Source organism: Phyllobates terribilis, unplaced genomic scaffold (assembly GCF_046119375.1).
Source record: "Phyllobates terribilis strain yellow unplaced genomic scaffold, ASM4611937v1 Scaffold_2__4_contigs__length_985480577, whole genome shotgun sequence".
NCBI lineage: Eukaryota > Metazoa > Chordata > Amphibia > Anura > Dendrobatidae > Phyllobates > Phyllobates terribilis.
In genome coordinates, this window is record NW_027362762.1 from 907,284,734 (window position 1) to 907,356,822 (window position 72,089).

Genomic DNA, 72,089 nt, shown 5'->3' on the forward strand with positions numbered 1-72,089 from the left:
CCTGTGGCGGTCGAACCCTCAGGGGTGCCACAGGGGATTATGCCACAGACTCTGCCTATGTGTGTATGGGGGGGGGGGTAGGAGAGATCATGCCACAGCCTCTGCTTATGTGTGTATGGGGGGGGGGATTATGCCACAGACTCTGCTTATGTGTGTATGGGGGGGGGATTATGCCACAGACTCTGCCTATGTGTGTATGGGGGGGGGGATTATGCCACAGACTCTGCCTATGTGTATTAGGGGGGGGGAGATTATGCCACAGACTCTGCCTATGTGTGTATGGGGGGGGATTATGCCACAGACTCTGCCTATGTGTGTATGAGGGGGGGGGGATTATGCCACAGACTCTGCCTATGTGTATATGGGGGGAGGGGGAGATTATGCCACAGACTCTGCCTATGTGTGTATGGGGGGGGGGATTATGCCACAGACTCGGCCTATGTGTGTATGGGGGGGGGTTATGCCACAGACTCGGCCTATGTGTGTATGAGGGGGGGGTGGATTATGCCACAGACTCTGCCTATGTGTATATGGGGGGGGGGAGATTATGCCACAGACTCTGCCTATGTGTGTATGGGGGGGGGATTATGCCACAGACTCGGCCTATGTGTGTATGGGGGGGGGTTATGCCACAGACTTTGCCTATGTGTGTATGGGGGGGAGATTATGCCACAGACTCAGCCTATGTGTGCATGGGGGGGGGGGATTATGCCACAGACTCAGCCTATGTGTGCATGGGGGGGGGATTATGCCACAGACTCGGCCTATGTGTGTATGGGGGGGGGTTATGCCACAGACTTTGCCTATGTGTGCATGGGGGGGGGGGATTATGCCACAGACTCGGCCTATGTGTGCATGGGGGGGGGGGATTATGCCACAGACTCTGCCTATGTGTGTATGGGGGGGATTATGCCACAGACTCTGCCTATGTGTGTATGGGGGGGGGGATTATGCCACAGACTCTGCCTATGTGTGTATGGGGGGAATTATGCCACAGACTCTACCTATGGGGGGGGGGTTATGCCACAGACTCTGACTATGGAGGGGATTATACTACTGATTTTGTCTATGGGGGGGGGGGATAATACCACAGACTCTGCCTATGGGGAGATTATACTATATAGAGTACTATCTGGTGCATTATACTATATGTAGGCTATTTATTCAGTGTGGGGATTACAGTTAGGGTCATACAGTGTGGGAGATTATGTGGGGTCTTTGCACAGTGTGGAGGCCATCATACAGTGTGGGAGATAATGTGGGGTCTTTGCACAGTGTGGAGGCCATCATACAGTGTGGGAGATAATGTGGGGTCTTTGCACAGTGTGGGGGTCATCATACAGTGTGGGAGATAATGTGGGGTCTTTGCACAGTGTGGGGGTCATCATACAGTGTGGGAGATAATGTGGGGTCTTTTTACAGTCAGGGGGTCATCATACAGTGTGGGAAATAACGTGGGGTCTTTGTAAAGTGTGGGGGCCATCATACAGTGTGGGAGATAATGTGGGGTCTTTGTACAGTGTGGGGGTCATCATACAGTGTGGGAAATAATGTGGGGTCTTTTTACAGTGTGGGGGTCATCATACAGTGTGGGAGATAATGTGGGGTCTTTGTACAGTGTAGGAGACATCATACAGTGTGGGAGATAATGTGGGGTCTTTGTACAGTGTGGGAGACATCCATTTGGAGGCTACTAAAGGGTCAGTATACTGTGTGTTGGGTACTATACGATGAGAGGGCATTATACTGTGTATAAGAGAGCACCATACTGTGTATAGGGGAGCTGTACATGGGGGGAGACTCAGGACATTATTAAATGTTAAGTGGACACTTATTGTTATAGAGGAACTCAGGTTATTATGACTGTCAAAGGGGCACACAGAGGGCACTATTACTTTCTATGGGGGCACAATGTGGGCACTGTTTTCAAGGGCACTTACACACGGCATTACTATATTCTAGAAGTTTGTTTCACCATCTAGAGAGCACACAGAAGGTGCAGTAATATGGACACGGCATCAGCGGCTCAGTATTGGATTATCAGCAGGATGAGGCATTTGTGAAGGTTGGGGATAGATGGGGACGGGGCCTGAAATGTTAGGAGTCAAATGTGTCTTTATTGTGATCTCTGCATACCTGAGACTCTGAGTCCTGGCTGGAGAAGTTGTCGTGTCGGTCTGGGCCAGATGGAAAAAACGGGAAAAGTGAACAATTTAATCAGAAAGAACGTCAGCTGTAAGTTACTATATATAACTGTGCTGTGATCTCTTATATGTTCTGCAGGACTGATGTCACCATATGGCAGTAATATCAGTGCTGGTCTTTGTATAGAGATTATTTTTAGTAACAGCACTGAGGTTCTCCTACATCCATTATTTGGGTGCGCCACCATAGTTGTAGTCAGGGTTACCTGGTTAGGGGCCCACTCAGAAGTTTCGCCCCCCCCCGAACCAAAACCCTAGCTACGTCTCTGAAAGGGGGTTAAAGGGTTACAAAACAACATATTATACTCGCCTGTCCTGGCGCTACACGTCTATGCCGGATCCTCAACAGTTTGGCCATAAACTGAATAGTCTGTCATTCAACAAAATTTCTCCAGAAGAAATAGTCTCAGTTGTCTCTTACCTTCCCATACTTCTTTGAGTAGAAACTCCATAACTCAGCAGGGGGCAGCAGTGAGCACGGTAGAGAAGAACTAAGTGAGTGTGAAAAATGGAAATGTTTAAAAAAAATAAAATTTGACAAAATCAATCTTCTCATTCAATTATAGATAGTCTATTGCACAAATACTGCGAATATCAACGGTGACTAGAATAATTAGTTTGCACATATTGACTACTTGTCACTCTTCGGTACTTATTCCTATAATGAGAAGGTTGTCATTAATTATCTCTACTGGAAACATTTCTTTTATTGGTAATATTAATTGAGTTTCTAATTGAATGAACCTAGTAATATTGGTAAATATGAATGTAATACAATAATAATAAGTGTCTGATTCCTGCCTCGGTTAGGCTGGGTTCACACTATCTTTTACCTGCATTTTTGTTGTATATTTATTTATTATCTGTTGACTATATAGCACCCACATATTCCAGAGCGTAGTATAGAAATTGTCACTGTGTACATCAGATCCTGTCTAATGTGGATACAATTTACTTATTTCTTGTTTAACAACTAATATAAGTTGCTTTCATTGTACAATGTATAGAATATTTCTCAAAAACTGGAATCTGGTTGAATACAGGATTGTTATACAGATGTAGCAGAGCTGAATCTGTCCTACCTTTTTTATTTTCTGCATATTCCTGAAATAAACAGTTTATAGGCTTTTCTTCAGATAGGTCATCAATATAAGATCGGTGGAGGTCCGACACTCAGCAGTTTTAACAGTGGCTGGATATAATCACAATACAAAGCTGAAACTGACCATGAAGTGAGCAGGAGCTGACTTGCATGCAGTACTTGAGAACGGCCACTACACAGTGATGGCGCTGTGCTGTTCACGGTTTTCATCTGGCCCGACCCCCACCAATATAATATTGATGACTTATCCAAAAAAATAGTTAAATGGAAAACCTCTTTAATCTCCTAATAATTGTGATGAAGGTTTGGTTTAGCCAGGGAGCAGGGCTAAGCTCCTGCTGCAGGCAGTTATATTATAGTCAGACACAGATTTGTAAAAAGGAGGGGAGTATAGCTGAGCTCCTGGCACACAAAGGAAAGCTTTATTTATTTTGTCAAAATGAGAGAATAAACAAGGAATTTCTAAGATTTTATTTTTAGTATTTTTTTTTTTTTATGATCATAATCTGCTTCTCCATTAAAGATGGCAAATATATATTTTCTACAAACATAGGCTCTAGCAATGGAAGGATACAAAATGAATAAAACAAATTGACAGGTTTTTGATATTTAATCTGAGAGCAGCATGATGTAGGGGTAGAGACACCTGATTCTGGTGTTTTGTCACTTACTAGGCTGTGTGTTGTAGTTTTAATACATTCATTGTTTTATCAGTAGGAGATTATCACTGCAGGACTAGGCGTCACATGCCAGCCAGTCCAGCTAATCTGTGTAACCCGCCCCCACTCAAGAAGCAGCCAATGAGTGGTGGGGGCGGGGTTATACACAGCTCCGCATTCTAAGCTCTGATACATCTACAGTAGAGAATACAATCCTCAGATCCGTCCTTTTTTTCCTTAGTAGCTGGTTCTAGGACCTTCAACATTTAGATATAAAGTCATGATGAGAAGATACTACACTTTGCAAATGTCTCTCTGCAAGAAGCTTTAAAGGGTTGGTACCCCTTAGATACCTGTCACTAAAAGTATTGATCGACTCACAGCTATTCCTTCCAAAAACCCTGCCATACAGCTCCAAGCTTGGATGTGCTCCCTCTAGAGCAGTGTTTCCCAAACCCCATCCTGACGGCCCCCCACAGGTCATGTTTTCAGGATCTCCTTAGTGTTGCACAGGTGAGAGAATTCCTGATGCCTTGATGATACTTCAGTCACCTGTGTAATGCTAAGGAGATCCTGAAAACATGACCTGTGGGGGGCCGTGAGGGTGGGGTTTGGGAAACACTGCTCTAGAGAGAGGGAAAGAAACATAATCAGACACCAAATTTACCAAAGGGTCCAGCCTGGTAAAAATCCAGCATGTCTGATCTTTATCTCTCTGCTGCCAGGAGAAAGTACAGACCCCCCTATTCATAAGATGGTCGGACAACTTTCATCTAATGTGTATGGCTGCCTACAGCAATCATTGGAGCAGATCTTGGGATATGATTGTGAGACTGATTGATAACTATTAGGCCACGTTCACACATTCAGTATTTTACATCAGTATTTGTAAGCCAAAACCAGGAGAGGAAAATTATAATTGAAACACGTCACCACTCCTAGTTTTGTCTTACAAATACTGATGTAAAATACTGATCAAATACTGAACGTGTGAACGTGGTCTTAGGTCTTATGCACAAATGATATTACGAATTACAGGACCACATACAGGAGAGAACAGGCCAATATAGTAGAGTACAGGTCCACAGGGGATAGAACAGGCCAATATAGTAGAGTACAGGTCCACAGGGGATAGAACAGGCCAATATAGGAGAGTACAGGTCCACAGGGGATAGAACAGGCCAATATAGTAGAGTACAGGTCCACAGGGGATAGAACAGGCCAATATAGTAGAGTACAGGTCCAAAGGGAATAGAACAGGCCAATATAGGAGAGTACAGGTCCACAGGGGAGAGAACAGGCCAATATAGTAGAGTACAGGTCCACAGGGGAGAGAACAGGCCAATATAGGAGAGTACAGGACCACAGGGGAGAGAACAGGCCAATATAGGAGAGTACAGGTCCACAGGGGAGAGAACAGGCCAATTTAGTAGAGTACAGGTCCACAGGGGAGAGAACAGGCCAATATAGTAGAGTACAGGTCCACAGGGGAGAGAACAGGCCAATATAGTAGAGTACAGGTCCACAGGGGAGAGAACAGGCCAGTATAGGAGAGTACAGGACCACAGGGGAGAGAACAGGCCAATATAGGAGAGTACAGGTCCACAGGGGAGAGAACAGGCCAATTTAGTAGAGTACAGGTCCACAGGGGAGAGAACAGGCCAATATAGTAGAGTACAGGTCCACAGGGGAGAGAACAGGCCAATATAGTAGAGTACAGGTCCACAGGGGAGAGAACAGGCCAATATAGTAGAGTACAGGTCCACAGGGGATAGAACAGGCCAATATAGTAGAGTACAGGTCCACAGGGGATAGAACAGGCCAATATAGTAGAGTACAGGTCCACAGGGGATAGAACAGGCCAATATAGTAGAGTACAGGTCCAAAGGGGATAGAACAGGCCAATATAGGAGAGTACAGGTCCACAGGGGATAGAACAGGCCAATATAGTAGAGTACAGGTCCACAGGGGAGAGAACAGGCCAATATAGTAGAGTACAGGTCCACAGGGGAGAGAACAGGCCAATATAGGAGAGTACAGGACCACAGGGGAGAGAACAGGCCAATATAGGAGAGTACAGATCCACAGGGGAGAGAACAGGCCAATATAGTAGAGTACAGGTCCACAGGGAAGAGAACAGGCCAATATAGTAGAGTACAGGTCCACAGGGGAGAGAACAGGCCAATATAGGAGAGTACAGGACCACAAGGGAGAGAACAGGCCAATATAGGAGAGTAGCGGTCCACAGGGGAGAGAACAGGCCCTTAAAAGTACCAAAGGGAAAATTACAAGTCCGCTAAACCTTTATGATTCTTTGAACTATTTTCTACTGCACTTTCCAAATATTTGCTGCTGCCAATGTGACTCATACTAAAAGGAGTCCCACACAAGTCTCTGCAGCAGTTTTTCCATTCATCTCATAGGTTTGCTCATTTGACAGATGATTGGTTAAAAAGCTGCACATGACTATTAAAGGCATATTCACATGATCCCTGGGCTGAGGGGACACCCTAATGTACAGTACAGACCAAAAGTTTCGACACACCTTCTCATTTAAAGATTTTTCTGTATTTTCATGACTATGAAAATTGTACATTCACACTGAAGGCATCAAAACTATGAATTAACACATGTGGAATTATATACTTAACAAAAAAGTGTGAAACAACTGAAAATATGTCTTATATTCTAGGTTCTTCAAAGTAGCCACCTTTTGCTTTGATGACTGTTTTGCACACTCTTGTCATTCTCTTGATGAGCTTCATCGGAAATGGTCTTCCAACAATCTTGAAGGAGTTCCCAGAGATGCTTAGCACTTGTTGGCCCTTTTGCCTTCACTCTGCGGTCCAGCTCACCCCAAACCATCTCGATTGGGTTCAGGTCTGGTGACTGTGGAGGCCAGGTCATCTGGCGTAGCACCCCATCACTCTCCCTCTTGGTCAAATAGCCCTTACACAGCCTGGAGGTATGTTTGGGGTCATTGTCCTGTTGAAAAATAAATGATGGTCCAACTAAACGCAAACCGGATGGAATAGCATGCCGCTGCAAGATGCTGTGGTAGCCATGCTGGTTCAGTATGCCTTCAATTTTGAATAAATCCCCAACAGTTTCACCAGCAAAGCACCCCCACACCATCACACCTCCTCCTCCATGCTTCACAGTGGGAACCAGGCATGTAGAGTCCATCCGTTCACCTTTTCTGCATCGCACAAAGACACGGTGGTTGGAACCAAATATCTCAAATTTGGACTCATCAGACGAAAGCACAATTTTCCACTGGTCTAATGTCCATTCCTTGTGTTCTTTAGCCCAAACAAGTCTCTTTTGCTTGTTGCCTGTCCTTAGCAGTGGTTTCCAAGCAGCTATTTTACCATGAAGGCCTGCTGCACAAAGTCTCCTCTTAACAGTTGATGAAGAGATGTGTCTGCTGCTAGAACTCTGTGTGGCATTGACCTGGTTTCTAATCTGAGCTGCTGTTAACCTGCGATTTCTGAGGCTGGTGACTCGGATAAACTTATCCTCAGAAGCAGAGGTGACTCTTGGTCTTCCTTTCATGGGGCGGTCCTCATGTGAGCCAGTTTCTTTGTAGCGCTTGATGGTTTTTGCAACTGCACTTGGGGACACTTTCAAAGTTTTCCCAATTTTTCGGACTGACTGACCTTCATTTCTTAAAGTAATGATGGCCACTCGTTTTTCTTTACTTAGATGCTTTTTTCTTGCCATAATACAAATTCTAACAGTCTATTCAGTAGGACTATCAGCTGTGTATCCACCAGACTTCTGCACAACACAACTGATGGTCCCAACCCAATTTATAAGGCAAGAAATCCCACTTATTAAACCTGACAGGGCACACCTGTGAAGTGAAAACCTTTTCCGGTGACTACCTCTTGAAGCTCATCAAGAGAATGCCAAGAGTGTGCAAAGCAGTCATCAAAGCAAAAATTGGCTACTTTGAAGAACCTAGAATATAAGACATATTTTTAGTTGTTTCACACTTTTTTGTTAAGTATATAATTCCACATGTGTTAATTCATAGTTTTGATGCCTTCAGTGTGAATGTACAATTTTCATAGTCATGAAAATACAGAAAAATCTTTAAATGAGAAGGTTTGTCCAAACTTTTGGTCTGTACTGTATATATATATATATTTGTCAGGAAGGTGCAGCAACCAAAAATTCTTTACTTTTTTTTTTTTCTACTGCATTTGCTAAAGGGGTTAAATAAATGTATAGTTTGATTATTCACAGCTTTGTGGATGTGGAGATATCAAATATGTGTACTTTAATTTTTTTACCTCAGTGAAAAAGCAGGCATGGAGTGTCCGGGAACATTCCCACACACTTTTCTTAGCCAAGACTGCTTCTTGGCAGGGTTGGACGGTCCCACCAGAGAATCCTCTGGTGTGCCTTGGCTTCTACCTCAGGAGAGTTCATGATAGCGCTAACTTTGCAGCTGCTATGGGGCTTTTGAGTGGGGGTGAAAGGTGAGCCCTCAGAATCAAATCCTCTGGTGGGCCCAATGTTTTTCAATCTGAAACAGCTTCTCAGTGGGAGTTGTATTTCACCACAGCCATATTCTTTAGCTCGGTGAAAGGACTGGCATAGAGGGAATCCGTATCTACTCCGGCTGTCATTTCTCCGTCACCAGGTTCTGCTCCTTTGTCACACACGACCATGCCTGGCTGTATGTTCAGCAGTGAGAGAGACAGATCAGGCTGCTGTGTTACAGCTTTCAACAACGCAGCGCTGGGCAGATTGTCACCTAAGCATTAAGCATGTTATCTTCAGCACAGCCTGTTGCCGCTTGGCCAAAGCAGTGCTGTCAGCTTGTGACTGATGTAGTCATTTCGGAGATGGAGGAGGAAGTGCAGGAGCTGAACAATGTGATTACATTGAGGTTACATTGGCGACACTGTTTTTTATACTAAAGAAAGAACCTATTGTTTGTTTTTTTTTACGTTATTTTTTAAGACAAAAATGCATTCACCGGGAAATGTCATTTAAACATTTTACAACCTTATCTGGCATTGTGGTGTGTGACACATCATCAGACACATCCTGTTTCATTTATTATGGAGGGACTCTGAAAGTCATAAAGCCTATTTTTATAGGGCCATTAGGCGGCCCTTACTATTCTTAAAAGGCCAGCAGTCGGCCCTCGCTATTGTTAGAGAGCCATCAGCCGGCTAGGCTTTGTTGTTCCCATTATTAACAAGTGAGTCTCCTATACTGTTATTGCATATGCAGTGACTGCAAGGGCTGCCAAAAATTGGGACGCAAACCAATACCCCTTTGAAGAGACATAGAGGAGGGTCTCAGTAAAAAAAATGTTCCCATTATAAAGGAGCGGGTCTCCTATCGTGGTAATGCCCATGCTGTGACTGCAAGGGCTGCCAAAATTTGGGAAAAACCCCACGAAGAATTTAAAGACACATAGAGCAGGGTCACAGTAACAAGTACGACATGTTCCCATTAGAAAGGAGAGAGTCTGCTATACAGTAATATGGTATGCAGTGAGTCCAACGGCTGACCAAATTTAGGAAAAACCCCACTAAGAATTTAAAGACACATAGAGCAGGGCCACAGTAACAAGTATGACATGTTCCCATTAGAAAAGAGAGAGTCTGCTATACACTTATAGGGTATGCAGTGAGTCCAACAGCTGACCAAATTTAAGAAAAACCCCACTAAGAATTTAAAGACACATAGAGCAGGGCTATAGTAACAAATACGACATGTTCCCATTAGAAAGGAGAGGGTCTGCTATACAGTTATAGGGTATGCAGTGCATCCAACGGTTAACCAAATTTAGAAAAAAAAAACACTAAGAATTAGAAGACACATAGAGCAGGGCCACAGTAATGACAAATTCCCATTAGAAAGGAGAGGGTCTCCCATAGTGTTGGCCTATGCAGTGAATGAAAGGGCTGCCAAAAATTGGGAGGCACTGCAATGCCCCTTGGAAGATACATAGAGGGCCTCATAAAAAAATGTTCCCATTAGAAAGGAGCGAGTCTCCTATACTTGTAATGCCCATGCACTAAGTGTATAGGCTGACAAACATTTACCCCTAGGGGTATACATGAACATATTGTAGAAATAATTTTTTTACGGGAATCATAAACACCCTTTAAAAAAATTATGTGGGTTTTGCATCACGGACCACGGTCACCCTGGTGATATGGTGGTGGAGAAGGAGGAGGACAAGAGCAAATAGCCAAAATCAGGAAGCGTATACCCATGTGTGGGTGTGAAGAGGTGCATGGGAATACACCTCCGAAAAAAAGACACTGGATTTGAGTTTATGTTACACTGCTATCATTCGATGGTGTTGAGAAGTCTGGCCAAATCCAGCCCTTGTTCATTTTTATAAGAGTCAGCCTGTCAGCATTTGCAGTTGACAGGCAGATGCGCTTATCAGTTATAATTCCACCAGCGGCACTAAAAACCCGCTCTGATAAAACGCTAGCGGCAGGGCAGCCCAGGGCTTCCAAGGCGTAGAGAGCCATTTCATTCCACGTATCCAGCTTGGTTACCCAATAATTATAAGGAACAGAGGAGTCACGGAGGACGTTGGTACGCTCATCAAGGTACTCTCTCAGCATCTTCCCAAACTTTGCACTCCTTGTGAGAGTACCCCGCACCTCAGGGCCTGTGCGATGGGAGGGTCTGAGAAAACTGTCCCAGAACTTTGACAGTGTTCCCCTACCTCGGCTAGATTGCATTTGTGTCTCTCTCGCCTGTACTCCTTGGTTGTCCAACGAACTGTGACCTCTGCTGCCAGCGTTTTCAGATGGGAATTTTTTTAATAGTTCCGCAACAAGGGCCTTCTGTTATTGTCCCATTTTTGTAGACCTGTCCTCCTCAGGAATAAGAGATATAAAGTTCTCTTTGTAGCGTGGGTCTAGAAGTGTCACCCAAAATTTTGAGAATGCGAGGGTCATGGGAAAGGCATCGTAACATAAACTCAGCCATGCGTGCCAGACTGCTAACAGGCAAGACTTCCATGTCCTCACCAAGAGGATGACTGACCATGCTCTCCTCCTCCTCCTCTCTGTCCTCAAGCCAACCACGCTGAACAGACGGTATGACAATTGTGAAGGTAGTACCGTCTATAGCACATGAACCTAACTCCTGTTCTTCCTCCTCCTCCTCCTCTTCCTCATTGTCACCCAATCCACGTTGGGATGAGATGAGGCTGGGCTGTGTGTAATCACACTGTATGATTCCTTGCTCCATCTCATCGTGCTCTGCCTACAATGCATCCTCTTTGATTGTGAGCAGAGAGTGTTTCAGAAGACAGAGAAGCAAGATGGTGACGCTAATTAGGGCGTCATCGCCGCTCACCATCTTGGTGGAGTCCTCAAAGTTTTGGAGTATGGTACATATGTCTGACATCCATATCCACTCCTGAGGTCTTATGTGTGGAGTCTGTACTGAATATAGACAGCCTTGTTAATGCTGGTACTCAACAACTGCCCTCTTCTGCTCACAAATCCTTCCCAACATCTGCAGTGTAGAGCTCCAACGCGTGGGGACATCACATACCAGTCTGTGAGCCGGAAGCTGCAAACGCTGTTGAAACACGGCAAGGATCGCGGAAGCTGTAGCTGACTTTCTAAAATGGGCACACAGGCGGCGTACTTTAACAAGCAGATCTGGCAGCTCTGAGTAGGATTTGAGAAACCGCTGAACCACGAGGTTAAGCACATGGGCCAGGCATGGTACGTGTGTGAGCTCGCCTCGCCTCAGAGCCGCCACCAGGTCCTGGCCATTGTCACACATGACCATGCCTGGCTGTAGGTTCAGCGGTGTGAGCCCCAGATCTACCTGCTCTTTCAGAGCTGTCCACAACTCTTCAGCATTGTGCGGTTTGTCACCTAAGCATATTAGCTTCAGCACAGCCTGTTGTCGCTTGGCCGAGGCAGTACTGCAGTGCTTCCAGCTTGTGACTGATATGGTCATTTTAGAGATGGAGGCTGAAGAGGAGAAGGGGGCTGAGGAGGATGAGGTGCAGGAGCTGTAGACTGTGGGGGCAACCCTGATTGACCTAGGAACCGCAATCCTTGGTGTCGGGAGGGCATGTTTCGCCCCAAGGTCTGACTGGGTCCCGGCTTCCACTATGTTAACCCAGTGTGCCGTCAGCGAGATGTACCGTCCTTGCCCACAAGCACTTGTCCACGTGTCCGTGGTTAGGTGGACTTTCCCGGTAACTGCGTTGTTGAGGGCACAGCTAATGTTTTGGGACACGTGCTTGTGTAATGCAGGGACGGCACATCGGAGGTGGCTGAGGACTGAGTACCGAGGAATGGCCGCCGCCATCAGGTTGCAGAATGCTTCCGTCTCCACAAGCCTAAAAGGCAACATTTTGAGCGCAAGCAGTCGTTAAATGTGGGAATTTAGTAGTGAGGCCTTTGGGGCGTTGGCTATGTATTTGAGCTTGCGTTCCAAGGACTGGGGTATGGACAACTGAACGCTGCACTGGGACAAGGACGTGGACGTGCTTCCTGATGCTGCTACTTCAGAGTGTGCAATGACAGGTGCAGGGCAGGAGGCATCTTTGCATGCACCATGGACAGGGGATTGGCTTGCATGCACAACAGCAGAAGAAGCAATGGTGCCACCCTCAGACACTGTTCCTGGACCCTGGGGTTTGGCTCACAAAGTCGGGTGCTTTGCTGCCATGTGCCTGATCATGCTGGTGGTGGTCAGGCTGGTCGTTTTGCCACCCCTGCTGATGCTGGCCTGGCGGGTGGTGCAAATGGCCTTTTTGGGGTTATCGGCAGAGTCTTTAAAAAACAACCAGACTTGGGAAGACCTAACAGTTGTACTGGCAACTTCCTTTGTGTTGGTGTTACAGGGAATGGTTGCCTGCCTTCTTTTTGCGGCCACCTCACTGCTTCTTCCTGCCTGTTGGGGTGCTCTGCCTCCCTCCCCCTGTGCTGCTGTCCTCGCTCTGCATGTCCTCCTGCCAGGTTCGGTCAATTACTATATCTTACTATATCATCCACCACCTCGTCTTCCACTTCTGTACTCTGGTCTTCCTTCTGACTTTCTGGCAATTGTGTCTCATCATCGTCCACCTCTTGTGACACTTTCCCACCATCGCCTTTGTGTACCTGTGGCTGCTTAAATACTTGGGCATAGCTACATGCGATCTCCTCTTGCCCCGCGTCAAGTGGACCAGGCGAGAGGCCCGAATCTATAAATGGAAAAGTGAACAGCTCTTCAGAGTGTTCAAGTGTGGGGTCAGTTGTCTCTGGGTACTCGGCATGGAGGGAGGAAGGAGGTTCAGGGTGAGGAATATGCGGTCAAGACTCACAGCTATTGAGACTTGACCGTGTGGAAGACAAGGTGGTGGTGGTGGTGGCTAAGTGACTGGAAGCATTATCTGCTATCCAACCAATAACCTTTTCACACTGCTCTGTGTTCAATAGTGGTGTTCTGCGGTCCTCTATTAATTTTTGACAGGAAGGTCGAGAGATAAGATGTGGGTGTTTGTTGTGGCACAATTTCAGCTTGCCCACGGCCTCGGCCTCTGCATGCACCATCATCACCTTCACGTCCAGTTCCCCGACCCTTGTCACTTGCCGTGCCTTCCACGCTCAGAACAAATGACTGAATTTGGGGCGAACTTATATATGATCCGTGTGACGGACAAACCACAGTTTTAAATACCTGGCCTGTAGGTAACTATTTTGAACAGCAAACTGGTGTCAATTGCTTAACTGACACACTGAAACAAATATTTAATGGAGGTCAGAAATGGCAGTATTTTCTGAAAACCTATATATGTGATCCGTGTGACGGAGAAAGCACAGTTTTAAATACCTGGCCTGTAGGTAACTATTTTGGACACCAAACTGGTGTCAAAAACTTTGCTGACACACTGAAAAAAAATTTAATGGAGGCCAGAAATGGCAGTATTTTCTGAAAACGTATATGTGATCCGTGTGACGGAGAAAACACAGTTTTAAGTACCTGGCCTGTAGGTAACTATTTTAAACAGCAATCTGGTGTCAATTGCTTCACTGACACACTGAAACAAATTTTTAATGGAGGTCAGAAATTGCGAGCATTTTTTGAAAACGTATATGTGATCCGTGTGATGGAGAAAACACAGTTTTAAATACCTGGGCTGTAGGTAAGTATTTTCAACAGCAATCTGGTGTCGATTGCTTCACTGACACACTGAAATTTTTTTTAACAGAGGCCAGAAATGGCAGTATTTTCAGCGCAATTATATGTGATCCGTGTGACGGACAAACCATAGTTTTAAATAGCTGGATTTTTAGCGCTGTAATATGGAAAGGATCTGGCTGTGTTCTGCAGTGCCAACAAGCAAATGGCACAGAAAAACTGTGTTCTCTGGATTGCTTTTTATAAAAATAATGAGGATTAAGATCCCCAAAAAATTATTCCTGGCCCCTGAGACCTCGGCCTATTTCTAGAAATACAGTAGCAGCAGACAGAACTGGAATGGAGCCTCTTATGCTATATGCACTGCAGTCTGCTATATACACTGCCTGCCTGATATTTCTGCAGATGGATTAGTCCTCAGAGGACTGTTTGTTGAGATGGATATGTGTCTCTAATATAGTTTGGTACAACTACACTAACTAGAAACAAGCAAATCTCTCCCTGACACAGCAGCAGTTCTCCCTACACTGTCTGATCCGGAGTGACTGTGATGAGCATGGTGGCGCCAGGTCTGATATAGACCTGATGATGCTGTGCGGCCAGCCAATCACTGTAATCCCACAACCAACATGGCTACGGCATTACAGTGAGTGACAGGCAATCCCTGCATGTTCATTGGCTCTCTAAAGGAGCAGGGGAGGAGACCCGAGCTCCTGCCGAGCAACCCCGGAAATACTCGGCGAGTGCTGAGCATCTCGAGCAGTGAGATGCTCGTGTGGCACCCTGCTACTACAGGTACCACAGAACCCAAAAGGGTGCATGGACGGACTTCTCCACAACAGGCCCTTACTACACACAGACACCTCCACCCTTCCACCTCATACCACCAGAAGGAGCCCTGCTAGGGATATATATACTGGAGGGTGGAGTTAGGTAGAGAGAGAGTGTGCTGACACTTTAGATCAGTGAAGGAGCAGCACGTCTGCTGCTGTGTTGAGGGCCCCGAGTGTGGCCGAGGCAAGGAGGCGAGGAGAGAGGAGTTAAGGGGGCAGAGGAGTATCTGAAGCTCACTCCAGGACACAAGTCGCCGGACACCGGGTCCGTGCCTACTGGGTCCTCTACACCCAGTATGGACAACCGGCATGCCAGGAGGATTCTAGACCCCTGGTTAACCTGAAGCTACCATCATTTACAGAACTAGGAACCACGAAGGCCCCAGCGTTCAGGGATAGTGGTATCCAGAGAAAAGTTCTACTACCAAGCTGACAGGTGAGAGAGTGAAACAGTACAGAAGCTAGGCCTAGTTTCAGGCTGGCCAGAAGCTCTAGGGAGAGGAAGAGACGGATCTGGAGGCCTTATACCCTCTCATTGGGGAGAGTCCAGAAGTGCACCCTTCCTACTAGGTACCCTGGACCATACCTGCTGTTACACTAGTAAAGGTACTGAAGCGAATCCCCTGTGTGCGTGTCCGTCATTCCCCCTGACCCGACTGGGCCACCTCTCACCTGCATCCCTTCCATCAACCCTGCCCCGGGGGCCCGCTCCACCTGTGGGGAGCAGAAACATCCCAGCTGCCATCCCATCACCCCCGGTGGTCTGCAGCAGCGCTGGTACCCATTGACATCCCAAGAAGGTAGTGGCCCGGGTACCGAGTCCCCCATATCCCCCTGGGCGAGTCAGCTCTTTCTGGTGTCACGAACAGGATTTCGTGCCCGTTGCCACCAGGTACTGTGTGCCGTATTTGAACTGTGTTTGAACTGTGGTGAACATCGCCGCCATTACCACGTCGCCGCGCGGGAAGAAGAGGGGTGTAACCGCGGGAACCAGAGAGGCGTGACCGTCGGTAGCGCGCGAAGCTCAAGCCATGCCTCGCGCTCTGATGCAGCACCAGGAAGCGTCAGGTCCTGGAAGGAGACCGTGATCTGCGGAGCTGCGGCCTACCTGGTAAAAGTAAAAGAAGGTAGGCTACGGTTTACTAGGGGGGCGCAACCATGGCCAATGACCAGCAAGACGCCGGAGCACCGGTTAACGCTCTCGATGCTCAACTCGCACCCTGCGCTGCTCAGGCCGGAGCGGCCGCCGCACCAGCAGGGGTCGTGACTCCTGTGATACCCATGGCCCTGCCGTACGTCCCTGGAGCGAAATGGCTTCTCCAGTGTGACGGCAAACCAGACACCCTGTCTGGGTTCAAAAGGAAAATATGCGGTGTATTGGACATGTACTCAATGACTGGTAAACAGAGAGCCGCTGTTGTGCTGGGACAATTGACTGGTGCCGCAGAGCGGGAAGTTGAGACCTGGCCAGCCACAGACCAGGAATCAGAATCCATTATATTCAAGAGACTGCAAACTGTCTTTGGAAACCCCACTGAGACAGATCTTCGGATGAGGTTCCACCACTGTACCCAGAAACCTGAGGACAGTATCCGGGACTATGCCTGGCATTTACAAGAGACCCTGCGGGCCCTGAAACAGGTTAGTCCAGCCAGCATACATGATGAAGACAAAATGCTGATAGAACAATTCATCCGGGGGTTAAGGTCCCAGGAGGAGAGGAGAACTGTACGGTGGTGGGCCTTAGATCATCCAAATGCCACCTTTGATGCCCTGAAGGACATGGCTATTAAGGGCCTTCAGCTCCTGGAAACATCAGATACTGCTATCCAGCATTACCAGGGTGGGGCCACCCCAATGCCCACAGCACTCACTGCCCCTTCATTAGCAGCTGAGGCGATAGTGCAAGCAGCATCCCCTAGCGAGCTGGACAGCCTGCGCTCTGAAGTGTGTCAGCTAAGTAAAACCCTGGCCACTGTCCTGAGCGCCCTGCAGCTACAGACGGAGCCCGAGCCGGAAAGAAGGATCCTACTCGCCGACAGTCCTGAGGATGTCCCTTGGATGAGGAGAAGAGGGAGGACAACACCACCCCGTGGGAGGACCAACGACCGACCTCGCCCTCCAGGTGAACTTGTTTGCTACCATTGCCACAAGGCAGGCCACACCACACGGATCTGTCCTTTAAACGGGCAAACCCTGGGGCCAAGGGCCGACACCCAGGAGTAGATCAACCAGGCCCATCGAGCTGGTACGACCGGTTTGTAGGAGGAAGCCCTTTCCTGTCCATTGTGCTGGACGGCATAGCAACACCTGCATTACTGGACACTGGGTCACAGGTAACCATCATACCTGATGTCCTCTACAAAAGGTACTGGTCCATAGATGAACTCCACCTGCCAGCCCCAAACCTCTCTGTGTATGCCTCTAATGGCCTTCCTCTTAACCTAGTTGGGGTTAAGGACGTGACAGTGAAGGTGGGAAGTAAACTAAAGGACCAAGGACTGATTGTAATAGAGTCTAACCCTGGTGATACAAACCCATATATGATACTTGGCACAAATGTTGTTGGTAACTGTTTGGTAGAAGTGTTGTTTTTACTCCAACAGATTGCTGACACTGCCAAACCAGGGCAGAGGAAGGTGCTCCAGAGAGAGATTCGAGCCCTCCTGTACCAGCAACAGGTAAAACTAACAGGTGGTGAGATTGGTAATGTTCGGGTGACAGACCCGATATCCATTGTCATTCCCCCAATGAGTGAAATGCTGATTTGGTGTAGGGCAGCAATAGGTCTCAAGGGACAGAACTACCAGGCGGTAGTACAGCCCGTTAACTCAGAGCACAGACCTACACTCCTAACTGCTAGAGGGGTAGTTGATGTGCGCAATCGGAGGGTACCCGTACGCCTCCTAAATTGTGGGGAGGAGGAAGTCAAATTGCCAAGATACGCCACTGTTGCCAGACTGTATACTGTGAATAATAATGCCATACACACAGTGGAATGCTTGACCCCACCAGATACAGTGGAGGACAATGACTCCAAAATCCAGCTGGAGGAATGGTGTCAACAGCTCCATGTTGGAACTGACGCTACTCCTGTCCATCAAAAACACGGTGTTTACAGAGTGGTTCAGGAATATGAACAGGTGTTTAGTAAACATTCACTTGATTTTGGAAGGGTCAAAGGGGTACAACACCACATACCCACAGGTAACCATCCACCCATTAAGGAGCGTTACAGACCCATACCACCAGCACATTACCAAAAAGCAAAAGAAATGTTGCATGACATGAAAAAGGCAGGGGTAGTAAGGGATAGCTGTAGCCACTGGGCAGCTCCCCTGGTCCTGGTCAGAAAGAAGGACGGTAGCATGAGGATGTGTGTAGATTATAGACAAATTAATCGAATAACACATAAGGATGCATACCCTTTGCCCAGTATAGAGGAATCCCTGGCTGCACTAAAATCTGCCAATTATTTCTCTACATTGGATCTCACTAGCGGGTACTGGCAAGTCTCTGTTGCTGAGGAAGACCGGGAGAAGACAGCCTTCACCACCCCGATGGGATTATGCAAATTCAACAGTATGCCATTTGGACTCTGCAATGCACCCGGAACGTTCTAGAGGTTGATGGAGTGTTGCTTGGGACACCGGAACTTTGAGACAGTGCTGCTATACCTGGATAACGTTATTGTGTACTCGAGAACGTATGAAGACCATCTAAAGCACCTGGCGGAGGTATTTGAGGCATTGTCCCGGTATGGGATGAAACTAAAACTTTGCAAGTGCCACCTGCTCAAACGGAAGGTTCAGTACCTGGGACACGTAGTCAGCTCAGAGGGGGTAGCACCAGACCCGGAGAAGGTCACTGCTATCCAGAAGTGTCCTGAACCAAGGAACGTCAAAGAGGTACGTCAATTTCTGGGACTGGTCGGGTACTACAGGAGGTTCATTAAGGACTACACCAAAAAGGCAGCACCTTTACAAGATCTCCTAGTAGGACAGTCCAAAAGAGGTAAAAGTCCCCCATTCCAGTGGGGCAAAGAACAGACTGAGTCCTTTGCATTAATGAAGGAAGCCCTAACCGGTGAGGAAATCCTGGCTTACCCAGACTACAGCCAACCTTTCCTGTTATACACAGATGCCAGCAATGAGGGACTGGGAGCTGTGTTGTCCCAGAAGCAAAACGGCAGAGAAAAGGTAATTGCCTATGCCAGTAGGAAGCTTCTCCCTACTGAGAAGAACCCGGAGAATTACAGTTCCTTCAAGCTGGAGTTCCTGGCCTTGGTCTGGGCTATCACTGAAAGATTCAAGCATTACCTAGCCTCAACTAAATTCACAGCCTTTACCGACAATAACCCCTTGACACACCTGGAGACAGCCGGGTTGGGAGCCATGGAACAGCGTTGGGTGGCCCATCACCCCCGGAGGTCTGCAGCAGCGCTGGTACCCATTACCAGGAGCCACAGGTGGCGTCACGAGACAAAAACTGTTAACAAACCCCTTTCAAAGAGTGACCCCAGAGTACGGGCCCGGGAGCCGAGTCCCCATATCCCTCTGGGCGAGTCACTCGGACGAGCACCGAGCCGTAGCGAACATGCTCGCTCATCACTAGTCACCAATTCTGCATTTATCACCCACTCCTGGTTTTGGCTCCCACTCTTGAGAAAAAATACTGACCGAATACTGACCAAATACTGATGGTGGGGCCGTGGCCAAAGTAACATTATTGGATGTGGAGGTAGCAGGACTGAGAAGGATGTCTCCATATTTCATGCTTCTTATGTCACGGCACTGAACTCTCTACTTTCCCACATTCTGCACTTTTGGATTCCGTTGAGGTCTGGACTTTGTCATGTGATTTACAAATCCCACTAAGGGCTTATATATGTTATTGTATTGTTAAATTGTAGCAAATCATTGTCACCAAATAGATGTGATTTATGTCTCTGTAGTTAGATGATAAATCTAATTGTAACCTTCTGGCACTTGTGAGCAGTATAACACAATGTTCACATGCAGCATTTTTTTCTGCAACCAAAACCTGCTCTTTTGACAGTAAAAATACTGCATTCAAAATGTCCATTTTCAGCATTTTTTAGCCCTTTCCTTTGCTTTGTTTTTTTTTTTTCTGGGTGCTGATTACATGTGAGCTTTGGCTATAGTTCGTGTTTAAAAAAGTTAGTTTTATTTTCACCAAAAACTTCTGCAAAGATGCAGTGAAAACTCCATTGTGTATTTTGCAAAGCTTTTTCACTTTCTCATTGCTTTGTATGGGTGAAAAAAATGCTGCAAAAATACTGAAAAAATTGCCATGCTGCAGATTTGAAAAAACTAAGAAATGCTGCAGTTCTCAAGTTCAGTCAGGAAAAGATAAAAACTAGAGGGTGAATTAAATTTCTGAAATCTCATTGCTTTTGCTGGTACTGTATAAAGTAGCTTTTAGTTTCCATTAAAAGAATAAAAAAAAACAAAAAAAAAAACGCTGCTTGTGAACATAGCCTGAGGGTATGCACACAGGACATCTTTTAGCTGATGGCATACCTGCATTTTGAAGCAGCAGACGTTTCAGGAAGATGCTGGCGGTGTTTTTCCTTAATCACCCATTTTAGCGCCTTTTTCGTTGTTTTTTTGCTTTGTTTTTTTTTATTCTATGTATAAGATAATGGTGTCTGAACAATAGTCAGGTCAGTTCGTTTTGCCGCTTCATGGCTTCTAAAGCCTGACATTGGATAAGACGTAACATATGCACAGCAATGTTGGTTTTTACATTTTTAACATTATTTTTAACTTTTATTGACTGATTTTTCAGGCAGATTCCAAGAGGAAACCACTTGAAAAAAACATCATGTGCACATACCTTAGAATCGGATCTGTCACCAAATTCTACTATACTAACTGCAGGCTCAAATGAATAGATCTGAAGTGAGAAGCTTTCCGGCCGTATTTCGGAATAAAAAATATGCGTAAGCTTTATTCTAACATGGTTAAAAATTACTTTCCAAAAATATATTTGTTTCCAACATGTTTCACACATCCAAAAATATATTTTCCAACGCATTTCAGACACTTATTGTTCATGGATAAAGACTAAGTTTTAGTCTGAAACGCGTAAGAAAACAAATGTGTTTTTGGATGGACTCGGAATGTCATTTTTAACCATGTTGGAGTAAAGTTTATACATATTTTTTAATCTGAAATACAGCAATAAAACTTCTTACTTCCGATTGTTGTTCCATAACATTGAGCAGAAGTGTTTTTCTTCCATGCCAAGAATCCTTGGAGCCTTTTCCAAGGTGAACTGGTTCGCACCCATGTTACATACCATTTAATAGATCTTTTAGATCTGATGAGGCTGGTGTACTTACTTTGAAAATCCATCTCAGAATGGCTTTATAACCCTGATATTAAGATGAACATTTTATCCAACCCCAACTGGAATCATTTTAATAATATACCGTCATTCTGACATGGATTTTTTCTTAATGTAAGTACACCATCCTCCTCAGGTCTAAAAGATCTATTTGAATAATGTACAGTATGTAGTTTAATCTCAATAGATTTACTATACGATGGTCTATAAGAATGTCTTCATTCAATAATGGCAGACATGGAACTTTAAAGTGTTGAGGAACTAAAAGTATTTTCAAATTGGGGGTAGGGGGCATGGCTGACCAGTTCCCAACAAATTCATGCTAATTTTTGCCACCAAAGTTGTATATATTATAAAAATACCACATAATAGCCAAAAAAGGCATCAAATTCATACTCCAGCACACCCTTGAAAAAGGCTAGCATAGAAAACATTAGCATTGATGAATTGGCCTCAAAGTATATGAGAAAGTTATGCAAACTTTCTTTTATTGGACCAATTTTATATAAGACAAGAAACAATTCTTGAGCCGAATATTCCACTTCTGTCATAATCACAAGAGCCCAGGAAGCTGAGATACGAGGTGCTGTTTAATAGAGACTGTGTGGCAGTGACCTTGTGGTTAGAGGGATATTCTAGTAATCTATAGCACTTTATGGTTAGTTTTTGACAGCGTTTAGGCTAACACCATCACCACCCTCGGGACAAAGCCTAAGCATCCAACGTAGAGCTCAGGTGTCCACCCCACCCGCATTGTGATACTTACCAGACCTTAGTATTTCTAGAATATATTGCTTCCAATCATACTTTTCTTTAGCCCTACAAATTTTTTGGCAAAATATCAATTATTTTTTTTGCCTCCGTTAATTGTGCAGCGCTTGACAATGCTTAAATCCTATTCTTTTCACCAAACGTGACATTCATAAAATATTACCTAATTATGAGTGAGAGCGGAAAATGTCTGATTCGTTAGACTTTTCTCAAATTGTTTCACAGTCTGTTTTGATGATTACAATAATTAGGAGGAAGCAGTAACAGCGGCTTTCTTGCATTTACCTGTAAACTGCAGACTCATCATTTTTCTCAGAAGTTTTTAGCACCATCATATTCTGCAATCATTGTCATGGCTCATGAGCTATATTTTAGATGATTAATTTTGTAATAGTGAAAGGTCACATACTTTTTATATTGAGGTCAACACTAATCTTCTAATATCCAAAGCTTTTAGGACACATGCAAATCCTGGTGGGTTCTTTTTAAAACAGAAGTAAATTAGAAAAAAGAGTCGTACAGCTTTTCTGATTTTCCCACCATCCTACATGGTCCAGTTCTGGCTTTGCTTTTAAAGTAAGTAAAGTAAGTTTTTAAAGTGCAGAAAAAAAACTCATTAAAACTTGCCCATTTTAGAACATTCTTACAACTCCTACTCATGAGAGTCTAGATAACTGAGATATGGAGCCATGTTTGGCCGATCCAAACTGGAATTTTTGGGTTTGCCATCGGTCATCAGTGACTTTCCTTTCCTAGGAGGAGATTCTTGTTGCCCAAAACACATGTAGCGTAAAATCCAGATGTGCTCCATCGTTACAAACAACTTTGTTTTACTCTAAGGGTATGTTCACATTGCGTCTTCTTCTGGCATTTTTGGAGCAGAAAACGCTGGAAATGCTAACAAAATGCTAGATAAAACCTATTGATTTGTATGCAAAAACTACGCTCTATTTATATGTTCCGCCTTTTGAGCTTCTTTCAAACACTTCAGACTTTTAGACGCCAAGCGTTTAAAAGAAGTAACATGTACAGTCTTTATTAGTTTTAGCCCAGGAAGATACTCCATAGTTTACAATACAAGTCATTGGGAAGGTTTACAAACGCCTGGAAGACGTTCAGGTGGATTTTATGGCAATTTTTAAGAGTTTCTGCTGCAAAAAAAACACTGGCTTTTTTGTCATTGCTTTATGGATTTAATAAAAAATGTCTGGGAAAAGACCAGTGAAAAACACTCATTATTCTGAAAAAACTGTTGGATAAAAATTTTGAAGAATCACCCAGGAAACAACCAAAAGAAGTGAAAAATAGGTGCTTCAGCATTACAGAACTGCAGAGAAGTGAAAAGATTCCTGAAGTGACTTCTGCTTGAAAAACCAATGTTTTTGACTGATGGAAAAATACCCGAAGATGGCACAGAATTTCTGGGGAAATGGTTTATAAGTAAGAGGAGAGACCTGTCAATCAAGACAAGCTGGGAGGGCAGGAACCAAAGGGAGCCACCCAACAGACTGTTCCCCACATCTGGAGTCTGGCTCATTTTTCAAGCTGTTTTCTCTGAATAAAACATACTGGTATAACATTAGGGAGCCAATCAAGCAGCATGTCTCCCTAAAGGGTTTTTTTGCCCTTCTTTAAAACTAAACAGTGGAAGACCTGCTTATGAAAGTAAAAAAAAGAAAACATACTTTTTTTTCAGAAGCCATCTTTCACTTCAGCACTGACGCACCGACTCTCTCTGTCAGACCGTAAGAGATGACGTCACTCCCGCTAGTTCATACATTGAGCAGAATGCACTTGGTACTATTCACTCGCCCCCTGGGCCGCGTGGGGAACCCGGAACCGGGCCTCTGGTGGGATGCTGGGGGTGGTAGTCTCAGTGTGGCGGCGACCCGGTCCGTGGCTCAGGGTGGTCAAACCAGTGGCAGTCTTAGTATTATGATAATTGTCCGACTACGCCACCCGTGGATTGCGGTCAGTGGGGACCGCCGCTGCGCTGGAGACCGCTGAGGCTGATGTTGTAAGCGCAGCCAAGTATGGGATAACTCCCCACGGGAGAAGTATTGCCTCAGGGCAGCTAGTGTGGATGATGGGAGTGATGGTGTGAGCGTCCCAGCACTGGTAGTGCTGGTGCGGCGATGAAACACAGAGACGTGGGGTTGCAGTTTCCAATGCTTTACTCACAGTTGTTATTCGTGTCAATCCTGCAGGTGATGACTGCCCGAGCCGTGCTGCGTCCACCAGGCAGGGGACTCGACCAACTCCCAGGCAATTCCAGAGCGTGGCACAGGGCTCCCTTCTCTTCCCTTCTCTGGCCGTCCTCACCATTGACCCACCTTTGTCCAGCTTCCTTGGGCCTTCTATTGGCGAAACCTATCTCCGGTTTCCCTGACCCTATATGGTATGCTTTCCTGGTGGATGTAGTGAGGGGTCGCACCAAGATGTATTCACAACCTCCGGTCTTTGGCTGAGGAATCTGTTGCCTCCACCAATTTGGGTCCCGGTACCCTGCTCTGCCAACCCTTCACCCGCAATCTCCTGGGCCTTTGGGGTTCCCTCTGTCCTCGTGTCTCTGGGCCTTTCTTGATGTTCTTGTTCCTTTCTTACTTTCCTTTCTGTTCCTTCTTCTCTCTCTCTCTCTCTCAGGCCCCGGCCTCCTGACAAGGCCTGCCTGGGGAGCAGAGCCCATGCAGCAGCTCTGCTCCTTGTCACTCCTCCTCAGACTGCACTCCTCTCTGAACTCTCTCCCCGGACTGAACACTGTTCTAAGATGGTGCCCACCTTATATACCTCCCTCTAGCACCCGAGCCCAGGTGACTAGCAACCAATGGGCTCCTACCTATGCCCAGAGACCCTCCCCTATCTGCTCCTACACCACTGGGTTTCCTCCCCCTCCCCACTCCAGCCAGGGACAGAAGCTGTCGTGCCTGCACTTCTGTGGGAGCACCGTTGAGCTGTCCCTCGGAAATGGGGTGTGTGTGGTGCATGCAGCCTAACGAGCCCTGGTCCACACTCCATCCTTACCCGGGAGTGGAATATCACACCTCTGGGTCGAGGTGCAATACCCCTGTAGCAGCCGAGCCCTCGGGGTGCTACACTATCGTGCCCCCCATAGTATAGTCTCTGATTGTATAACACTGTGTTAGGAACTGGGTTGGAGTAGTGATATTGCAACCACTAGAGGCAGCACCTGTCAGTAGCATAGTCAGGGAAGCCAGGAATTCGGTACACAGGAAAGCTGTATTGTCTTTGTAGGATTTAGTAGGTAGCATAGTCAGGGAAGCCAGGAATTCGGTACACAGGAAAGCAGTATTGTCTTTGTAGGATTTAGCAGGTAGCATAGTCAGGGAAGCCAGGTATTCGGTACACAGGAAAGCAGTATTATCTTGAAGGCTTTAGCAGGTAGCGTAGTCAGAAAGCCAGGAATTCGGTACACAGGAAAGCAGTATTGTCTTTGTAGGATTTAGCAGGAAAAGGAAGCGCTTGACTAGAGCGTGGGAGCTCAATAATTTCGCAAGGAGGGAGGTGCCAGGCCAGGTTTAAGTAGGGTGTTCAGGTTGAAACCAATCAGGTACAACAAAGGGTAGAGCTACTCAGGAACAATACAGGTACTAGAATCTAGATTAGCCAGGATCTGTCCAGCGCACTGAATAGCTCAGTGGGAAGAGCTGCTGCCTAATGCACAAGAGGTGCTGGGTTCGAGTCCTGACACACTGCCTCTTAACCTGATTGCACACAGTATTGGCAGTGCTCTGCCCCAGAAAATGCCATGTTTATTACTTCCAGACAAGAAAGAAAATGTGGCGTCTCTCACCAGTTGTATGAAACTCTATTTTTATTCAGTATAATCCACATAAAAGTAACAGGAGTGAGGATTTGGCTGGGTGTGCTGAAAGTCAACAGCTGCTTCGTATCACTTGATGGAACTTATTTTGTCAAAGTATCATGTGATGCAAAATTATTTAAGGGGTGACAAAAAGTGCATAATAGAGCATTACCCAGATACACTGGGTGTTAAGGCTGCGGTATATGCTCACCTTGCTGAGTTGTGATTGCACAACTCTCGTAAAGGCTTATGCAGATGTCCAGCTGCTGCTGCTCAGCTTATTGGAAAGGTACCAACGTATTATGGTTTTAGGTGATAGAGAAGCAGATAATTTGCTGCGCTGCTCGTTAAATAATGGAAGTGTGGTGGTGAAGAATCATGCAGATTATTTCCTATGCGTTTTGAAGTCATATGGGCTTTATCAGGATAACCACAGTGATAGTGGTTCTCCTGATGAAGAAGTCCTTATGATTTCGAAACTTAAAGAATAAACTACATGATTCTTCACCACCATGCCTCCTTGGAAAACTATTTTTCCAGCAGCGCAACAAATTATCCGCTTCAACTTCACATCAAACCATGTGATGAAAAATGGCTGTCACCTTTCTGAATGCCCTACCAGATCCCCACGCCAGTAGACTCTTGCATTTATGTGGCTCACAACCACTAGTTACCTGACCCTGCAACCATTCAGTAGTTTCAGTGGTCGTGACATCATCTGTTCCAGTTCCAAAGTGATCGGCGGAGCAGCAACACTGGAGCAGAGGGTGGAATCGAGGGTAAGCATAGCTCGTTCCTTCTCTCTCTGCTTGCCATTGTTTGGTTTCACAGAAAAGCAGAAGACCTCTTTAATTCAGAAAGCCATAGACTTTCATGACTACCTCTATTTTCAGTCTCCGCATGGATAGGCTAATGTAACTGTGATAAAGCGGTGATGATAATATCAATACTCTCCTATCAGTTATTTTTGGCATGTCTTGTAGATATCCTATAAACTGAGGTGGGAAAAACACCTTACGCCAATTTCAATCACAGTGCTTGCTCATGTCAGTGGTGGTTTCATTGTGGTTTTTTTTTATTTTTTTTTTATTTTTAAACGTTTAAACACTGCAACCTGAAGTTACTTTGAAGTCTACACTAAACTATTGAAAGTCTCCATATACAACATTTTGATTTTCAGTGTTTTTGGAGTTATTGGCACAATATGTTTTGCTTTGTGGCTTCTGTAATGCTGGGTTCACATAAAGTTTCAACCCACTTACAAGACTTCTTCACAGGCTTCTGTCTGAGGTCCTTGAAAATGGGATTTGGATGGAACACCATACGTTCGCCTCATTATAATTAATGGTCAATTGGGGGTTCCGTCAGAATCCCGCTCATGGAGGTGGACATCCCTGATAGAGTCTCAAATGTGGGTTAAAATGTGATGTAACATGTCACGGGGTGGTAACAGTGGGCAAAGTGGATCTAATCCTTATAAACAGGGAGGAAATGGTTGAGGAGGTAAAGGTGGCTGGGACCCTAGGAGGCAGCGATCATGCTATTATAGAATTTTGGATAACTAGAGGAGGAAGACATGTGAAGACTCAAACTTCAAGGTTAGATTTTAGAAAGGCAGATTTTAAGAGACTCAGAAAGAGAATAGGAGGGATCCAATGGCTGGATGTCCTTAAGGACAAAAATGTCCAGGAAGGATGGGAAATTTTTAAAAATGAGATTCTCAAAGCACAATCGTTAACAATCCCAAAAAGTAGGAAGAATGGGAAGCATTTAAGGAAACCAGGATGGATGAACACAGAACTTAAACACATGCTAAAAAGAAAGAAAGAAATGTTTATTAAATGGAAAGAGGGAGGCATATCTAAAGAAGATTATAATGCAGTCTGCAGATCCTGTAGGGCACGTATCAGGTTAGCTAAAGCTGACAATGAATTAAGGCTTGCAAGAGATGTCAAAAGCAATAAAAAAGGATTTTGGGGGTATGTCAAAAGTAAAAGAAAAGTCAAAGATGCTATAGGATTTTTACAGGATGAAAATGGAGAAATGGTAAGAGAGGATGTTGAGAAGGCCGAACTTTTTAATTCCTATTTTGCATCTGTTTTCTCTCAGAAAGAAAATGTAACATCAACTGATCTTCACTGTCCTTTTAAAGGAATAGAGGAATCCAAGTTATCTGTAAACAGAAAGATTGTGAGGGAATATTTAGCTAACATAAATGAGTTCAAGTCTCCAGGTCCAGATGAATTACACCCCAGAGTACTGAAGGAGATCGTAGAAGAAATTTTAGAACCACTCTCCATAATCTTTGAAAATTCTTGGAGAACAGGAGAAGTCCCAGAAGACTGGAGAAGAGCAAATGTTGTTCCTATCTTCAAAAAGGGGAAGAAGGTGGACCCAGGGAACTATAGGCCGGTGAGTCTGACTTCTATACCAGGAAAGATCTTTGAACAAATTATTAAACAACATGTATGTAAGTACATGGATAAGAATGAAGTGATTAACCAGAGTCAGCATGGGTTTGTAACTAACAAGTCATGTCAGACTAACTTAATTTCCTTCTATGACAGAATCACTGACTGGGTGGATCAGGGAAATGCTGTAGATATAGTATATCTTGACTTCAGCAAAGCATTTGACAAAGTATCTCACACCATCCTTATTGAAAAAATGACCAAGTATGCAATGGACCAGGCAACTGTTAGGTGGATTCATAACTGGCTTAGTGATTGGACTCAAAGGGTGGTTGTAAATGGCTTCACATCCAGCTGGATGAATGTCTCAAGTGGGGTACCACAGGGCTCCGTCCTGGGACCTGTATTGTTCAACATCTTTATTAATGATTTAGATGAAGGAATTGAGGGTAAACTGATTAAATTTGCTGATGACACAAAGCTAGGAGGGATAGCTAATACTAGAGAAGAGAGAGAGAGGATTCAAAAAGACCTAAATAAACTGGAGCAGTGGGCAGCAACCAACAGAATGGTTTTTAACAGGGAAAAATGCAAAGTACTACATCTGGGCAATAAAAATGAAAAAAGCATATACAAAATGGGAGGAATAGAGCTAAGCAACAGTACATGTGAAAAAGACTTAGGTATACTAATAGATCATAGACTGAACATGAGTCAACAGTGTGATGCAGCAGCAAAAAAGGCAAATACAATTCTGGGATGTATTAACAGAAGCATACAGTCTAGATCACGTGAAGTCATTATCGGTCTTTACTCCTCTTTGGTCAGACCTCATCTGGAATACTGTGTACAGTTTTGGGCACCACATTTTAAAAAAGACATAGACAAACTGGAGCAAGTTCAGAGAAGAGCGACCAGAATGGTGACTGGTCTGCAAACCATGTCCTATGAGGAACGGTTGCAGGATTTGGGAATGTTTAGCTTGCAAAAAAGAAGACTGAGAGGAGACTTAATAGCTGTCTACAAATATGTCAAGGGCTGTCACATTGTAGAAGGATCATCTTTATTCTCATTTGCACAAGGAAAGACTAGAAGCAATGGGATGAAACTAAATGGGAGGAGACACAGATTAGATATTAGAAAAAACTTTTTGACAGTTAGGGTGATTAATGAGTGGAACAGGCTGCCACGAGAGGTGGTGAGTTCCCCTTCAATGGACGTCTTCAAACAGAGGCTGGACAGACATCTGTCTGAGATGATCTAGTGAATCCTGCTTTGAGCAGGGGGTTGGACCAGATGACCCAGGAGGTCCCTTCCAACTTTACCATTCTATGATTCTTAAAGTGCTCATCTCTTGTGCCCCGGCATGTTACATGAAAGTGGGGTTCCTGGCTGGGAGTGTGGACTTGTGTTAATGGGGCGCTATGCCATTGCAGGCAGCATGTAACCGATGACTTTGGTTGGCCAGGACCAAATGTTTTACAGTTCAATGAGGGAGCCCACCAGTCAAAAATAAAATTTTTACTGAACGATAACTTGGCGGGGGTTATATACAGTAGATAGCTGGTACACAACTTGATGAATGTTTCCTTCACAATACGTAGCATTTTCTGATCATGGTTTCAACTCCTTCCTCATTTTGTTCACTATCTTCACCGTTCCTCGCTACTTCACCACAACACAGTTCAATACTACAGTCCAGTTAGCAAGAGTCCTTTACTCAACCTGCGGTTCTGCATCTCCTTTAGCCTCTAGGGAACTATACGACCAGTATGGCCGGTACTTATCTTCTATGTCTCTGACTCTCTGGTACTCCCGCAAGGGGTACTCTTTTCGTCTCACATACTCTGTCCTGTCTTGGCCCATTACCTCTCGGAGTTATAAACCCTGGGCCTTACTGCTAAGCGTCCTCTCCTGGGACTCGTCCGATCGGTCACTCTGACTTTCAGTCACTTCTCCCTTTCCTTCTTCTGGGATCACGCTATCTTCCGTCATGGTCTCCTCCCACGTTAGGGACACCCAAATCATGCAGCACTTCTCACTTCAGACCTTAAGTCTGCTTCCTACCCACACTGGGCCCTGTCTGATGTTCTGATAGGAAAGTGTCTCTGTCCCTTCACCTTAACCCCTTCCACTCTGGGTTAATCCCAGTCATTAACTCTAACTATCCCTACTGTCAGGCAGAACACAATACCAATACTATAACGCATGTCACAGTTCACATTACACATCAAAATACTTTTAAAACAATACATATGTTCTTTAAGGGGGTATGTGGACAATATGTCCATCTCCTTACAGTGATGTGAACCGAGCCCAAGGCTGAAATAAATAATAATAATTTTTTTTACATAGCGCCAACATATTTCGCAGCACTTTACAATATAGTGGGTACATGTAAAGACAATAAAGTCATCACAAAGTAACACATAGTTCAACTGTTTCCTGCTCGTAAGCTTACAATCTATGAGGAAATAGGGGGGACACAGTAGGTAGAACATGCCTTTCATGTATGGTCCAGCTATCATTATAGTAAATAGGGGTTATGATATAAAGCTGCATGATACGGTCATCAGCCAGGATCTATCTAGGTACAGTTACCAAGTGCTATTGGGTGCACGGAGGATGTGGAGACTGATGAATAGGAGGGAGCAGATTCTGAAGAAAAATTAGAAGGAGGAAAGAGAAGAGTTACGTTACTGAAGTGAGGTGATAGACCTGTCTAAAAATATGTGATTTTAAAGCAAGCTGAAAAATGTTAGGGCTCGATATTAATCAGATCTTCCAGGATAATGCATGTCAGAAAACTAGTGCAGCATGAGAGAAGACTTTGGAGGAGGAAATGGGAGGTTTGGATTATTGAGGATGTTAGTCGTAGAACATTTTCAGAACATAGAGCATGGATTCACGCTTTCAGAATTTGTGACAGTTTTTAATGTTTTTATAGCAAAACAAATGAGCGGAGTGTAGAAGTATCTTTGCTTTGTGTCCTCTCCTGAGTTTGGTTTGAAAAACTGTGTCAAAAACTCTGATAAAAACTGCACGTGTGATTCCAGCGTGTTAGATGTTTCACTGCCCATGATTGTTCTTTTTCTTTATTCGATGTTTTAAAAGTAAATGCTTGTCAAAGTCAACAAAACATTCGACAGCTTTATGTGAATAGGATTTATCAATCAGAAGTCGGGATGTGTGAATTTACTCTTTTAGTTTCTTCATGGATAACTTTCAACGTTGATTACTTTAGGAATGGTAAAGTGATTGCCAATTCTAACCTAAATTATTGATTTTAGACGATAAAGTGTCAATTTTTTTTTTCAAGCCAATGTTCCGACGAACCGGTGAATTGACTATTTAAAAAAAGGATTCTCATGACTGCTGCCCATGATTTCGTGCAGTGTAATGTCTCTGATATGTTTCTTTCTTTAATTTCGCATTTTACATTGTAGCTTTAGTTGTGACATTATCACCAGTACAGCAGGTAAGGGGGATGGATACTCTATAGCTGTACAGTTATTATGGCTGCTAGCAAATCTGAGACATGATACCTGTTCTGCTCAAGCATCTCTACGAGGAGGGGAGTGTGGGGTGGGGGGGGTCATGTATCAAATGCACAGAAAAATGCTGATTTTGTATTCCTTTACGGAACACCCTACACACACTTCTGCTGTGTGACCTCGGGTCACAAGTAATGCCTGCAAGCTAATTGATTAAGAAAGGCTTGTCTAGCTGGGGCCTCTCTGAGAGTCCTCCCTTTACATTCCAAAGTTTTGTGAAGGAGGCTAGCCTAGCGTAGCAAGAAGGAGGAAGTTTTCTAGGAGTCTGCACGGCTTTTCCAGCTCTCTTCCTTTCCACTTTCTGCAAACTTCCATCCTAACCCATAGCCGTAGCTGCATTTGCTTTCTCATTTGTCGATGGGGGGGCCATCTTTTTAATTTTTTTACTTTTTTTTGGGCCTGCTTTGAAAAATGATCACGTTATACAGAACGGGGCTCCAGTCAATGTGCACATCTGCCTAATTTTGAAAGTGGGACTGAGATTGAATGACAGGAAAATTAGCCGGCCCTGAGAGAGAGAGAGAGAGCGAGAGAGAACAAGCGAGCGAGGCCTATGTGGAGCCAGCAAGCTGCACAATGCAAGACGACTGCAGACAAAACGTGAAATGGACCATGGAGCAAAAATGCATCTGGGAGACCTCTACTATCACATGGTGAGTGCAGCCTTTCTGCCAGAGCTTGTGGTATTGCTGCGGAAGTAGACCTTTAGGCTACATTCCCACGATGAGCTTTTGATGTTGTAGATTTCCTGAACCCATTAATTTAAATAATTATTTGCATTTTTTTTTCTCGAAAATACGCAGCTTAAAAAACTCATAGTGGGGCAAAAAAATGCATGCAGACATAGCAGAGATGACTATGTCATTTAACTCTTTGGGGCTGTAAGAAATGTGGATGCAGTACCATGGAAATTCACAATGACATTGACAACGCAGGGCTACGCGACATCTGAAATATTATTTTTCGGTCTTGGTTTTGCAAAAAAAAAAGATAAAAAATTCCGCCCATGGTACAAGTCATCCCTGGGAAAAAAAAAAAAAGAAATCCAAGTTTAATGAAATCTGATGTTGCAGACACTTTATCACTGCCTTCTCTGCTGCCTTATCTAAGAAATTTAGGCTGCGGTCAATATGAAAAGGGCTTTGTGTGAGAATTCTTGGCAGTGTGAGAGGTCAGGGCCTGTGTGATCCATCTGCTTGCCAGAAAGATCCCCGAAGCTGCATTTTTTTTCTTTTTTTAATAGAAGCTGAAATCACCTTATAAAACGAGCTCGTAGGTTTCGAATGTGCGCTTTATGGAAAGAATAAAAACTCAATTTACTCTTAAACTGCTTCTTTTAGCCCTGGAGATTTCCTCCTGGCACTTACAGTTTTCTTTGTTCTAACTTGGGATCAGATACATATTTATTGACCGGTTTGTGGTTTTCTGGTTTTCTTGACTTTAACCCGGTAGACGTTATCAATAGGAAGCATATCGCTCATGTTTGCTGTCACAGAAGTGGAAATACAATCTGTAGCCTGACAAATCTAGGAGAACTGGAGCGGTTTGTGTCCAAAAATGTCAAATATTTGCATTGATAAAAAATGTTTTAAAATATTAATTACAAATGTAACATTGAAGTTGCTATTACATCATGTCATTGTGGAGGGAATGTTAACGGACAGGTGGAAATTGTCATCAATTTTAGGAAAAGCTTTTGTGTTTTTACAAAAATAATAATGTCGTCCTCATTTCTGGTACACATTTTATTATAATATTTTATCTTTTAGGATGATATCGTTTCTGGAAATATTTTTCTTGTAACAAAAATTAGAATAAAAAAAAAAAATCACAGAATTAAGATGCTGATTTTATATTTTGCAGCAAAGGTCAAGATCAATTGATTGTTTTAACCTATGGGGCATCTTAATAATTTTTCTAAAATTCTTTAAAAAAGCCCCCAAAAAATTGAACTATAATGTTCAGAACTTCCTTTGCCATTTTTGCCGGTTTTGACACACTTCATTTTTTTTTTGTACATTTAAGGTTTTGTTTTTTTGTTTTTAATTAGGGTTTTGCGCTACCTTTTTTTTTTCTCAATAATTTTCTGCAACCGCAGAAACTTTTGAGACAATTTTTATTTTTCTGAATTATAGAAGAAAAAGTTATCTTGTGAAAATTATTTATATGCTCCTGACATTGCTGTTAGCGTTTCTAAATTTGAAAGTCGTTTTTGTCAAATTTTTCAGTAATTTTTGAAAAAAAAAAACATTGTACTGGCTGAAGCCGGTATTGTTAGATGTCGTAGAGCGTTTTGTTGGTTTAAATTAATGCAGACCAGAGGCCCAAGGAAAAATCTTTGCCAGCTCCTTTTTTATTGTGCAAGTAAAGCTTGCTTTAGTGTGACATAAGAGGCTTTACAGATGATTAAAGCAGGCTTGCGGTTAGCTCAACAGTTTCACTCTCGGCAAGGTTTTTCACTAACTAAGGCTTTAACATCCAGATCTCTAGGCAGTTTCATTAACAACCTTACTCTTTTTTTGGAAGCAGGACTCATTATTTGAATTTTTTAAGGCATTCATTTTAGTTTGGAAATGTCTTTCCTTTTTTTTTATCTATAGTCAATACGTCAAAAATTGCGCAAAAATTTTTTTTTGTGATAAATATCGCCATATTTCTTTAAAAACTAAATTGGGGGTGTATTAATATATGCCCATAAAAAGGTTCACCTTTTTGTTTTTTTTGAAGGAAGGCAATTTGAAACCTCTTTTTAAATAAATCTTAAGAGTTTATACGAAGCACGCCATTATAAGTTGTTTTTTTTTCAGGTTTTTTTTTTTATTTTGTTTGGTTTAGTCTTAGCCTTTTTAATAGGTTGCGGAATAGCAAAAAGTGCCTAAGGGAATGGTTTACAAATAAAAAAAGTAATATAAAGACAGAAAATACTAATTAGTAAAGCAAAAGCTCACAACTTTCCATAAAAATTGCTGCTAATATGATGCATGTGTACAGTATAGGTAGATCTTTAGGTTGTGGAATATCAAAAAGTGACTAAGGGCAAGTCTCCAAATAAAAAAGTAAAATAAAGATAGCAAATAATAATCAGTGAAGCAAAAGTTCACAACTTTCCATCATGCATATCCAACTGACATCATGCAAGTGTACAGTATAGGTAGATGTTCCAAAATGTCCTCCAGAACTAGGTAGACCGCCTCTTCTCTCTTTTCTGGGAACAATAAATTGAAAAAGCAATTGAATATTAGGTTTGATGTCAAATTTACTGCCACAACCCACAACGACCAATGTTATTTCATCTTCCAGCCATATCCTTATGGGGTGATGTTAGCGACAATTGGTTGCAATGAAGTAAAACCCCAAAGAACCCAATACACTATTAAATAATTCGCTATGTTTAATGGTTGATATCATATTTGGGTTTGCTGCACTGATTAATACTTACAGGGTAATAAAATACGTTGCAAAAAAATAGAATAAAATAAAAGATGGAGTCATGCGCACAGCTCCGGCTATTCTCCCCCTTGGTTGTGCATTGGGTATAAATGAGTTGACTGCAGATGTTCCAGGCTTCGTCTACATACCTCTGTGCTTTCTAGGAAACCAGAAATGTCTGTGATACAGGCTGACTCATTCCAGCAGTTTGTCAAGCTGTCAGGCGAGCACGCCGTGGGTTTTCTTATTAAATGATACAATGCGCATAACTCTAAGAGTATTGTGATCTGGTTAAACTGTATGTCAGGAGCCGGGGGATGGTTTTTTTTTTCGGTCTGGCTTGGTTACTTACGAAGAAGTCTTATTCGATTTTATATGTTGCAAAGAACATAAAATTTCTGTGTTCGAGTGGATATCAAAATGGCCGCTTTTTATGAAAAAAGACTAGCGAGGGGATTAGCATGGTAAATCGCGTGCTCCACGTCCCCATTCATACATATGTTTCGTAGGTAGGGTTTATGGCATACATTTTTCATCAGTGTTCAGAAAGCAATTTTCAACCATTTTTGGTCCGTGTGTCTATTTTTTGCTGTGGTCGTGGCATTTATTTTTCTTTTATGCAAAAAAGTAAATAAATGACTTCTAAGCTTCTCCTTCCCACTAAACAGCAAAAAATTGACAACACTTTGATGGCATTTATTTGTTGACTGTTTTTTTTTCACAAACTCATTGATTTGGATGAATTTGTTCATGACTTGAATAAAAAGTGGCCATGTTTTGGACACTCCATTCTCAAAAACATACTAACATGTGCATAACCCCATAGACTATAATGGGCACGAGTTCTATCCATGGAAAACAGAGATAGAACACATATGTGAAAAACAGACATCCATATGGAGCGTCATGCCCACAGGTTTCACACGTGGTTCATGGAACCACTTTGCCACAGGGCTGAGCTTGCCTAGGAAGGGTTGTAGATAAGAGGATACCTGGTGTTCACTGGAGCTCCTGATGGTGGAGACAGGCTGGGCTGCAGGTAGCCACCAGGTACCACTCTTAGGCAGTCCCCCAGTACTGCAGCTGCTGACCCCTGGGGTCAGGTTCGCTGACACAGATAAGGACTGGGGCTCTGTTCAGACTACTAGGCTTTGGTTCATCCACAGAATGGTTACTGACATGGATTCTAGATATGTTTAGACTGGACTGATTCGGAGACTGGTTTTGGCACCGGCCGGCCACGGACTGGGGGACAAGGTTCAAGCACTGGTCACACTGGGACCAGGAACTTCGGGTTCAGGACTGGCCACACTGGGACCAGGGACTTCGGGTTCAGTACTGGCCACACTCGAACCAGGGACTTTGAGTTCAGGACACTAGCCACACCAGGATGAGGGATTCGTGTTCAGGACATTGGCCACACCGGGACCAGGGAACCTCACAACTGCACTGGTAGAACACCACACTACCTAATGACTAAACATGTTTCTTGGTGACTCCCTAAGGGGAAAGGAGTTCTTTATACAAGATGCCTCCCATCTATTGGCTGGGAACCATCTTGCAGATGACAATTATACTAAATGCCTCTCAGCTACAGGCTGAGGGCATTTTACTATATGCGCTTGTCGCCCCTTTAAAAGCAGGGGTGTGCACGCCACCGGGAGGTGCAACGTGTACACAGACCAGGAGGCAGAGAACACGCCGGAGACCACACCGCCGGGCCGGGGCGGTGAGTATGTCAGAATCCCTGCATGGTTGGGGAAAGGGAGCCATGTGGGGACGCCAGCAGCAGCGTTACATGGAGCATTACAGAGAAAATCAGATTTTGTGATAAAAATTTATAAAAGCATGTCTGCTTTTTACCAGAAAAAAAACACTCTCCAGGTCTATGAATTAGATTTGGTATTGCCATTCAAGTGATGACTACAATACCACACAGTATACAGCATTAATTATATCGTAGCCATGACTATGGATTTTGACTATTGGTGTGTCTTTCCATCCTGCATATGCATTTCCAATTATTCAGTCCATTGTGTCATATGAGTTTAAAGGAATTGTCTCTTCATAGACATCCTCTTTTAAAAATCATCCACTGGGGTCAGTCATCTGATTAGCCCCAGTCCCACTCATGACTACTAGCCAATTCTGCTAGGAGAAACCACAGCCATCCAGATATTCTCCAAGGCAGGGGAGATGTAGTGTAATAGGGTAGCCATTCACATTCAGTTTCGTAATACTTCAACACCTTGAGTCACCTCCAGAATGGCACTGCCAGGCACAGGGTGGGGGACCCAGCTCTTTGTTGTTTACAGAGCCAGACTGGCCATATAGCAATTCTGGTGAATGCCATAGGGGCCAGTCCGGCAATGGGCTGCTTTGGCCCACAACACTTTCAACAGTATCAGCATCCCATGATGTTGGACGAAAGGGCCGGGCTCTCAATCTTCATTCTAGTCAACCCAAAATGCTCTTCGACACCAAACTCACCCAAACAAGTCTTCATGGGTCTTGTTTTGTGCACTGGAACAGAAAGTGTCCTTCCCCAAACTGTTGCCAAAATGTTAGAAGCATTAATTGTTTAAAATGTCTTCTATGCTGAAGTATTAAGATTTTCCTTCACTGAAACTAAAGGGTCTAGGCCGATCCCTGAAAAACAACTCCATGGTATTATCCCTCCTCCACCAAACTTTACAGCAGGCACAATGTAGTCAGGCCGGTAATGTTCTACTGGCATTCACCAAAAACAGACTCATCCATCCAGAGAGAGATGTGCAATCCCTCACTCCGCAGAACATGTTTCCACTGCTTCGTGTTTAAATGAGCTGTGGTCTTAAAGACCCTAAGAGTCTAAGAGGACACCATTACTATGAATGACTGCTGATCATTTTAGTAGACCTTGTTAGAAGATACTGTATGATAAGCGGGTTTATGCTCTATGATCCCCACCAATCCTTTATAATGATACAGCTGTGACCCTCCTATGAGCACTGTGCACCCTCATGTTATGACATGGAGATCTTTCGATCATAGAGTCTGTAATCGTAAACCTCATGGTTGCTTTCTACTGACAATTGGTGATGTTACAGGGGACAGATGACATTTTCCGACACGTTTCAATGTTTTAAGGTGAAATGTCTCTTTATGGAAACATAATGGTCAAATGTCTATATCTCAAAGGAATATATATCAGGCTAGTGGTGACCCACCATTATACGAACACTTAGCTGGTGCATTGCTATATTATGTTTTCCACATTGAATCTAATTGATACTTTAACAACATATTTATTCAGCCTAATACTTAGATTATGTAATTCTGCTTGCTGCTCTCAAACATAAATGGCCCATAAGTCCACAGAAATAATGTAGTTTATATAAGGACTGCACATCTGTAATCTCCAACCCAGCTACAATCAAGATCCTGTTTGAAATGTTTTCTTGTGTCACGTCCAATAGGTTAGTGCCTAAGCTTAAAGCCAACAAATGACATCATACTGGGGAAAAAGGAGAGTATCGTAGATAATGGCTAACATCTGCTTAACATCACATTTAATCCCAAATACATAAGACATAGTGAAACATAAGAGAGAGCAAGCACACCGGCCATGATGGCCAAGAAAAACACTGCCTCCCAATGAACTTAGGTAAATGAAGCAAGAATACGCAATTTGGATCAATTTAGTCCATCAGATTTAAGATGATCCTTTCTCTACGTTTTCATCTCAAATTTAAATCATGTAAATGTAAAAATAAGTAAATGTATATATTTTTTATTGACGTGAAGAAGTTTCTCCGCCACAGGCATTTACGGCATATCCTTGGCCAGGGTTGCCAACCATCGAAAAATGATAGGACAGTCCTTTTTTTCCCCTTTGCGTAAATTTTTTTTAAGATGTCCGTGAATTTTTTGAAGCTGAAGAAACTTATACCGATTTTTTCTTTTTATTGTAATTGTCATCACTTTACATTTTACAGTGAATGCAGCTGATATCTTCAGATCAGAGTTATGGGCTGTAGACATGGATCACTGATAATCATAATGAGTTATTATGATTTTCCCATGTGTCAGTAAAAATATTGTCTGCCCATGATTTTTTGATGAGCTGTCTGGAAAAACATGAAAAGTCAAGTTGGGACCCCTGTCCATGGATCACCTCTTCACCTTGTCTTCTCATATGTACATGCACCAAATCATCCACAAAGAGAACTTGATTCTTCAGATCCGGTCACCTTTTGCCCTTTGCAAAATGGTCAAGTTCTGATGGTCCTGTGTTCATTGTAGATGTTTTAGTGGTGCACAAGGGTCAAAATGGGTAATCTAACCAGCCTGTGGATATGAAGACCCATTTACATGTGATCTACTGTGTCCTGACTTTTTTCTATTATTGCCAGTTACATTTTTCAGCTATTTGTAAGTATACTATTGACCAGACCGGCAAATCTTTGCCCTCATACGCATCAAGTAGTCTTGTGCATCGGTGGACCCGCCGCCTGTTTACCAGTAGCTCAATGGTAAGCATTGCTGCCTTCCACCACTGGGGTCTTTTGATTTATATTTGTCAAGGACTACATCTGCATGGAATTTGTATGCTGCCCTTTTAGTTGCTTGTCTTTCCTCCCAGTACTCCGATTTACACTTCAAAAATGTACAGAAAGGTTGATTGTAGAGTTGAGCAAAAAAGATTCACACTGCCTTGGTCCAGCATCCAGTTTGGTCCTCTATGAAAGCCAGACCAGGGTAGACTTCACTTCTGCAGTCGGCATTGTGGGCGCTTCTTTGTGACGTCAATAGGCCTCTCACAATATCATGACATCTCAGGGCCTTAAAAATGGTAGAGGTGCCCAAGATGCCGGGACTAGGATGCCGACCTCAGAAATAAAGACTGTCCTACAGGACTGGACTGGATGCAGGAACAGAGCACTGGGAATCTTTTTTGATCATATCAAGTTGAATGGCTTCTAATGATATTAACCTTAATGGGTGTTTGGGGGATGAATGCTGAGATACCACTCAAAAATTTCCATATTGTGCTTTTGATTTCTTGTGTTTGTTGTTCCTTGAACCACTTTTGGTAGGTTTTAACCACTGCATACCTGGAACATTGCATGAGACCTGACATTTTGGAAATTCTCTGGTTTATCATCTAGCCATCACAAATTGCCCCTTTTAATTTTATTTATTTTAGTCACTTATATAGCGCCATTAATTCCATAGCGCTTTACAGACATTAATGGCACTGTCCCCATTGGGGCTCACAATCTAAGTTCCCTATCGGTATGTCTTTGAAGTGTGAGAGGAAACCAGAGAACCTGGAGGAAACCCACACAAACACGAGGAGAACATACAAACTCCTTGCAGATGTTGTCCTTGGTGGGATTTGAACCCAGGATCTCAGCGCTGCAAGGCTGCAGTGCTAATAACCACTGAGCCACCGTGCTGCCGTTACCCCTTGTCAAAGTTGTTCAGATACTTATGCTTGCACATTTTTTTCTACTTCCTCAAGAACTTAATATTGACCTGCTGCTTAGTACTGTATATGTCACTCCTTGACAGATGGCACTATTGCGAGATAACCGGCATAAACTTCACCTACTTGCTTGAAGATTCCCCAATTAGAAGAACACGGAATATTCACAGGTTGTGACCGCCAGGAACTACTATTAGGGACAACTGGTAGTAAGTGTTTAATTTCCCTGCATGATCATCATTAGGGAAATTAGACATTACATAATGTTCCTGTCAACAAAGAATTCCTTAAAATAAAATTAAGTTTTCCAAAAAATAGTAACATGTTAAATAATACAAATGCTTTTCAAGTTCAGCCAAGGGGTGTGTGTAACATGGAGAACCCCTAAAGTTAAAAGGAATTTAACAAAATCTTATTCTACTTAAAAAGAAAACCTTACAGCCCTTTGGTACAAATGGTTACAATTTTAAAGAGAGCCTGTCAGGCTATTCATGCGCCCAAACCATGAGCAGCATGAATTACAGCTTGGCTACAAGATTGCAGCCAGGTATATTATTCTCTGAAGTGCCGGGCCATAGCCGGAGACCAAATTAGTCCGGTGCCCCCTCCGGCCGGTTCTTCCCAGTACTGCTGCAGGTGATTGACAGTTCTGTCCCTATGTACAGTACACAAGATGGAGAAAGAGGCACATAATTCTTTCTTTTATTTCCGAATTCAGGATCTGCTCCAGGTCTTTGTGGAATATTGAGTAGATCTCAAGTTGGACCACACATCTTTCCTAATCCTTGGCTAGAACATGTTTACTTGATTTGCAATTGGTCATTCAAACCCAATGGGTTATGGTATTTGCTCTGGACCTAATGGTGATCCTAACCCCAGTTCAATGTGATACAGTTAAATGTTGTCCCGTAAATAAAATTTATTATTATCTGCAGGGAAGATGACAGATATGTGATCACTGAGGTTTAGACTGCTGAGCCCCCCCCATCAATCCCAAGAACAAAGGGCGGCCCAAATTACTGCTCCATTCATGTAGGGGACTTTGGGCCATTGTTCTCACTATCAGTTCCGGTAATCATAAATTTATGGAGGGGTGATAAATGTCATTTATAGGACATCCATACCCTTCTCCTTAGATTTCAATGAACCAAACCTTCTGATTGTCTGGGGTGCATATTCTTCTAAGCTGTTACTGTTCCTAACAATGTATCTTCTACATGTTTATTCGATGCCTGTTAATAGTCTCCTGGAATTTTCATGCATTTTCTTAATCTGTGTGCTTATTATGTACACCCTATACATTACATTCTGTCTAAAAGATTTCTTTGGTAGTCTCTGACAGAGCAGACATTATTAGAAAGCATTTCCAGGAAGTGCAGAGAAATGCCAAGGCTTGTGTCTACCGCATGTAATTATAGCAGTCAGCACTCTCAGCTCATTTCTCAGAGTCTTTCCTTTGTTGCAGCACCTGTACAGATGTTAGAACCTGTCCCGCAACATAGATCAGTAATATACTAAAATGGTTCACATTTTACAGGTTAGACGGGGGACTTGAGAGCAAATGAATTTTTTTTAAGTTCTTTATTTTTGTATTTGCAAAAGGGGGGATGTGGTTCACACTTTCATTTTAGTTTTATGTTTACAAACTTTTTTCATTACTTTTTACATCCCTTAGGGAACTTAGATCTGCCATTATATGATTGCTTGTACTAGACAGTATAAAGTGACAGCGTCAAGCATAGGGTCAAAATACGGATGAAACAACCACTCACACACCTATCATTCATGGAAGGGGTGTTTGCCTAGTATTATAAATGCACATGGATAAGGTTTGTATAGGGCGCCAGTCACACAAATAAGTGTAGTGCACAGTGTCTGGCTTACTTTAGTAGTAAAGCCCGTACTATTAGATCAGGTGGGCTGCCCCGCACTATATAAGTACACCTCACAGGGACAGGCAGACTAAGTTTCCCCAGACAATACCAAAGGGCCTGGCTGCATCCTGCAAAGATTAAAAAATGTGCAGCAAAAAGGTGAAAAAATGCATGAGGTATTGGTTGATATTTTGGCCAAAATATGCAAGCTCACAACCCACGTCAAGAGTCCTCATTTTTGTCACGTCTCAGTTTGGTGATTTGATCTGCTGACCTGTTGCTGTGTGGTCGGTTCCCCTGTTTGCTGAGCTATTTCCTTTTCTTCCCTGTCCAAATGCTGATAGTTCTAATTGTCTTTGTTCCCCCTTCTTGGTTTGCTCTCACCTCTCCAGTTGTTTTCTTTTTTCCTGTTTTGGTCTGCTCTATCACATTCTGGGTTGGGTTTTATATATTTACCCTTCACTACACTTCCCTGCTGGCTATACATCTAGGTGGACTTTGGTTTAGGAGTTCCAACTCTTTAGCTAAGGGGTTTACCTTGCATGGTAAACACCAGGTGAATTCCTGCAGTGAGTCTGTTTGTTTTCCTTCCCAGTTTCCTCTTCCTTTTACCTCTTTAGCTTTCTGGGAGGTTATACTTGTTCTGTTTACTTTTGGCTCACCCTAGCTTTCCCTCATTACCCTATATGAAAATGTTTTAATTTTCTCACCCTGGGCTTTGCACACTTTCCTCTCTTCTTGTTGGCAGTGTGTTGTGGCCTCCCCTTTGGTCCCTCAGAAGGTGCAAGAAACTCCTTAATGTCCTTTTATGGAGCCAGGTCCGAGGTGGTGTTTTTGAGTTGTGTGACTAGGGTCTTTCTAGTCTGTACAGGGACTAGTTGGGTTTGGGTGCGGCGTCTCCCTGTAGTAGGTCTTCCCTTTTCCATTACCTGTGCGTGAGTGTTACATTCATAGCAATTGTCTGTCATGTCGCTACTCTAAAATTCAAAGCAAATCACCAAAAAGGACAACAAAAAAAATCACCAAAAAAAAAGCAGCCTTATTTACCAACACCAGGTCACCATACTAATGCAGTGAAGGATGCAGCAGGTTCTCATGATAAAGGCAAAGGCGGCACTGGAGCAAAATACTGATAAAGCAACCATTTACACACCAACCATTCATGGATTGGTGCTTGCCCAGTACAACAAATGCACATGGATAACATTTGTATAGTGTGCTAGTCACAGAGATACATGTAGTGCACAAATGTTTTTGTTGCACATTTTTTCATGTTTGTGCAAGATGCAGCTGGGCCGTTTAGTGTTGGCTAGGGAAATTGGGGTGTCTGTCCTTATAGGGTGCTCTTATATAGAGCTGGGTCGACCACCTAATCTAATAGGCTTCACTAAAAGGGCATCACTATTAGGCTGTATGCCAAACATTGTGCAGTACATATGTGTGACCAGCGCCCTATACAGACCTTATCCATGACCATTTATAATGCTAGGTAACCCTCCCCTCCCCCCATGAATGGTCGGTGTGAATAGTTTTTTCATCATTATTTTGCACCTCTGCTGCCTCCACCTTCTTCTTAGGGGCTGCTGCATCCAGCAGTGTAACAGTATTGTGATCTGGTTTTGGTAAATGCCTGTTAGAGGCAGATGCCAGCTGTATAACACAGTCGGCGCCCACTTTGTATGATGTGTGCTCAGCAGTTTTAATAAAATCATTTATATCTGCTTCAAATCTACCAGTTCTCTGAATGCTGAGCTCTATATAACCCCGCCCACATCACTGATTGGCTGCTTTCTGTGCAGCCTGTGTATAGGCAGAAAGCGTCCAATCAGGTGTGTGGGCAGGGTTATAAAAAGCTCATGAATATGGAGGACTACGTGACAACAGGTTTACTAGTCCTCTAGTGATCTCCTACTGATAAAACAGTGATTTTATCACAACTACAGCAAACAGCCCAATAAGTGACACATCGCTCAGCCTTTCTGTATCTACATTGTGCTGCATAGGTGACAAACTCCTGTGACACACTACCTTTACGAACTGCATACGTATAAGCATTTAGTTAGTTTCATGTGAATACTTTACAAAACATTTCAATTTGTGACCGTTCAGTTGACCCCATGGCTTTGTTTTTTCTTAGCAGTGATGAGTGCATGCTTATCTTATGAGGGTAGTACATGAAAGGGCCAATTATCATAAATCTCATCTCATTAAAATATGTTTCTATAACTCCTAGAAATGTTGTTTATTCATCCGGTGATGTCAATATAAAAGTGCTATTGAGATGACAGATGTGACTACTATGACTGACTGATTAGTCTCCTTCACATTCAAGCATTTTCTATAAATCCCTGAGATTCATTCTATGAGTAGATGAAAAGAAAAAACTGAAGTGATGCCTAAACAAAAACTTCAGTATTGACAAAACTTTTCTTCTGCCAGGTCTTTTCCATCTTCGCCACCTTCTTAAAAAACTTTTCAGAAATCTTTTGCAGTCATAGTTTTGTTGGAGCATCTATCATCATCTCCTTACTTTCAGTAGTGCAGCTGCAAAAAAAGAGTTGGGGATCATGCCCGACGTAAGGAGCCTAAAGGATTAAGATTAATCCATTTCATACAATGTGGCTGGAAACCACATGGCATTTGCAATCACACGGGACAAAAAAAGGATGTTTTTTTTTTTGTGAAACTGATTTTTCACTTTTGTCACGAATTTCAAATGTGCCTAAGGCTGTGTGCCCACGATGCGTTTTTGGTGCGTATTTTGGTGCGTATTTGCAGTGCGTAAACGCTCCAGAAACGCATTGCACACCTTATCCCATGACTTCCTATGACATTCTGCAAGTTCTGTGCACATGGTTCGTATTTTTTCTGCGCAGATTTTACTCGCAGAAAAAATACGGACATGACCAATTCTTGTGCGTTTCTGCATGAGTATTTGCCTATACAATGCACTGGAAAAACGCATGGCAAATACTCATTCAAATACGCATCAAATACGCGTCAAATATGCGTCAAATACGCCTCAAAAACGCATGTAAAATACGCATGCGTTTTTCTGCCAAGGAGATGCAGAAATGCTCTGGAAAATTTCTGCTTCATTTCTGCATCGTGGGCACTAAGCCTAAAGCAAAAAAAGAGTTCCTGCAAGAACAGAATATGACATATTGCTCTATGATAGAAATCATAGAAACTAGCTATTTTTGGTTGCAGTTCGTCCCTTTACCCACTGCCCTCCTGTGCATCTGCACAGGTTGCAGATACTATATACCTGCTCCCAGAAATACAAGCTCTTCTGGTAAACTATTAGACAAACACATCAATATTAGAGATGAGCGTTGTTCTACTCGAACTGTTCGCCAATCTCAAATTCGAGCTGTTTTGGGCGGTGTTCGAGCCGGTCGGCGAACACGAACAATTTGAGAAAAATTCGGCTGTTCGAGGTTATGTTCGATAACTGTTCGTGCACCAAAATCATAACTGGATTTTTTCTCAGTAATGATGAAAATTAATGTTAATACGCAGTTTGAGTGTACAGCGGGGCGGGGGGAGGGGCAGGGGATGGATCTCTGCAGGAACAATGAAGATCTCCATTTTTTTTTCTCTTTCCCGCATTTGCAGTGGGGAGGTGCAATCTGTCAGCCTATCAGCAGCGCACACACGGAGCGAAGTGCTTTTTTTCACACAAGCAAGGGCATGTGTGATTGGCAGTGTATGTCACATGTCCTTGCCCTATGAGACCAAGCCATTTTCCCTGTCGCCACCATTTTCTCACTGCTGCAGCTGCGTGTTAGACGGCACCGCTGTTGCTGTGTGCGCTATACCTTGTTAATTTCAAGCCAATTTTCGCACAAATATACAGATAGCTTGGGAGTAGGGAATAGTTGTGATTGCAGTCCTTTTAAGGACTAGGTTACAGCATTTCCTACGACTTTTATCAGGCAGGTCTGTGCTCTTAAATAGATAGATTGTGGGAGTAAAGACTAATTGTAATTGGAGTCCTTTTCAGGACTAGGTTACATCAGTTCCTATCAGTTTTTGCCAGGCAGGTCTGTGCCAGTGCTGTGCAAGTTTTTTTCACAGCATTTGGCTGAATCTAGCAAAGCTAATCCTTTTTGGCCTATTGCAGAGTGTGTTAGTCAGTGGAGTAGCCTATCTGTGTTGCAAGATATACCACCTGTGTATAGAATACCAATTTTTTTACTGCACCTAGTGAAGTAAAATCTTTTGGGCATAGCATCATTCTATTAGTCCATCTATACTGACCTCCATCAGGTTGCAAACTGAATATAATTTTTTTCTGCATCTAGCTCTGAAAAAATATTTGGGCTTCTAGCAGTGTGTGGGACTTGGTCTATTAGTCCATCTATACTGACCTCCATCAGGTTGCAAATTAAAAATAATTTTTTTCTTCATTTAGCTCTGAAAAAATATTTGGGCTTCTAGCAGTGTGTGGGACTTGTTCTATTAGTCCTTCTATACTGACCTCCAGCAGGTTGCAAATTGAATATAATTTTTTTCTGCATCTAGCTCTGAAAAAATATTTGGGCTTCTAGCGGTGTGTGGGACTTGGTCTATTAGTCCATCTATACTGACCTCCATCAGGTTGCAAATTAAAAATAATTTTTTTCTGCATCTAGCTCTGAAAAAATATTTGGGCTTCTAGCAGTGTGTGGGACTTGGTCTATTAGTCCATCTATACTGACCTCCATCAGGTTGCAAATTAAAAATAATTTTTTTCTTCATTTATCTCTGAAAAAATATTTGGGCTTCTAGCGGCGTGTGGGACTTGTTCTATTAGTCCATCTATACTGACCTCCAGCAGGTTGCAAATTAAAAATAATTTTTTTCTGCATCTAGCTCTGAAAAAATATTTGGGCTTCTAGCAGTGTGTGGGACTTGGTCTATTAGTCCATCTATACTGACCTCCATCAGGTTGCAAATTAAAAATAATTTTTTTCTGCATCTAGCTCTGAAAAAATATTTGGGCTTCTAGCAGTGTGTGGGACTTGGTCTATTAGTCCATCTATACTGACCTCCATCAGGTTGCAAATTGAATAAAAAAATTTTCTGCATCTAGCTCTGAAAAAATATTTGGGCTTCTAGCGGTGTGTGGGACTTGGTCTATTAGTCCATCTATACTGACCTCCATCAGGTTGCAAATTAAAAATAATTTTTTTCTGCATCTAGCTCTGAAAAAATATTTGGGCTTCTAGCAGTGTGTGGGACTTCGTCTATTAGTCCATCTATACTGACCTCCATCAGGTTGCAAATTAAAAATAATTTTTTTCTTCATTTAGCTCTGAAAAAATATTTGGGCTTCTAGCAGTGTGTGGGACTTGTTCTATTAGTCCTTCTATACTGACGTCCAGCAGGTTGCAAATTGAATATAATTTTTTTCTGCATCTAGCTCTGAAAAAATATTTGGGCTTCTAGCGGTGTGTGGGACTTGGTCTATTAGTCCATCTATACTGACTTCCATCAGGTTGCAAATTGAATAAAAAAATTTTCTGCATCTAGCTCTGAAAAAATATTTGGGCTTCTAGCGGTGTGTGGGACTTGGTCTATTAGTCCATCTATACTGACCTCCATCAGGTTGCAAATTAAAAATAATTTTTTTCTGCATCTAACCCAGCCAATAGTTTTGGCCTAATACCACAGTTTGGCCACTCAGCTCTGCTCGGTTACCATCCATTGTTTTTTTGTGCAAACAACTCCAGAGTTGTGAATTAGTTAACCACCAAAATGAGTGGAAAAAGGCCTGCTGCTGGTGGAAAGGGGAATAGGCGTGTTGGGAAGGGGAAAAAAGGTTGTGTCCGTGGGGTAGGTGCAGAAGAAAGACCATCTTCCAGCCAAACTAAAATGTCTACTTCTTTTAGCGGACAATGTGATAAGATCCCTTTCTTACGGCCACGCCAATCGCTACAAATTCCAGATGAGGCACAAAAACAGCAGGTGCTTCAACGGATATCAAGTGCTCCTTTAAGTGGGCTCTCCTCCACATCAACTTCAACATCACAAATACTCCAGTCCTCAAAGGTGTCACCCAAATCGCACTTGCTTCCTCACAGCTCCCAAATCTCCAGCTGCCCGTCTGAGTATGAGGTAGAACAGATGGTTGAGTCTGCAGAGCTGTTTACTCATACTATAGCCTGGGAATCAGAGGTCGACTCCAGCGCTTCTGTGAATCCAGACGAGGAAATGATCTGCACTGATGCCCAGAATCTTTATGAGTCGGATCCAGGACCAGACGCAGAAGGTTCTGACCATAATGTAGACCCTCATTCCCAAACTGTAACTCCTGTTGGTGGAGACAATGAGGAAGACGATGATAAGACTCAAATACCTGATTGGAGCGACAACTTTAGTTTTTTGTCAGGGCAGGAACAGGTTGGCTCTGAGGACGACGGGTGTGATAACGCACAGGGTGATGATGATGAGGTCGGAGATCCCACTTACTGTCAACCCACAGTCAGCCAAGAGATGAGGTCAGCAGAGGAGGTGGAGGAAGATGCTAGTGACGACGAGGTCAGGTTGCGCCTTCCTGGACAGAGACGTAGTACTGGAAGCACGTCAACAACTGCATCCTCAAACACAACTCTGCCTCTCACCACAAGTCGTGGTGGCTCTTCAGGTCGCATGGGTGCTAAGCCTTGCATAGCCTGGGCATTTTTTCAGATCGATAAAGATGACCCAACTCGTGTTATCTGTAACATTTGTCAGCAAAAGCTAAGTAGAGGCCAAAAAATACATAGTTTGAGTACTTCATGCATGAACCGGCACATGGCCATGAAGCATAAGTTGCAGTGGGAAGCTCAGTGTGCTACAATGCGGTCTAGCCGGCCGGGCCAACCACCGTCTGCCATATCTTGTGCATCCGCGGCCTCTTCATCCTCTGTGACTGGGGGGACAGCAGTCACACCTGTTTTGGGGCGCAGACCTGCCACCTCTTTACCCGCAACAGCCAGCGTGATTGGCAGGTCATCATTTTCTTTGGAGGTGGTAACACCAGCTGGTCTTGAGCGCTGTCCGACATCGATAGCACCACCTTTGGATCAAGGCAACCTAACATGTCCGCCTGCATCTTCCTCACAGACCGGCAGTTTGCCGGGGACACCCTTATCAACCCCGTCTAAGCACAATAGCCAGCCCTCGGTCCCTCAGATGTGGACAAGTAAAAGACCATTTCCTCCTAGCCATGAGAAAGCTAAGAGGTTGAATTTCACCATCTGCAAGCTCTTGGCTACAGAAATGCTGCCTTTCCGCCTGGTGGACACAGAGGATTTTCGAGACCTTATGTCCGTCGCAGTGCCCCAGTACCAGATGCCCAGTCGGCACTACTTCTCAAAGAAAGGTGTGCCTGCGCTCCACCAGCATGTCGCACACAACATCACCGCTTCTTTGAGAAACTCTGTGTGTGACAGGGTGCATTTCACCACAGACACTTGGACGAGTAGGCATGGACAGGGGCGTTACATGTCGCTGACTGGGCACTGGGTAACTATGGTGACAGCAGGACAAGGGGCTGCTGTCCAAGTCTTGCCGTCCCCACGAGTTGTGCGTCAATCCTCTTTATGTCATTTTTCCTCCACTGCTTCTGCCTCCTCAACCTCCTCTCGGTCTTCCACCTGCACCCAAAGCCTGTCTGGTCATGCCACAAGCTTTCTAACTGCGCAGAAGGGATCCTGCACACCTCCTTACTATGCTGGCAGTAGGGCTCAACGTCATCAGGCGGTTTTTACATTGAAATGTCTGGGAAATGTGAGTCACACAGCTGAGGAGTTGTGGTCAGCTCTGGAGAACCAATTTCATGAATGGTTGTCTCCACTGGACCTGAAACCAGGGAAGGCCGTGTGCGACAATGCTGCAAACCTGGGTGCGGCCCTTCGCCGGGGCAATGTCACACACGTGCCTTGTATGGCTCACGTGTTGAACCTGGTTGTCCAGCAATTTTTAGCCCACTATCCCAGACTAGATGGCCTTCTGCAGAGGGCACGGTCGCTGTGTGCTCACTTCCACCGTTCGCATCCCGCAGCTCAGCGACTTACATCTCTACAGAAGTCGTTGGGCCTGCCACTTCACCGGCTAAAATGCGATGTGCCTACCCGGTGGAATTCAACTCTGCACATGTTGCAGCGACTGTGGCAGTACCGACAAGCCCTGGTGCAATACGTTCTGACGTATAGCCTGGGCCAACGAGATTCAGAGGTGGGGCAAATCACGCTGGAGGAGTGGTCTCAGATCAGGGACCTATGCACCCTTCTGCACAGTTTTGAAATGGCGACGAAGATGTTTAGTGCTGACGATGCCATTATCAGCATGACTATTCCGGTGATTTACATGCTGGAGCACATGTTAAACAGAATTCGGAGTCAGGTGGTGGCACAAGAGGAGGTGGAGGAAGTAGAGGAGGAGGAGTTGTATGCGGAAGGGCTAACATCTGCAAGGTCCAGACGGTCGGCAGCACCAGGGCGGCAGGCATGTGAGGGTGGGGGAGATGATTTTACCAGGGCGCATGGTAGCAGCCAAACTAGTGAGGAAGGTGCAGGAGCCCAGGAAGAAGTGGAGGACGAACTGATGGAAGACTCATCAGATGAGGGAGACCTTGATCACATTTCTGTTGTGCGAGGTTGTGGGGAGAGGACAGAGGAAGGAAGCATGATTGTTACCTCGCCACCAACACAACAGGGACTTGGTGCTCCTGGATGCGCAACACACATGAGTGCCTTCTTGCTGCACTACCTGCAACATGACCCTCGAATTGTGAGAATTAGAAATAATCCTGACTACTGGGTTGCCACACTGTTAGATCCCCGGTACAAAAGTAAATTTGCAGAAATTATTCCTGCCATAGAAAGGGATGCACGCATGCAGGAGTATCAGCAGAGACTGTTGCAGAATCTTACATGTGCTTTTCCACAAAATACCAGTGGTGCACGTAGTGAATCTCACAGTTCCAACTTGCCAAACGTGGGACCGTCAAGTGTTCAGCACTCAAACCGTAACAGAACCACAGTATCTGCTGGTAACATCAATTTTGCGGAATCATTTCACCACTTTTTTAGCCCATCCTTTGCAAGGCCACAGGAGACAAGAAGTCTGACACATAGTCAACGCCTAGAGACGATGGTACAGGAGTATCTCCAAGTAAACATTGAAGCCACGACTGTGTCACTGGACCCTTGCTCTTTTTGGGCTTCCAATCTGGATAAATGGCCGGAGCTAGCCACTTACGCCTTGGAGATCTTGTCATGCCCCGCAGCCAGCGTTCTGTCTGAACGTGTGTTCAGCGCTGCTGGTGGTGTGCTGACAGATAAGCGCACGCGGCTCTCCACTGATAATGTAGACAGACTCACGTTCATAAAGATGAACAAATCATGGATCCGAAACGACTTTTCTACCCCTGTGTCATCCTGGGGAGAGTAAAAGCTTGATGATTGGTTAAAATCACCCTACCAACCGTTTTAAGCTTTCAAATTACTAATCATGTTTATCTGTATCTTGACTGGAAAATAATTTGGGCTTTGTAGCAGTGTGCAGCACTGATCCTATTAGGCCATCTATAATAAGCTTCACCAGATTTAAAATTAAAAATAATTTTTAGCTGCATCTAGCCCGGAAAATAATTTTGGGGCTCCGAGATGCGCAAGACACATAAGTGCCTTCTTGCTGCACTACCTGCAGCATGACCCTCATATTGTCAGAATTCGAAGTAATCATGACTACTGGGTTGCCACACTCTTAGATCCCCCAAACTTTTCGATCAACCTTTTCATTTTAATAAAGACCAAAAAAATGGTCATTTTTGAAATTATAAGCATTAGCAGGTTGTTAGAAACTGAAATCAAACAGTTTTCAACTCAAAACTTTATTCTAGGTGATGTTACATTTTCACATAGGACCCCTTGTTCGAAAGGAGCTTCTGAACTCTCTCGTCCATTGAATTTGTCAGGTTTTGGATGGTTTCTGCTTCAATTGTTTTGCATGAGGACAGAATACCCTCCCAAAGCTGTTGCTTAGATGTGAACTGCCTCCCGCCATCATAGACACTCCTTTTAATGATGCTCCAAAGGTTCTGAATGGGGTAGAGGTCAGGGGAGCATGGGGGTCACACCATAAGTTTGTCCCCTTTTATGCCCATATCAGCCAGAGATGCAGATGTTTTATGTGCAGCATGAGATGGTGCATTATCATGCAGAAAAATGATCTTGCTGTGAAATACACGGTTCTTCTTCTTGAACCATGGCAGGAAGTGCTGTTTGAGAAAATCCACATACATTATGGAGTTCATCTTTAGCGCCTTCAGGGATCCTAAAGGGGCCGACAATCTCTCTCCCCATGATTCCAGCCCAAAACATTACTCCACCTCCTCCTTGTTGGCGCTGTAGCCGTGTTTGCGTGGGGTGTCCATCAACCAGCCATCCTCCACTCCATTCATCTGGACCATCGAGCGCTGCACGGCACTCATCCGTGAACAAAACAGTTTTGAAATCAGTCTTCATGTAATGTTTGGCCCACTGGAGCCGTTTCTGCTTGTGTGAAGTGGATAGAGGAGGTCGACAGGATGGCGTATGCACAGCTGCAAACCTCTGAAGGACCCTGCATCTTGTTGTTCGGGGGACGTTGGAGGCACAAGCAGCTTCAAAAACTTGTCTGCTGCTATGACAAGGCTTTTTTGCCGCTGCTCTTTCAACCTGACGTAATTGCCTGTAGGAAAGAGTCCTCAATTTGCCCTTATCAGCACGCACACGTGTGTACTGTGAATCAGCTACATACTTCTTGATTGCCAAGACACTTCATCCTGATCATCGCACAATGTTGATTGTAGTCATGCCTTGACCTAAACACTCCACAATTTGTTGCTTCTCAGCAGCCGACACATCCTTTTTCTTTCCCATTTTGGCAGAAAATGTAGGCTGCTTAATAATGTGAGAGAGCCTTCTTAAGTAGTCTTGCCTTTCATTGGACACACCTGCCAAACTAATTAGCACAGGTGTCTGCAATTGCTTACAGTGATATAAAGAGCCCTGACACACATCACCATCAATGAGTTTAACTGACAAACAAACAAATTCTTCCCTTATCACTCCTAAACACTTTTTGCATAATAATTTGGAACGCGGTGTACATGTGCTTTTCCACAAAACACCAGTGGTTCACGTAGTGAATCTTACAGTTCTAACTTGCCAACCGTGGTCTGTATGGAATTGTTCAATAAAGGGCCCAAAATTAAGATAACATAGATGGGAGAGGTCTCTATGAATAGGAATTCCTAAGTATTTGATACCCTGTGAGGGCCAGGCAAAGGGAAAGTTGGACTGGATGGAATCCTATATGGATTTAGGGAGGGAGACATCGAGGGCCTCAGACTTCGCTGCATTGATTTTAAAATTTTACCATGTAACAAAGTGATCTATTTCAGCCATAACAGCAGGGATGGATATATGTGATTGAGTGATATATACTAGGACATCATCAGCAAATAGAGAGCACTTGTACTCGGTGCCTCCCACCTCAATCCACCTAATATTGGGGTTATGGCGAATTGATGAGAGCAGGTGCTCCGTCACTAGGATGTATAAGAGAGGGGACAGAGGAAATCCCTGCCTTGTCCCATTGGTGATTGTGAAAGGTGATGAAAATGTTCTGACGCACCCCCTGGGCCTTGGGACACCCGGAGCCGGACCCTTTTTGGTGGATGCTGGTGGTTGTAGTCTTCGTGGCGGCGACCCGGTTCCGTGGCTCAGGGCGGTCAAACCAGTGGCGGAACTATTTATGTGGTTTTGATGTTTAAATGTCCGACTACGCCACCCGTGGATTGCGGTCAGAGTGAACCGCCGCTACAGGGCAGACCGCTAAGGCTGGTGTTGTGGGTGCAGCAGAGCGTAGCATAACTCCCCACGGGAGGAGTATAGCCTCAGGGCAGTGTATGCGGAGGATGGGGGTGATGGTGCAGGGCAGCAGCAGTAACGACACGGAGTCAGTGATGCAGTTCAGGGCCTTTACTCACAGTTCTTATTATCCAGACCACGTCTGCAGGTAACGGCTGCCCACGTCCTACTGTGCTCACCAGGTGAGGGGCTCAGACAACTCCCAGATAACTTTGGAGCGCTTCACAGGACCCCCTTTGTGTGTCCTTTGTCTGGCCTTTCTTACCAACACTTCTGTCCGGCTGCCTCGGGCCTCCTCTTGGTAAACTTGGCGCCAGTTTCCCTGACCCTATGTGGTGCCTTCCTAGCGGGTGGAGCAAGGGGCTGCGCCACATAAAATGTCAGAGCCTCCGGTTTCTAGCTGAGGGTCGTTTCCTGCCTCCACTAGTTCGGGGACCGGTCTCCCCCTTTGGCCTGACCCCTCCACGCAGGTGGATTCGGGCGTGCGGTGGCGACTCGCCCGTCCGCACCCCTGGGATCCCTTCATTCCTCGTTCCTGGAGCCTTCTCCGCTCCTCTTCCTTCCTTCTCCCTCTTGCAGGCCTGGGCCTCTGTTACTAGGCCCGCCTCCGGAGCAGAGCTCATGCAGAGCCCCTGCTCCCTGCCACTTCTGCTCAGACTTCTCTGCACTGAACTAAGATGGTGCCCACCTTTTATACTCCCTTCTCAATGCACCCAGGAACTGCTTCCTCCCTGCTCCTGCACTGCAGGGTTCCCCTTCCTCAGTGTTCCCTCCCCCCACTCCAGCCAGGGACAGGGACTGTCGTGCCCATCTCAGGGGCATATTGGTCGCCCTGCCCCACGGCAATGTGGTGTAATGCATGCAAGTGTCGGGTCCTGATCCACACTCCATCCTTATCTGAGAGTGAGATATCACACCTCTGGGTGAGGTGCAATACGTCTGTAGCAACCGAGCCCTCGGTGCTACAGTTCCATTTATCTTCAGCCTAGGTGACGTATTGTGATACAGGGCCGTGATTTTGGCTATAAAAGGGTCCCCTAGACCCCTACCCCAAGCTTTTTAAGAGAATCATATATGGCGTGCCAGGAGACTCTATGGAATGCTTTCTCAGCATCCAACGAGAGTATCTACTTACAAATTTTTAACTGCATCTAGCCCAGGAAATACTTTGTGCCTAGTAGCAGTGTCTGCTAGTCAGCGGATTATCCCGGCTGTTAAGCAAGCTACACCACCTGTAGTTTGGACACTTAATTTTTTCAAAGGAAATGCTTCGGGACCACGGGATACTTAGTGAAGAGCATCAGGAGGCACCCCAAGGCATAGGGGCTGGGACTGGCACTAGGATGCCTTGCGGTGGACAGCCGAGCTCGATCCTTATAAAAGCTTTTTAACTGCAGCAGCTTTAGTGGACGCTACTGGAGCTGGAATTACGCGGCTGCTGGCATGAGACTTGCCCTCCAATAGATCCTTGTAAATGGATTTAAAGTGTATTCATTCAAATTAGAGGGACAATTTAAATTAAAAAGCTTAGAGCTGCCTCCACCACAGGGGGGCTCTCTCGACCCACCAGCGGACAGGCACCAGTATTGGGAGAGGGGGGCTGGCCGTCAGGGTTCACCGCGGCTCTGGCACAAACCCGGCGACACGGAGGTGGCACGGGCAGGAGCGGACTGGCCGTCTCGGCTTCTCACTTTTTGGATTTTAGAAGGGCATGACATGCCTATATCTGTGTCTCCCCCTCCTTTTACTCCTCCACCTCTTTTCTTTTCGCATGACTATATGTACTTGTCACTTTTCCATGTGTTAGTTGTGTCTTCTGAGCAGTTTGTCAGCTTTTGGACACCTTTGAAGGTGTTTTCTATGTGTTTCTATGTGTTTTTGTTTGCCTGCCATTGGTTTTAACGGTGTTCGAAGGTGTTCGACGAACAGTTCGACGAACAGTTCGGCGAACACACGGGTGTTCGACGAACCGAACCGAACTCGAACACTACGGGGGTGGCTCAACACTAATCAATATATATAATTTTGTATAGATGATTTAAAGGTTTTGCACACCTTCAAACACATTGCATGTTTGTTAATTTGCATCCAAAAGTTAAGCAACTTTATACATTTTTTTTTTTAATTCTGCCGTTTTGCTGCTAGAAAGTGTCTGTTAGTAATTTTCCTATCTGAGTGCTTTTGCAAAAATGTTACAATGTATATAGTAAATCCAGTGATTTACCAGTGGCTTCTCCAATTGAAATAATTTAAGGCTCATTTTCGCTTTTCATCTTCGCCCGGCGCAGACCGCTTTGACTTCTTCCAGCCAGTACTCATTTCTGCTGAAAGTAACGCACATATGTCTTTGACTGATCACTTCTTCAGCTCCTTGCACACTTTTTCCCCCACTTCTATACTGCGTCAAATGAATAAGAAAAGTGCTATAGTTACGACCTGGTGCCCTTCACAGTAACAGAACCTCCCTTTTCTCCCCAACTGTAACAGTATCCCCCAAAATAAAATATAAGTACTGTTGTCTCCCTTTGTGACCCCCTCACAGTAGAAATGTCCCCCTCTGTGGCCAAAATACAGTATCAATGCATATGTTCCCTACTGTGGCCCTGTGCATTAGTAAAATTCCTCTTTGCACTCCATAAACCTGTCATTTCTGTTTGGCCCCCATTCTGTAATAATAACCCCATCCTGCAGTAATGTCCTCAATCCTGGTCCCTTCCTGTAGTAATGTCCTCCGTCCTGGCCCCCATCCTGTAGTAATGTCCTCCGTCTTGGCCCCCATCCTGTAGTAATGTTCTCCGTCTTGGCCCCCATCCTGTAGTAATGTTCTCCGTCTTGGCCCACATCCTGTAGTAATGTCCTCTGTCCTGCTGGCCCCCATCCTGTAGTAATGTCCTCCATCTTAGCCCACATCCTGTAGTAATGCCCTCTGTCCTGCTGGCCCACATCCTGTAGTAATGTCCTCTGTTCTGCTGGCCCCCATCCTGTAGTAATGTTCTCCGTCTTGGCCCACATCCTGTAGTAATGTCCTCCGTCTTGGCCCACATACTGTAGTAATGTTCTCTGTCCTGCTGGCCCCCATCCTGTAGTAATGTCCTCTGTCCTGCTGGCCCCCATCCTGTAGTAATGTCCTCCATCTTAGCCCACATCCTGTAGTAATGCACTCTGTCCTGCTGGCCCACATCCTGTAGTAATGTCCTCTGTCCTGCTGGCCCCCATCCTGTAGTAATGTTCTCCGTCTTGGCCCACATCCTGTAGTAATGTCCTCCGTCTTGGCCCACATCCTGTAGTAATGTTCTCTGTCCTGCTGGCCCCCATCCTGTAGTAATGTCCTCTGTTCTGCTGGCCCCCATCCTGTAGTAATGTTCTCCGTCTTGGCCCACATCCTGTAGTAATGTTCTCTGTCCTGCTGGCCCACATCCTGTAGTAATGTCCTCTGTCCTGCTGGCCCCCATCCTGTAGTAATGTCCTCCATCTTAGCCCACATCCTGTAGTAATGCCCTCTGTCCTGCTGGCCCACATCCTGTAGTAATGTCCTCTGTCCTGCTGGCCCCCATCCTGTAGTAATGTCCTCCATCTTAGCCCACATCCTGTAGTAATGCCCTCTGTCCTGCTGGCCCACATCCTGTAGTAATGTCCTCTGTCCTGCTGGCCACCATCCTGTAGTAATGTCCTCCGTCTTAGCCCACATCCTGTAGTAATGTCCTCGATATTGGCCCCCATCCTGTAGTAATGCCCTCCGTCTTAGCCCACATCCTGTAGTAATGCCCTCTGTCCTGCTGGCCCACATCCTGTAGTAATGTCCTCTGTCCTGCTGGCCCCCATCCTGTAGTAATGTCCTCCGTCTTAGCCCACATCCTGTACTAATGTCCTCGATATTGGCCCCCATCCTGTAGTAATGCCCTCTGTCCTGGCTCTATCCTGTAATAATTTCCTCACTCCTGTAATAATGACCCCCATTGAGAATCAAAACATCCAGCTGAAAAAGACTCTGACGTCAGCGGGCCCCCTTCCTCCACAGACCCGGTCGCACCCCCTGCACCCCTGCCTAAAGATCACAACCAACATTGCTGAATGTCATTTTAAAATATCAAACAACATGGAAAAACACCAATAAAGCCTCATGCATAGGTGAAAACCGTGTACACAGACCCTGTGGACTGACACATGATATCCATATTATTTTCTGTGAACTGCCATATTCGGACTCCATGACACTCTGTATTCCTCCTTTTGGCACCTTGAGATAAAAGTATTTTTTGGCCTTGTGTTGTCCTTGTGGAAAATGGACAGCACACAGACCCAATGTTGGCCTATGTTCTAGTTCACATGGGCTGCTTTTCATATGGACTTAGGGTCCATGTGAAACAAATCACAGCATGCTCTAGTCTGGAGTGATATACAGACCAGATTTGTGCAAATCAATAGCAGGCAACTCCTGCGCTCATCCGCTATGCAGACGGACGTGACCGGCCTTAATTTTCCAGCGGCCATCGGAGCATAGGCTTTGAAGTATTGCCTAATGCTACACACCGCGCTGCATGCCATGCTCTGTTTCCTCATGGATTTTTTACGAATCTATGAGGTAAAACCATTGTGGACCTCTGTATCAAATCAGAGGCGCAGTATAAGCCAAGAGGCAGGCCTTATACAGGACCACGCAGCTTTGGCCACTGGTGGTTTCCATAACAGTAGAGTTTTCAATATGCGAGGAGCTGTTGCTTTAAGTAAATAGTGCTAACTAAGCAAGAGCTTTAAAAAGCCGCTGTAGGTATGACTGTAAACTGCAGCGCTCAGCAGTTCCTCCTAGGAATTGGAGAAGTGTGTCAGGAGCAAGAGAAAGAGCCATGGGGCAGAGTGGAGCATTAAATATTTATCACCGTGCACTTCACCCTGACAATGTCCTGTTTATACTATACATCTGTTCTGCTGGAATCCACTTTTTTTTTTTCTTCATCATTTGCTGTTACAAAAAAACAGCCATGCATTAAAGCAGAGAAGAAATAATATTGTAGTCAAGGATTTGAAATTATGAAAAGTCTGATACACTTGAATATTTATTTATTTTTGTAAAGATGCAAAGCATAGCGGATCATCTTCAGGCTGAGTGCAGACGAGTGAGTGTTCTCTCATCCGATTGAATGGGGTCAATTATGCAAATGATACTCTGATCAGAGTGTGATCATTAGTGTGATCCAATTCTCTCGGATGAGGAAAAGACGGAGTAAAAATTTCTCCATCTTCTCCTTTTTGTCAGTACGCGGAAATCGGACTACACTCAGATGCCATCGGAATGCAGTCCTATCACTCATTGACTTACATGGCTGAGTGCGATCCAAATATCGGATCAAACTTGGGCATGCAGAGATTTTTTTGTTTCCTCGGACCGGCTCTGTCCAAGGAAAAAATCGGACAAGTGCACGGTCCCTTAGAATAATATTGGTCTGCGTGCAATCCAATGTTTTGTCGGATCACGCTCAGACCGAAAATACGGCCATGTGCATGAGCCCTAATGTTAACCAGTTATCTTGAACCTGTGAGACTGCACCTTCCAAACTGATCTGCCCCCAGGAGTGTAGATATAAGGGGCGCACAGGTAGAAGTGGCACCTAAGCCGTGATCAGGGCTGACAACCATGCAGAAATTCCACGACAACCTGTAAAATTTTGATCACTTTTTTGCTCTATCCATAAAAAAAAATGAAGGCATCTGTGATTTTTGTGAAGCAAAGAGACCTATACAGATTATGTTAACTATAATTGATTTTACAGTTTACAGTGAGTGCAGCTGATGTCTTCATACCAAAGTGATGGGCTGTAGACATGCATCACTTATAATCATATATTATGTTTTTCTAGTGGGTCTGTAAAAAATATTTTTGTTTATTAATTTTTCCAGAAAAATAAAAAAGTCACGTTGGCAACCCTGAGCCTGATGTAGACCAAACGCTCCTCCACAATATTAGAAAATACCCCACTATTACAAATGGCACATGATACTGAAGGTTGTGGCCCTGTGACAGATTTGGGGCAGAGGAGCTACAAGTTACAGCTCCTACATTGCAGGTAAAAAATGAAACAGTGAAAGGTAAATTCTTACGCTTTCTAATTTGGCATTAAAAAGACAAAAATAATCCGGTTGCTGTTGACCAAGTCTTCAGTTTTTGTTCGGTGCGGTTCTCATGGTCCTCTGCTTTTTGTCTACTGGATATGATTGGTTGAACCATGAATTATTTTTTTCGTAAGTTTTGAAGATTGAGGACAATCAGCTTCTCCCTCATGGGGGTTGTTGTGCTAATAATGGATGAACATTGCAGAATTTTGAACCAGATGGATTTATATATTTTCTATTATGCAAATTGCCTCTTCAGAGAGGAAAACGACTTGAACGCTATAGCGCCACCTGTTGGAAGCAGCAATCCTACAAGTCACTATCGACCCTTTAACAAGCCTTGCAATATGACTTAGGATAAAAGCCAAATCAGAATCTCAATTTGCTGACACGGTGATTTGCCGCTCGTCAGTGCAAAGTATGATATCTGATTTGGCTAGGTGAGAGGCTCTGGACTGGGGTAATGTTTCTCCTTGTGGAGAGTGACATACCAGCCCTGGCATGCCAATATATTTTCTAACAATGCTAGAGTATGTCACTATGCGTTACACCTCCCCTTGTGAGGCCACAAGTAATTGTCTCTATGGGAGACACGGTATTTGTTACCTAAGGCTCTGTGCACACAATGTTTATGAGACACTGGTGCACCTGTTGGGTTTTCCCAGGTGAAGCTGTTTCAGGAAAACGCTGTTAATTGTTCTCCTGTAGCGACTGCAGTTTTGCTGGCGTCTTTTACTCTATACTTTCAAGTGTAGCGAAAGCCGCACGAAAAATAAGCATGTCACTTCTTTTAACCGTTTTAGGGTTTCCGAACCCATAAGCAGTTAAAAGACATGACATAATACTGAACATGTGCACAGCAATGTCATTTTTACATTGCTGTGCATTTTGCTGATTTTGTGGAGTCGCTTTTACGGAATTGAAATGATAAACATTCCGTGTGCAAATAGCCAAACTAGCTCTGCATTGGAGTATTATTTTTAAGGCTTCTTGTAAAGGGGTAAAACAATATGCTCATCCTTAAAGAGGACTTGTGACCAGGTCAAAGTAGGCAGTTTTTGCTCTAATTTTTTGTCAATGCTCCTGAGTATTACAATTTTATATATTGCGAAGGGCTCGTGCAGACGACCGTATTTTCGGTCCGAGTATGATCTGGCAAAACATTGAATTGCACTTGGACCAATTCTATTTTATGGGGCCATGTACATGTCCGATTTTTTCCTTGAATCAAGTCTGTTCAAGGAAAAAAAATTGCAACATGCACGCATCCGATTATCAGATCGCACTTGGCCATGCAAGTCAATGAGTCCATGGAAAAAATCAGACCACACTCGGATAACATCCAAATGTGGTCCAATTTTCACGGACTGACAGAATGGGAGGATGGATAATTTTTCTATCTTCTCCTCATCCGAGAAAATCGGATCACGCTATGCTCACACTTTGATCCAACTCTGATCAGAATGTCATTTGCATAATTGATCCTATTCTCTTGGATGAGAGAAAATATGGTGATGTCACGCTAGCCAAATTATCAAGGTCTTTATCAAGGAGGCTTGGCTCAAAATAATGCAGAGGAGCATAAAGACACACCCCTCCAATGAATTCTGTGACTGACGCCCCTTTGGACAGACCATAAAAACTAGCACAGAAAAAAAAAGGTCCATAACACTCAGTCCGTAGTACTGATTTTTAAAAATAAATGGGAAAACTCAGGTGAGCAGCAGGAATAAAATAAGAGCTAAATCTGGACACTTTTAACCTGGTGACTGGTTTTCTATAAAAGGAACCTGTAAATATGTTTTTTACATAAGGAAGCAGAGGTACGGCTGTATAGGAGTTTGTCTCTTAATATAAATAGCTCCTTTTTTTGTAGATATCTGATGTGCTAGACACTACAAATTTAAACCAAAAAACTGAGCTGGACTATAAGCTGGTATACGTGAAAAGCGTAAGAGCACATTCAACCTGTGGCCATTTCATAGACAAAACCCAATATAATATATTGGCTATATTGGGTATAAAACCCAATATAATATAATGATATAAAAGGCATAAAATACATCCTACCACGTCAAGGTGTACCCATTGGTCCAATCCTGATGGGTACACCTTGACGTGGTGGGATGTCTTTTATGCTTTATTGATCAAAATAGCATTACCTAAGTACCCTATGTTATTTACATGTACTGTTACCCTACAGCAAGTAAATCAGTAAATGGTATGTGCTCATTTTAGTTTTTTTTCTATTGTATTTTTCTTGGGTTTTATCTCTGATAAATTTAAAGTAGAAACCTTATGCAAATAAGGTCTGAAGTGCACTGGGGCGTGTCATTGCACCTCTCCTAAGTGCATACACAAGCACTGATGATCCATAGGCAAGGACAGGGACTCTCAGCCACAAAACTCATAAACATATCTCCTCATTGAAAGCAGTGCATAATTAATCTGATTTTAATAGAAATTATTAATGTGAGTGCAAGATGATTAATGTGTTTATTCATTATTCCACCAGGTTTTTTGTGAACTTAAAGAAATACTGACAAACTAGAGCTGCAGGTAATAGGGGCTTATAGGAATAGATGTAGATCCTATATCCTCACATAGTTTCCTAGAAGAAAGTCTGTTTATGTGTGTATTCACTCTTTTTCATTGTCAGTAATAATCTTGCCTATCAGGTCTCAAGCAGTATAATAGACAAGAATAGTCTATTGTGAATGTCTCATATTTCTATTTCTTTATTCAAAATCAGACTACTTATAATGCTTTTATAGAAGAGAATGTTTTGAGGGTCAACAATCTTCAGTTTTGGGTTGGAGCAAATTACATACATTTGAAATGAAATTTCTTAGATGTGACACATGTAAAATAGCTTTATAAAGCCGCATCTTCCATTACAGATAGATAATGGAACATCCAATGCTCCTAATGGAATACAGGTCAAAATGTTAATATTTTAAGATCCATACAGTGGGGCTATGCTGATAAAGTATGCCGCTCTGTCATTCATTTCAATCTGGGTACAAACAGCACTAAAAAACCTCCTAAGATGTCAACTCTGAACTGGATAGGGGCTTGGGATATGATGAACCCACCAAATTCCATCTTCATAATATAATAAATATTTACATGTACTGTATGTGTGTGTGTGTTTATATATATAAATATATATATATATATTTGTTGTAGTCAGACTCACTCGGCTGCTTAAAGAGGTAGTCACAGGAACACTTTCTGTTTACGTTTTCAGCTGGTTTATTAAAACCGTACTGCATAAACCAGTCCAAAATTAGATGAACAAACATGGCCCTTGTGGCATAATGGGAAAAACAAAATAGCATACAGTACAGTCTATGTGGCTGCGGGGATTCGCCCGGTAAGGGAAAAAAAAAAAAGGTTGTTAGCTTTAACACGAGCACAGCTCTGGAGATCTCATTTCCAGACACACCGAACATTGAACAAATCCAAAGGCTCCACATTTCCCTTCTGGCCCATGCCTTGGGGGTGGAGATATGTTGAACAGCCTCCCACCCACTCATCAGCTGTCCACAAAAACCCTGCCCTTTATATGGCTGATTAACCCCTCTCAGCACATAGTGTGCTGGAACATTTTTCGAAGTTCATATTACTGAGGCTAATATCCTCAGTGACACATATCTCCCCTCCAGTATTTTACCAGTGATTTTCTCACAATATACAGTGGGTAAGGAAAGTATTCAGACCACTTTAAATTTTTCCCTCTTTGCTTCATTGTAGCCGTTTGGTAAATTCTAAAAAGTTCATTTTTTTTTTCATTAAAGTACACTCTGCATCCCATCATGACTGAAAAAAACAGAAATGTAGAAATTTTTGCAAATGTATTAAAAAAGAAAAACTGAAATATCACATGGTCATAAGTAGTGTTGAGCCACCCCCGTAGTGTTCGAGTTCGGTTCGGTTCGTCGAACACCCGTGTGTTCGCCGAACTGTTCGTCGAACTGTTCGTCGAACACCTTCGAACACCGTTAAAACCAATGGCAGGCAAACAAAAACACATAGAAACACATAGAAAACACCTTCAAAGGTGTCCAAAAGCTGACAAACTGCTCAGAAGACACAACTAACACATGGAAAAGTGACAAGTACATATAGTCATGCGAAAAGAAAAGAGGTGGAGGAGTAAAAGGAGGGGGAGACACAGATATAGGCATGTCATGCCCTTCTAAAATCCAAAAAGTGAGAAGCCGAGACGGCCAGTCCGCTCCTGCCCGTGCCACCTCCGTGTCGCCGGGTTTGTGCCAGAGCCGCGGTGAACCCTGACGGCCAGCCCCCCTCTCCCAATACTGGTGCCTGTCCGCTGGTGGGTCGAGAGAGCCCCCCTGTGGTGGAGGCAGCTCTAAGCTTTTTAATTTAAATTGTCCCTCTAATTTGAATGAATACACTTTAAATCCATTTACAAGGATCTATTGGAGGGCAAGTCTCATGCCAGCAGCCGCGTAATTCCAGCTCCAGTAGCGTCCACTAAAGCTGCTGCAGTTAAAAAGCTTTTATAAGGATCGAGCTCGGCTGTCCACCGCAAGGCATCCTAGTGCCAGTCCCAGCCCCTATGCCTTGGGGTGCCTCCTGATGCTCTTCACTAAGTATCCCGTGGTCCCGAAGCATTTCCTTTGAAAAAATTAAGTGTCCAAACTACAGGTGGTGTAGCTTGCTTAACAGCCGGGATAATCCGCTGACTAGCAGACACTGCTACTAGGCACAAAGTATTTCCTGGGCTAGATGCAGTTAAAAATTTGTAAGTAGATACTCTCGTTGGATGCTGAGAAAGCATTCCATAGAGTCTCCTGGCACGCCATATATGATTCTCTTAAAAAGCTTGGGGTAGGGGTCTAGGGGACCCTTTTATAGCCAAAATCACGGCCCTGTATCACAATACGTCACCTAGGCTGAAGATAAATGGAACTGTAGCACCGAGGGCTCGGTTGCTACAGACGTATTGCACCTCACCCAGAGGTGTGATATCTCACTCTCAGATAAGGATGGAGTGTGGATCAGGACCCGACACCTGCATGCATTACACCACATTGCCGTGGGGCAGGGCGACCAATATGCCCCTGAGATGGGCACGACAGTCCCTGTCCCTGGCTGGAGTGGGGGGAGGGAACACTGAGGAAGGGGAACCCTGCAGTGCAGGAGCAGGGAGGAAGCAGTTCCTGGGTGCATTGAGAAGGGAGTATAAAAGGTGGGCACCATCTTAGTTCAGTGCAGAGAAGTCTGAGCAGAAGTGGCAGGGAGCAGGGGCTCTGCATGAGCTCTGCTCCGGAGGCGGGCCTAGTAACAGAGGCCCAGGCCTGCAAGAGGGAGAAGGAAGGAAGAGGAGCGGAGAAGGCTCCAGGAACGAGGAATGAAGGGATCCCAGGGGTGCGGACGGGCGAGTCGCCACCGCACGCCCGAATCCACCTGCGTGGAGGGGTCAGGCCAAAGGGGGAGACCGGTCCCCGAACTAGTGGAGGCAGGAAACGACCCTCAGCTAGAAACCGGAGGCTCTGACATTTTATGTGGCGCAGCCCCTTGCTCCACCCGCTAGGAAGGCACCACATAGGGTCAGGGAAACTGGCGCCAAGTTTACCAAGAGGAGGCCCGAGGCAGCCGGACAGAAGTGTTGGTAAGAAAGGCCAGACAAAGGACACACAAAGGGGGTCCTGTGAAGCGCTCCAAAGTTATCTGGGAGTTGTCTGAGCCCCTCACCTGGTGAGCACAGTACGACGTGGGCAGCCGTTACCTGCAGACGTGGTCTGGATAATAAGAACTGTGAGTAAAGGCCCTGAACTGCATCACTGACTCCGTGTCATTACTGCTGCTGCCCTGCACCATCACCCCCATCCTCCGCATACACTGCCCTGAGGCTATACTCCTCCCGTGGGGAGTTATGCTACGCTCTGCTGCACCCACAACACCAGCCTTAGCGGTCTGCCCTGTAGCGGCGGTTCACTCTGACCGCAATCCACGGGTGGCGTAGTCGGACATTTAAACATCAAAACCACATAAATAGTTCCGCCACTGGTTTGACCGCCCTGAGCCACGGAACCGGATCGCCGCCACGAAGACTACAACCACCAGCATCCACCAAAAAGGGTCCGGCTCCGGGTGTCCCAAGGCCCAGGGGGTGCGTCAGAACATTTTCATCACCTTTCACAATCACCAATGGGACAAGGCAGGGATGTCCTCTGTCCCCTCTCTTATACATCCTAGTGACGGAGCACCTGCTCTCATCAATTCGCCATAACCCCAATATTAGGTGGATTGAGGTGGGAGGCACCGAGTACAAGTGCTCTCTATTTGCTGATGATGTCCTAGTATATATCACTCAATCACATATATCCATCCCTGCTGTTATGGCTGAAATAGATCACTTTGTTACATGGTAAAATTTTAAAATCAATGCAGCGAAGTCTGAGGCCCTCGATGTCTCCCTCCCTAAATCCATATAGGATTCCATCCAGTCCAACTTTCCCTTTGCCTGGCCCTCACAGGGTATCAAATACTTAGGAATTCCTATTCATAGAGACCTCTCCCATCTATGTTATCTTAATTTTGGGCCCTTTATTGAACAATTCCATACAGACCACGGTTGGCAAGTTAGAACTGTAAGATTCACTACGTGAACCACTGGTTTTTTGTGGAAAAGCACATGTACACCGCGTTCCAAATTATTATGCAAAAAGTGTTTAGGAGTGATAAGGGAAGAATTTGTTTGTTTGTCAGTTAAACTCATTGATGGTGATGTGTGTCAGGGCTCTTTATATCACTGTAAGCAATTGCAGACACCTGTGCTAATTAGTTTGGCAGGTGTGTCCAATGAAAGGCAAGACTACTTAAGAAGGCTCTCTCACATTATTAAGCAGCCTACATTTTCTGCCAAAATGGGAAAGAAAAAGGATGTGTCGACTGCTGAGAAGCAACAAATTGTGGAGTGTTTAGGTCAAGGCATGACTACAATCAACATTGTGCGATGATCAGGATGAAGTGTCTTGGCAATCAAGAAGTATGTAGCTGATTCACAGTACACACGTGTGCGTGCTGATAAGGGCAAATTGAGGACTCTTTCCTACAGGCAATTACGTCAGGTTGAAAGAGCAGCGGCAAAAAAGCCTTGTCATAGCAGCAGACAAGTTTTTGAAGCTGCTTGTGCCTCCAACGTCCCCCGAACAACAAGATGCAGGGTCCTTCAGAGGTTTGCAGCTGTGCATACGCCATCCTGTCGACCTCCTCTATCCACTTCACACAAGCAGAAACGGCTCCAGTGGGCCAAACATTACATGAAGACTGATTTCAAAACTGTTTTGTTCACGGATGAGTGCCGTGCAGCGCTCGATGGTCCAGATGAATGGAGTGGAGGATGGCTGGTTGATGGACACCCCACGCAAACACGGCTACAGCGCCAACAAGGAGGAGGTGGAGTAATGTTTTGGGCTGGAATCATGGGGAGAGAGATTGTCGGCCCCTTTAGGATCCCTGAAGGCGCTAAAGATGAACTCCATAATGTATGTGGATTTTCTCAAACAGCACTTCCTGCCATGGTTCAAGAAGAAGAACCGTGTATTTCACAGCAAGATCATTTTTCTGCATGATAATGCACCATCTCATGCTGCACATAAAACATCTGCATCTCTGGCTGATATGGGCATAAAAGGGGACAAACTTATGGTGTGACCCCCATGCTCCCCTGACCTCTACCCCATTCAGAACCTTTGGAGCATCATTAAAAGGAGTGTCTATGATGGCGGGAGGCAGTTCACATCTAAGCAACAGCTCTGGGAGGGTATTCTGTCCTCATGCAAAACAATTGAAGCAGAAACCATCCAAAACCTGACAAATTCAATGGACGAGAGAGTTCAGAAGCTCCTTTCGAACAAGGGGTCCTATGTGAAAATGTAACATCACCTAGAATAAAGTTTTGAGTTGAAAACTGTTTGATTTCAGTTTCTAACAACCTGCTAATGCTTATAATTTCAAAAATGACCATTTTTTTGGTCTTTATTAAAATGAAAAGGTTGATCGAAAAGTTTGGGGGATCTAAGAGTGTGGCAACCCAGTAGTCATGATTACTTCGAATTCTGACAATATGAGGGTCATGCTGCAGGTAGTGCAGCAAGAAGGCACTTATGTGTCTTGCGCATCTCGGAGCCCCAAAATTATTTTCCGGGCTAGATGCAGCTAAAAATTATTTTTAATTTTAAATCTGGTGAAGCTTATTATAGATGGCCTAATAGGATCAGTGCTGCACACTGCTACAAAGCCCAAATTATTTTCCAGTCAAGATACAGATAAACATGATTAGTAATTTGAAAGCTTAAAACGGTTGGTAGGGTGATTTTAACCAATCATCAAGCTTTTACTCTCCCCAGGATGACACAGGGGTAGAAAAGTCGTTTCGGATCCATGATTTGTTCATCTTTATGAACGTGAGTCTGTCTACATTATCAGTGGAGAGCCGCGTGCGCTTATCTGTCAGCACACCACCAGCAGCGCTGAACACACGTTCAGACAGAACGCTGGCTGCGGGGCATGACAAGATCTCCAAGGCGTAAGTGGCTAGCTCCGGCCATTTATCCAGATTGGAAGCCCAAAAAGAGCAAGGGTCCAGTGACACAGTCGTGGCTTCAATGTTTACTTGGAGATACTCCTGTACCATCGTCTCTAGGCGTTGACTATGTGTCAGACTTCTTGTCTCCTGTGGCCTTGCAAAGGATGGGCTAAAAAAGTGGTGAAATGATTCCGCAAAATTGATGTTACCAGCAGATACTGTGGTTCTGTTACGGTTTGAGTGCTGAACACTTGACGGTCCCACGTTTGGCAAGTTGGAACTGTGAGATTCACTACGTGCACCACTGGTATTTTGTGGAAAAGCACATGTAAGATTCTGCAACAGTCTCTGCTGATACTCCTGCATGCGTGCATCCCTTTCTATGGCAGGAATAATTTCTGCAAATTTACTTTTGTACCGGGGATCTAACAGTGTGGCAACCCAGTAGTCAGGATTATTTCTAATTCTCACAATTCGAGGGTCATGTTGCAGGTAGTGCAGCAAGAAGGCACTCATGTGTGTTGCGCATCCAGGAGCACCAAGTCCCTGTTGTGTTGGTGGCGAGGTAACAATCATGCTTCCTTCCTCTGTCCTCTCCCCCCAACCTCGCACAACAGAAATGTGATCAAGGTCTCCCTCATCTGATGAGTCTTCCATCAGTTCGTCCTCCACTTCTTCCTGGGCTCCTGCACCTTCCTCACTAGTTTGGCTGCTACCATGCGCCCTGGTAAAATCATCTCCCCCACCCTCACATGCCTGCCGCCCTGGTGCTGCCGACCGTCTGGACCTTGCAGATGTTAGCCCTTCCGCATACAACTCCTCCTCCTCTACTTCCTCCACCTCCTCTTGTGCCACCACCTGACTCCGAATTCTGTTTAACATGTGCTCCAGCATGTAAATCACCGGAATAGTCATGCTGATAATGGCATCGTCAGCACTAAACATCTTCGTCGCCATTTCAAAACTGTGCAGAAGGGTGCATAGGTCCCTGATCTGAGACCACTCCTCCAGCGTGATTTGCCCCACCTCTGAATCTCGTTGGCCCAGGCTATACGTCAGAACGTATTGCACCAGGGCTTGTCGGTGCTGCCACAGTCGCTGCAACATGTGCAGAGTTGAATTCCACCGGGTACGCACATCGCATTTTAGCCGGTGAAGTGGCAGGCCCAACGACTTCTGTAGAGATGTAAGTCGCTGAGCTGCGGGATGCGAACGGCGGAAGTGAGCACACAGCGACCGTGCCCTCTGCAGAAGGCCATCTAGTCTGGGATAGTGGGCTAAAAATTGCTGGACAACCAGGTTCAACACGTGAGCCATACAAGGCACGTGTGTGACATTGCCCCGGCGAAGGGCCGCACCCAGGTTTGCAGCATTGTCGCACACGGCCTTCCCTGGTTTCAGGTCCAGTGGAGACAACCATTCATGAAATTGGTTCTCCAGAGCTGACCACAACTCCTCAGCTGTGTGACTCACATTTCCCAGACATTTCAATGTAAAAACCGCCTGATGACGTTGAGCCCTACTGCCAGCATAGTAAGGAGGTGTGCAGGATCCCTTCTGCGCAGTTAGAAAGCTTGTGGCATGACCAGACAGGCTTTGGGTGCAGGTGGAAGACCGAGAGGAGGTTGAGGAGGCAGAAGCAGTGGAGGAACTTTGACATAAAGAGGATTGACGCACAACTCGTGGGGACGGCAAGACTTGGACAGCAGCCCCTTGTCCTGCTGTCACCATAGTTACCCAGTGCCCAGTCAGCGACATGTAACGCCCCTGTCCATGCCTACTCGTCCAAGTGTCTGTGGTGAAATGCACCCTGTCACACACAGAGTTTCTCAAAGAAGCGGTGATGTTGTGTGCGACATGCTGGTGGAGCGCAGGCACACCTTTCTTTGAGAAGTAGTGCCGACTGGGCATCTGGTACTGGGGCACTGCGACGGACATAAGGTCTCGAAAATCCTCTGTGTCCACCAGGCGGAAAGGCAGCATTTCTGTAGCCAAGAGCTTGCAGATGGTGAAATTCAACCTCTTAGCTTTCTCATGGCTAGGAGGAAATGGTCTTTTACTTGTCCACATCTGAGGGACCGAGGGCTGGCTATTGTGCTTAGACGGGGTTGATAAGGGTGTCCCCGGCAAACTGCCGGTCTGTGAGGAAGATGCAGGCGGACATGTTAGGTTGCCTTGATCCAAAGGTGGTGCTATCGATGTCGGACAGCGCTCAAGACCAGCTGGTGTTACCACCTCCAAAGAAAATGATGACCTGCCAATCACGCTGGCTGTTGCGGGTAAAGAGGTGGCAGGTCTGCGCCCCAAAACAGGTGTGACTGCTGTCCCCCCAGTCACAGAGGATGAAGAGGCCGCGGATGCACAAGATATGGCAGACGGTGGTTGGCCCGGCCGGCTAGACCGCATTGTAGCACACTGAGCTTCCCACTGCAACTTATGCTTCATGTCCATGTGCCGGTTCATGCATGAAGTACTCAAACTATGTATTTTTTGGCCTCTACTTAGCTTTTGCTGACAAATGTTACAGATAACACGAGTTGGGTCATCTTTATCGATCTGAAAAAATGCCCAGGCTATTCAAGGCTTAGCACCCATGCGACCTGAAGAGCCACCACGACTTGTGGTGAGAGGCAGAGTTGTGTTTGAGGATGCAGTTGTTGACGTGCTTCCAGTACTACGTCTCTGTCCAGGAAGGCGCAACCTGACCTCGTCGTCACTAGCATCTTCCTCCACCTCCTCTGCTGACCTCATCTCTTGGCTGACTGTGGGTTGACAGTAAGTGGGATCTCCGACCTCATCATCATCACCCTGTGCGTTATCACACCCGTCGTCCTCAGAGCCAACCTGTTCCTGCCCTGACAAAAAACTAAAGTTGTCGCTCCAAT